Source organism: Dama dama, chromosome 8, assembly GCF_033118175.1.
Source record: "Dama dama isolate Ldn47 chromosome 8, ASM3311817v1, whole genome shotgun sequence".
Taxonomy (NCBI): Eukaryota; Metazoa; Chordata; class Mammalia; order Artiodactyla; family Cervidae; genus Dama; species Dama dama.
Genome location: NC_083688.1, coordinates 19,460,960 through 19,533,048, shown reverse-complemented (window position 1 = coordinate 19,533,048; position 72,089 = coordinate 19,460,960). Strand labels below are relative to the sequence as shown.

The 72,089-nt window shown below is 41.6% G+C and overlaps 3 protein-coding genes across 5 annotated transcripts; 1 reads left to right on the top strand and 2 right to left on the bottom strand.

Moving 5' to 3' along the window:
• Positions 1 to 18,331: 18,331 nt before the first annotated feature.
• Positions 18,332 to 49,759, bottom strand: SLC19A3 (solute carrier family 19 member 3). 3 transcript variants are annotated; one of them, XM_061147888.1, is made up of 9 exons: positions 37,663 to 37,797; positions 36,034 to 36,107; positions 35,154 to 35,235; positions 27,864 to 28,015; positions 23,687 to 24,497; positions 21,925 to 22,117; positions 20,328 to 20,469; positions 19,427 to 19,541; positions 18,332 to 19,275 (listed from the first exon to the last, which is right to left on the bottom strand). In XM_061147888.1, exons 4-9 carry the CDS (start codon positions 28,011 to 28,013, stop codon positions 19,223 to 19,225), a joined length of 1,464 nt encoding a protein of 487 aa, XP_061003871.1. In that variant the 5' UTR covers positions 28,014 to 28,015; positions 35,154 to 35,235; positions 36,034 to 36,107; positions 37,663 to 37,797; the 3' UTR covers positions 18,332 to 19,222. The 3 variants fall into 3 exon arrangements, with proteins under 3 accessions (XP_061003871.1, XP_061003869.1, XP_061003870.1); XM_061147886.1 differs by lacking the exons at positions 35,154 to 35,235; positions 36,034 to 36,107; positions 37,663 to 37,797 and adding an exon at positions 49,642 to 49,759; XM_061147887.1 differs by lacking the exons at positions 35,154 to 35,235; positions 36,034 to 36,107.
• Positions 49,760 to 53,336: 3,577 nt separating this feature from the next.
• LOC133060497 (small cysteine and glycine repeat-containing protein 9-like) lies at positions 53,337 to 53,603 on the bottom strand. Its single transcript, XM_061147970.1, has one exon. It carries the CDS (start codon positions 53,601 to 53,603, stop codon positions 53,337 to 53,339), a length of 267 nt encoding a protein of 88 aa, XP_061003953.1.
• Positions 53,604 to 59,789: 6,186 nt separating this feature from the next.
• On the top strand, positions 59,790 to 60,074 carry LOC133060496 (small cysteine and glycine repeat-containing protein 1-like). Its single transcript, XM_061147969.1, has one exon. It carries the CDS (start codon positions 59,790 to 59,792, stop codon positions 60,072 to 60,074), a length of 285 nt encoding a protein of 94 aa, XP_061003952.1.
• Positions 60,075 to 72,089: the final 12,015 nt, after the last annotated feature.

Below are 72,089 nucleotides of genomic sequence, written 5' to 3'. Positions count from 1 at the left end.
GGCCTGGAGAATTCCATGGACCGTATAGTCCATGAGGTCGCAAAGAGTCGGACATGACTGAATGAATTTCACTTTCAGGATTATTGCAGATATAATTAGTTAAGATGAGGTTGTGGAGGGTGGTTCCTTCATTCATCATGACTGAAATGTTTTTAAGAAGAAGAGACACAAAGGCACACCGGGAGAAGATGGCCATGTGATAACAAAGGCAAAGATTGGAGTAATGTATCTACAAGTGAAGACTCACCAAGGATTGACAGCAAACACTAGAAGCTAATAGTCACAAGGAAAGATCTTCCATTATAGGCTTCAGGGAGAGAGAATGGTCCTACTGACCTACTGCTGGATTTATAATCCTCAGAACTGTGAGACAATAAGTTTTTGTTGCTTTAAACCACATTTTGTGATATTTTACTACAGCTGCTCTAGGAAACTGATGTAGACTCTGATATATTCACTCTGAGTTTTAGATAATTTGGACAAAACGTAAGATGCATTTCACATTTAAAGATTTTCATTAGATATAGTCTATCTGGATTTCCTTGTATCAATACTTTTATTCTTGTTAAACGTAAGTAAGACAGGTGAGTCTTTATTTGCACACGGAGTAAAATTTTTCCAGCTTGTTTTCACAGCTACTCATAAGTAATGTTAGGTAGGTAATAAACACTGGTTACACCCCATATGGTGGCTGTTTGAAAATTTAAGTGTTCTCATAAGAGTGCAATGTTAGTTTTTTAAATGTAACGTTATATATTGCAGAAGTGATAAAGGGTTGCCTCACGCTTTTAGGTGACCTGCCTTTCTAAGCAAATTGTAATTTTCAAGTAAAAAATTTGTAAATTTACTTATAGCTTAGTCATTACTTGTAAATTTATTTTGTACTGATTTTCCACTTGAAATGGATGTTTATAACTATTGCTCTCCTTTTGGCTGACATCTTCTTTATCAAGTTATCAGGTTTTGGAAACAAGTGTGCCGTGGTGATAATGGAGGTGTGTCTTGTATAGGAGGCTGGTGCTCCCAGGACATTTCATGAATTCATGTTTTCAGCCAACAGAGCCCTCATCCATCCTAACAGTTCAGGCAGCCTCTGGGGAAGGAAGAAGGAGGAAAGCCACTTATTTTTCTTGTAGTGAAATAGCTTTAATTCATTCATGCACATTTATCTGGTTTCCCTGATCATGAACATTGTATAAATCCATGATGGCTGGCCAGAAAAAAACAAAATTTATACTAGAAATATCATCCTCTATTCATCTTATCATAGGTCAGCTTTATACAGTTTTCACCACTACTTCAAGTTGAAAGCCTGTTTTTTCTTTAGAATGGGTGTTTATAATGGGTCGATCAGGTCCATTCTAGAATGTTCTTTTGTTATTCATGGCAGTGCTACACCAATTTGGCTCCAGTGGTTTGCTGGCATAGATATAACATCCTGTTGGAATGGATGAAAACTGCTTACCAAATGCTAAGTATAGAATCTCTTCTCTTTATGAACTTTAGGTTTGTGACAGACTGTTCCCAAGTTCACTTTTTTCTTAATTTAAGGCAATATGGTTTAAAAATTTCTGTTCCACCTGGGGGTGATAGGCTGGGTTGTGATTTTACTCCTCATTCAGAGGGTGTGTTTAAGCACTGAGTTTTGGGTTCCTCCCCCATGAACTGATTCAGTGGGTGTTGGGGAGGGAGATACAGGTTCATACTGAAAATTTTAATTTCTAACAACTTCCCAGGCGATGTTGATGCTGCTGGCTGGAGACCTCACTTGGAGAGTCACTGCTTAGCAAATAACCGACTTGGTCAACTCTTAGGCTGAAAGTTGCAAAAAAGAGTTTTCTGTAGTAAGTTTTATTTTCTTTGAAGAGTAGACACTAGAGGGCGCTATCCCCACAGCACACACACTGAATTGAGCCTACCGATTTCCATCTAGTCTAAACTATGCTGCAGCCCAGGCATCTTTGACTTTATCTGTTTTGTTTATTGATGTTTCACATTGGAATGTATATATAAGAAAGATTCTGATGCTAAAAATAAGTGTAAAAGCTGCACTCCTTTTTAAAGTCATAGAACCAGGGCTCTGGGCATATGTGTGCAAGATTTTATGTTCCATTCAGTTCAGTTCAGTTCATTCACTCAGTCGTGTCTGATTCTTTGCGTCCCCATGGACTGCAGCATGCCAGGCTTTCCTGTCCATCACCAACTGCCGGAACGTGCTCCAACTCATGTCCCCTAGAGCCGGTGATGCCATCCAACCATCTCATCCTCTGTCGTCCGCTTCTCCCCCTGCCTTCAAGCTTTCCCAGCCTCAGTGCCTCTTCAAATGAGTCAGTTCTCATCAGGTGGCCAAAATATTGGAGTTTCAGCTTCCAATAAATATTCAGGACTGATTTCCTTTAGGATTGACTTGTTTGATCTCCTTGCAGTCCAAGGGACTCTCAAGAGTCTTCTCCAACACCACAGTTCAAAAGCATCAATTCTTCGGTGCTCAGCCTTCTTTATGGTCCAATTCTCACATCTGTACATGACTACTGGAAAAACCATAGCTTTGACTATACAGAACTTTGTCGGCAAAATAAAGTCTCTGCTTTTTAATATGTCCCATTTTTCAGACAAATTTATTAAAAACATTTTTTAAATTAATTTTTATTGGAGTATAGTTGATTTACAGTATTGTGTTTATACAGCAAAGTGAAACAGTTATACACATATCCACTCTTTTTTAAATTTTTTTCCCATATAGATTTTTCCCCCAACTCTACTCATTGCAGAGTATTGAGTAGAGTTCCCTGTGCTATACAGTATGTTCTTATTAGTTATCTAGTTCATATATAGTAGTATGTATATGTCAGTCCCAATCTCTTGATTTATCCCTCCCAATTCCTTTTCCCCCTGGTAACCATAAGTTTGTTCTCTATGTCTGTGACTCTATTTCTGTTTTGTAAATAAGTTCATTTGTACCATTTTTTCCCCAAGATTCCACATATAAGCGATATCCTGTGATATTTAATTCAGGCAACTTTAGAATTGAAAGATGAATTAGCTCTTTGAGGCTCATGTTTCTAAGGGTGTTTTCAATGAATCAAAGCTCAATTGATAATGGAGATAGGGTTTCGAGACCAAGTAAGTTGGAAGACATTGGGTTAAGTTACACAGGTTCCTTTACCGGAACGTTCCTCAGGGCCTTTATTTGTCCACTGAAAACTGCTGGGAGGAGGATGTAGAATGCAGGATGACTGTGGGTATTTTGGACAGGAGACAAGGATCTGGTCCTAATCCTTCATCTTTCCTGTAAAGAATCAGAGACCAGAAAGTAAAATGATGGCTGGACAGTGATGGGATCTCTTCCTTGACTGCAGCCCAGGGCATGTTCCATGTGATAGCTTATGGTGATAGGTTACCGTGTCGGATTCGTGATCTCCGAAGAAGGTTTAACTTCGGGACCAGGGACCAGGCTTGATCACACAAGAGCTTTTGTGTCAGTTCAGTTCAGTTGCTCAGTCGTGTCCAACTCTCTGCGACCCCAGGAACTGCAGGCCTCCCTGTCCATCACCAACTGACAGAGTTTACCCAAACTCAGGTCCACTGAGTTGGTGATGCCATCCAACCATCTCATCCTCTGTCGTCCCCTTCTCCTCCCGCCTTCAGTCTTTCCCAGCATCAGGGTCTTTTCAAATGCGTCAGTTCTTCGCATCAGGTAGCCAAAGTACTGGAGTTTCAGTTTCAGCATCAGTCTTTCCAATGAATATTTAGGACTGATTTTCTTTAGGATGGACTGGTTGGATTTCCTTGCTGTCCATGGAATTCTCAAGAGTCTTCTCCAACACCACAGTTCAAAAGCATTAATTCTTCAGTGCTCAGCTTTCTTTATAGTCCAACTCTCACATCCATACATGACTACTGGAAAAACCCTAGCTTTGACTAGACGAACCTTTGTTGGCCAAGTAGTGAGTGAGTGTAAGTGTAAAGTTGCTCTGTTGTGTCTGACTCTTTGTGACCCCATGGACTGTAGCCCGCCAGGCTCCTCTGTCCATGGAATTTTTCAGGCAAGAGTACTGGAGTGGGTTGCCATTTCCTTCTCCAGGGACTCTTCCCGACCCAGGGATCGAACCTGGGTCTCCCGCATTGCAGGCAGACGCTTTACCATCTGAGCCACCATGGAAGCACCCTGTTGGCAAAGTAATGTTTCTGCTTTTTAATATGCTGTCTAGGTTGGTCATAACTTTTTTTCCCAAGGAGCAAACATCTTTCAATTTCATGGCTGGTTGGCCAAAAAGTTCATTTAGGTTTTTGTAAGATGTTTCGGGAAAACCTGAACAAACTTTTTGGCCAACCCAATACCTTTCTTTAAAAAAAAAAAAAAGAGAGAGAGAGAGAGAAGATAATTGCCTTGGAGAAAACTGGCCACTGTAAAAACTTCCCCTCTCCAAACATCACAGGAATGCCTCTGACGGGCACACTGATCTACAACCATATGGGGAAATGAATCCAAGCAAACTCCTTCCCAGACTTCTTCCTTGCAGGAGGCAGGGGGCCCTAGAAGGTGGTGGTGGTGGTAAAGGGTGAGGTTGAGTTCCCAAGAAAGAAGCCCAGGATCTTTCAAAGTTGTTTTTGAGGTTAATTGACTTACAGTGATAAGGTCTACCTTCCCCACCAGCCATGCTTAAGTCTCTGAGGGTTTTGTCTTTTCTCCTTGAATCACAAGGCCCCTCCCTCTCTTCCCTTGCTGAATGAGGTTATAGGGTCATAGGAGTTAAGAGTGGAGCTGTGTGTGTGGGGGTGAGGGGGTGGGGGGGGGCAGGACGTGGAGGAGGGGGCAGTGGTGGCTTCAAAATAAAAGAAAGCCTGAAAATAGATTCGGTGTGTTAAAGAACTCACGTGTTAAATACCTGGCTTCTATTATCAGCTAGAGTAATCCTATCTACATGAGAGATGAAAGTATATGGATAAATACTTTTACACTAACTTGTTAGTGACAATCAGTTAGTCCTCAGGTAATTTCACTTTAAAAAGAGGGTAGAAATAATGCTTAACATTATTATTCTGGTACTCCCCCAAAAAAAGAATGTGGGTGGAGAGGACCAGAGCGTCCTCGAAGAGGTGGTGGTGGTGAATTGGAAAAGGTGCTAGGATCAAGGAGAAATGAAGGCAGGTGATCTTCAGGAGGAAGGCAGACGGAAGTTATTTTGCCCAGTTAATAAGGAGACCAATAATGCTGCCAGGATTTTTCAGGTCCTTGAATTCAAATACTAGCTTCATCATTCTCTAGCTGTGATTTTGTGCTTTTAACATATGTTAACTGGTATTATTCTTGCTTCTTACTGTTGTGTCCAGACAACTATCCCCAACTCCTTGGGAGAACATTAACATGTTCATTTTCTGGAAACTCGTTTAACCTGACCACCTTCTCCTAGTTGCTGCTATCTGTTGACTTCCTGATCTCTTTTCCTTAGTCATCAACCTCTTTGGCATCAACTCTTCACCCCAAGTCCCCCTATTATCTTGCAAGTTCTTCAACAGCCACATGAAAGGCATCTTGTCTTTCTGGTTCCCCAAACTTCTTTAGTTTTAAAGACCTTTTTTATTTTTGCATTCTACCTCAGTCACCCACTCTCAAGACCACACCCTACTCCCCCTCTAATAAGGAATTCAGTCATCTGACTCTGATTACAGCCATCTCTTCTTGCTTATTACTGGATGAACTACTCTCATTGGTGCTGGAGAAGACTCTTGAGAGTCCCTTGGACAGCAAGATCAAACCAGTCAATCTTAAAGGAAATCAACCCTGAATATTCATTGGAAGGACTGATGCCGAAGCTGAAGCTCCAATACTTTGGCCACCTGATGTGAAGTGCCAACTCATTAGAAAAGACTCTGATGCTGGGAAAGATTGAAGGCAGGAGGAGAAGGGGACAACAGAAAATGTGATGGTTGGATGGCATCACCAACTTGATGGACATGCGTTTGAGTAAGCTCCGGGAGTTGCTGATGGACAGGGAGGCCTGGTGTGCTTAAGTCCATGGAGTCGCAAAGAGTCGGACACAACTGAATGATCGAACAATACAACTTCCACTGCATACTTCTTCATCAAGATACCTCTGTTCTTCCAATCTCCCACGCTTATCCTTTCTTTCTTTCCCTTCTTATTTCTGTAATAATCATACCAACGCCCTAAACTCCCTTGCCTGTAAATGCTTTGATCACACCTGTGGGGGAAAACTGGGATTTTTACAGAGCCAATATTTTAGTTTGTGATTTTACATTCATTATTGTGTCTATTAGGAGCTGAGTTCTCTCTTAGTCTGTGAGCTCCATGCCATCAGGAAGTAAGTGTGTTATTGTTGATTGCAAGTCTATCCCCAGTGTCTAGAAAAGGATCTGGTGGAGTATGGGCTTAACAAATATATTTTTAATGAACGGAAAATCTACAGATCCCCAATTGCCTCATTTTTTTTTTTTTTTGAATTAGGGGGCATAATACAGACTTTAGACTAAGGCTGTGAAAGTTAAATGATATCTGTGCATGTAAGGAACACAACACAGAATCTGGCATGAAGTTACTGCTCAATATTGTCTTGGTTCCAGTTTTTCCTTCTTCCCCTTTGTCCTTCCTTCCATTTTATAACTAACAACTGTTTTCTTGCCTGCGTGAGTGTGTGGGTGTTCATGGTCCAGATTCTGGTTGTGGCAGATGAAAACAATGAATAGTGGTCTAGGGAGAGGTGGAGGTTCCTTCTGGGGAGGTTCCTTCTTCACTTCCACTGTGTCCAGAGCAGGTGCTTCTGCCAGGCATAAGTGACAGGCAAATCATCTGCTCAAAACAACTGGAACCTTTTGTTCTTGGGAGGATGGGTGGAGAGGCCAAAGTCCAGGATTGCAGAGAACTGAGGTTTTCAGTAATCATCAGAGGATGCCTTGGGAAGAAGCAATTTTATTGGCCTCGACCTTCAACCTCAACTCTGAGATCTGTCGGTGAGGCTTTTGAGTCTGGAATCCTGCCTCTCAAATGCTCAGATGTGGGCACCCCTCCAGCTCCACCTTTATTCCAATGTGTGGGTGGCTGTCCCAACTGACGTATTTACACGCTGACCTTATACTTTGATCCATTCACATGCACGTGCAGGTGATTTACCAAGACTGTAATGAGTAACTTTTAGGATTATATTCACTTGGGGAACTTAGGAAAAATAGAAATGTACTGGTCTCATCTCTCTAGCTTCTGACTGGATAGGTCAGGTTCGACACCCAAGAATCTGCATGCTCACAAAGCACTGTTCTTACTGATGGAGAGTGGTCACAGTTCATAGCAGCAGACCAAGGGACCCTGCATTTCATCCTCTCCATTGGTCCAGGTCTCCCAAAGGCAACCTCCTGAGGTATTTACCACAGTGACATTCACAAAGGTGGGAGGTGAATTTATTACACCTTACTTAGGGCTTTCTCCATCTCTCACGAAGATCCTGGCATGCCCTACCAAGAGGAGGTACTAGAATTTCCTATGTGCAATTTTCAGCTTCTATTCTGTGATTCTTCTGTTTCTGATGTGTCCCACCCCAAGCTGAGGACCACTCTGGAGCCCCTGTCTGGATGGCTTTCCCAGAAAGGGATCGCCTGAGAGTCAGACCTCCATGCTGTCCTGGGTTAGTGCTGCATGGAGCGAAGAGACAGGGCTTCATTGTCGCAAAGAGACAGGCACATGAATAGCTGACATTCATCAGCCCACAGAAAACTTCTACCTCCCCCACACCTCCTGGAGTTCCCTGGAAGTGAAACTGAACTGGTCTTCTAACACCTCTTTAATTGTAATTTTGTTGTTGTTCAGTTGCTAAGTTGTGTCTGACTCTTTGCAACCCCACGGACTTTAACCTGCCAGGTTCCTTTGTCCATGGGATTTTTCAGCCAAGAATACTGGAGTGGGTTGCCATTTCCTACTCCAGGGCATCTTCCTGGTCCAGGGATTGAACCCGCATCTCTTGCAACACCTGCATTGGCAGGCAGAGCTTACCACTGAACCACCAAGGAAGTCCCTTTAATTTTTTAAAAATATTTTTGTTTATTTGCTGTGTGGGGTCTTTTTAAAAGGAATTATTTATTTATTTATTTCTGGTTGTGTTGGGTCTTCGTTGCTGCATGGGCTTTTCTCTACTTGTGGCAAGTGGGGGCTGCTCTTAGATGCAACGTGCAGGTTTCTCATTGGGGTAGCTTCTCTTGTGGAGCACAGGCTCCAGGGTGAGAGGGCTTCAGGAGTTGTGGTTCCCAGGATCTAGGGCACAGGTTCAATATGTGTGCATGGGCTCAGTTGCTCTGTAGCACGTGGGATCTTCCTGGATCAGGGGTTGAACCCATGTTTCCTGCGTTGGCAGGTGGGTTTTTTTTTTTTTTAACCACTGAGACATCAGGGAAGCCCCTGCCCCTTTAACTTTAATAACTGCCTATAAATATGGTTTCTAGCAACCTAGTACAGTCTGGTTTTTCCTGTCTGTCTACATTTCCGGAGATTCTGAGTGTTTAACTTGTCCTCCAAGTATGCAACTCTTCAGCAAAACCAAATCATTTCTGGGACTTCCCTGGTGCTCCAGTGGGTAAGAATCCATCTGCCAATGCAGGGCACATGGGTCTAATCCCTGATCCGTGAAGATTCCACATGAAACAGGGCAAATAAGCCTGTGTACCCCAACTGCCCAGTCTAAGCTCTAGAGCCCGTGCTCCGCCACAAGAGAAGCCACCTCAGTGAGAAGCCCACACACAGCAATGAAGACGCAACACAACCAAAAATAAATAATTAATTTAAAAAAGAAACAAATCAAATTCTGGGAGTTTCTTGGTGGTCCACTGGTTAGGACTCGGTGCTTTCACTGCTGTGGGTCAGGGTTCAATCCCTGATCAGAGAGGTAAGAACCTGCAAGCCGCATGGTGCAGACAAAAACACAAAAACAAACAAAAAATGCTTTCAACAAGCTCATAAAAGTAACATTGCTGGTAGCTGCCATTTTTTACTTAATTCCTATTTGGGCAGATATTAATAGCACTTGTTTTCCATGCTTTGTTTCTAATCCTTTGAGAAGTTTGCAGAGTAGATATTATCTCCATGGCGTGGATGAGAAACCAGAGATTCAGAGATAGATAATGAGGCTTGCCCAGGGTCATGGGATTTAGAATCCAGTTCTGTAAGGATGCAAAGCCTAAAGTCTTATTTTTCCCCTTACCTACTGGGTTAGGACATGATTATCATCTCATTTCTTTCATTCCTTTCAGGTTAACCCACAAACTTGGTTACTTCCTTTGTCCTTACAGGCTACTCCCAAAGATTGAACCTGTGTGGTTTTTGACTTAAGATCGTCTTCTCAAATAAGTATCATTAAATCGTCATGTACCATCCTAATTGATAAGGAGTGGAGGATGAGTTCTTGAAATCAGTTCAGAGGACATTTACAGAAGCTCTTCTTTGAATAGTTTAAGCACCCCATCCCCCAAAGCTGTTCCTTCTACCAAATCGATCCTTTATGATTTAATGCTGGTGACATCTGCTAGTTGTCAGGCTTTTAGTGATAAGATGCTTAATTTCCCATCTAGAAAGGTTCCTAGATTGAAAGTTTGGGTGAAAGATAAGGAGCATGTACATCAAGACTCATGGCTGTGTCCGTGAGATATCGGGACACAGGAAGGGGGAAGACCTTTTCTCTTTCTATCCCCCAGGACCTGTTCCAGTCTGCTGCTGATGCCACTAACAAGAGTTTTGGAGGTTGTCACAAAGATTTTTTGCCTTTATTATTGCACCTAATGGCCACAAGGGCTGGCTGGTCACCCCAGTGGTGCTATATAAAATGGCATAGTTTTTGTTTATAACCTACATACACCCTCTTGTGTGCTTTAAATCATCCTTAGAGTACCTATATATCTAAAACAATGTAAATGCTATGTAAATAGTTGCCAAGAAGTGGCAAACTCGAGTTTTGCTTTTAGGAAATTTTTGGAATTTTTTCTTTGAATATTTTTGCTCTGAGGTTGGTTGAATCCTCAGATGTGAAACCCTCAGAATCGACTGTAATCATTTTGAAAGATCTGGAAGAGGAATGACATCCATGGAGAAAGCAAAAAGGAACAACAGTATTGCCCAAGATTCCAGTTTGTGCAAAGTAGAAGGGAACAGGGCTTCCCTGGTGGTGCCGTGGTAAAGAATCCACCTGCCAAGGCAGGAGATACAGGAGACGCAGGTTCAATCCCTGGGTCAGAAAGATCCCCTGTAGAAGGAAATGGCAACTTGCTTCAGTATTCTTGCCTGAAAAAAATCCCACGGACAGAGGAGCCTGGTGGGCTACAGTCCGTGAGGTTGCAAGGAGTCGGACACGACTGAGCGACAGAGCACAGAAGGGAACAGAGCATGGGATGCATATCCTCACAGATACACTTAAGAATTTGCTTTGGGCAATCTTAGCCTTCCCTTGCCCTTCAAGATTCATCCCTTGTCTTTTCTAGATCATCCTGGGAGATAAACCCAAACACAGTACCTTACCTCAAAGCCTGCCTCCTGCCTTCCATCCCAGCCCTTTAATGTTCGGCTGGGCTCCCTGTGTTATTTAGCAACTTCCCACCATCTCTTTTACATACAATGCTACTTTCTCAATCCCTCCCAACCCCCACCTTTCCCACTGTATCCACAAGTCTGTTTCTCTACTAAGTTCATCAGTACGATTTTTCTAGATTCCACATATATGCATTAATATAAATAAATTAATATGCATTTTTCTAGATTCCACATACATGCATTAAGATACTTGTTTTTCTCTTTCTGACTTGTTCAGTCGCTCAGTCGTGTCTGACTCTCTGTGACCCCATGGACTGCAGCATGCCAGGCCTCCTTGTCCTTCAGGTAGGTGATGCCATCCAACCAGTCTTCCTGACTTACTTCACTCTGTATAAGAGGCTCCAGGTTCATCTACCTCACTACAACTGCCTCAAATTTGTTCCTGTTTTGGCTGAGTAATGTTTCATTGTATAAATGCACCACAACTTCTTCACCCATTCATCTGTCGATGGACATCCAGGTTGCTTCCATGTCCTGGCTATTGTAAATAGTGCTGCAGTGAACATTGCATGACCTACTATTTTTCTGTACTGTCCCCAGAAATAAACTCTGACTATAAAGTTATAGATCAGGGGTTGAGGGTAGGGTCTACCAATATTGGATACCTGGAAATGGAAATGTAAGGGTTTAGTTGAATTTCATATACAGTCAAATAAAATAAATTTCTTAAATTTACTCCTAGTATTAAAGCAGGGAAAATCCCTCATCCATTTAGATAAAACCATCATATGATGTTCTAATCTGGGCCAAGATCTAATCTGGTCCAAGATCTAATTTGGTCCAGATGGAGCAGAAGCACATGCTAAGCGAAGAAAAGACTCTGTTTAATTTCTATTTCTCTGCTGAAAATAGGAAAATGGAAGGTTTTTTTTTTTTTTTTTTAAAGACTTCTGATTAATGCAGGACTAGAACAATACCTGGTTCATATCAAGCACTCCATTAATTGTTTTTGTTGTTTAGTCACTCAGTCATGTCTGACTCTTTGTGACCCCATAGCCTGTAGCCTGCCAGGCTCCTCTGTCCATGGGATATTCCAGGTGAGAATACTGGAGTGTGTTGCCATTTCCTTCTCCAGGTGATCTTCCCAACCCAGGGATCAAATCCTCGTTTCCTGCATTGGCAGGCAGATTCTTTACTACTGAGCCACCAGGGAAGCCCATTCCATTAATTTCTAGTACATAAAAAGTTTTACTTCTGAAGGGACCTCCTCCAGGGCAATTCAGTATTTTCAACCTCATACAAACTGTCTCTTTTCAAGACGTTTATTTTTCCTAGTAGTTCAGTAACTGTAGTTTCCAAAACCCAAGCTACTGCTCTGCTATGCAATTACTCTGCTAAGTAGAAATTGAAATTTCTACTTAGAAAAATGCTGATGACGTGATCTCTGAATCAAAACTTGGGCAACTCAAGGAAACATGTGTGCCTGAATATCTCACATTTAGAGAAATAATTATTAGCAGTAATACTAGCCAAGACTTACCCTTCCCTGTGTCCTGAGCCCTCTGGGTAAGTGATGTGTATGTCTCAACCCATTTAATCCTCACAACACTCTTATGACCTAACACCATTCTCGTCCCCATTTTGTAGGTAAGAAAACTGAGGTGCAGACAAGTTAAGTATCTTTCCCCAAGTCATGCAGTATATAGAGATGGGAAGCTGGGTGGTTTGACTGCACAAATATAAATCTCCCTGAAACTCTATCAGAATACCATGTCAAATCACCCGGTTGCCTCCTCTGTCACTGAGGAAGACAGGAGGTTGGAGCAAGTTTCCCTTTCTCATTTCTGTCTGTTTTGATTACTTTCTGGATGAGTCCTGATTTCTAATTCTCCTTCTTCCAGTACCTATGGCCTCCCAATTTCTGAGACAGTCCCAGAGTTACCACCCTCCACTGCCAAAATGTCATGATACTGATGGACACTGAAGCATACATCCTGCTGAAGCCAGCTTCTTTTGTAAAGTCACACAAAACTCCATTTTTGGATCTAGTTCTTTCTGGAAATAAGGGGCGGGGGGTGGGTGGAAAGCATAACCAAGATTTCTCCCAGAGTGATGTGATCAAAGAAACTGAATTCAGAATTGTTTTTAGAATATTGTTCTCAGTGACCTGAAGTCCTAGGAGCACAGAACCTTAGAAAAGGTTCGAAGGTAGCCTCCAATCCAAAGTCACTGCCGTCAGAATACTCCCCTCCACCCCACTCCGTCTTACCCCAGGTGATTGTTTTTTCAGCCTCTGCACAAGTAAAGTAATGCTCAAAATTCTCCAAGCCAGGCTTCAACATACATAAACTGTGAACTTCCAGATATTGAGGGTGGATTTCGAAAAGGCAGAGGAACCAAAGATCAAGTTGCTAACATCTGCTGGATCATCGAAAAAGCAAGAGAGTTCCAGAAAAACATCTATTTCTGCTTTATTGACTATGCCAAAGCCTTTGACTGTGTGGATCACAACAAACTGTGAAAAATTTTTCAAGAGATGGGAATACCAGACCACCTGACCTGCCTCTTGAGAAGTCTGTATACAGGTCATGAAGCAACAGATAGAACTGGACATGGACAACAGACTGGTTCCAAATCTGGAAAGGAGTTTGTCAAGACTGTATATTGTCACCCTGCTTATTTAACTTATATGCAGAGAAATGAGATGCTGGACTGGATGAAGCAGAAGCTGGAATCAAGATTGCCAGGAGAAATATCAATAACCTCAGATATGCAGATGACACCACCCTTATGGCAGAAAGCAAAGAAGAACTAAAGAGCCTCTTGATGAAAGTGAAAAAGGAGAGTGAAAAAGTTGGCTTAAGGCTCAACATTCAGAAAACTAACATCTTGGCATCTGGTCCCATCACTTCATGGCAAATAGATGGGGAAACAGTGGAAACAGTGAGAGACTTTATTTTTGGGGGCTCCAAAATCACTGCAGATGATGACTGCAGCCATGAAATTAAAAGATGTTTACTCCTTGGAGGAAAAGTTATGACCAACCTAGACAGCATATTAAAAAGCAGAGAGATTACTTTGCCAACAAAGGTCCATCTAGTCAAGGCTATGGTTTTCCCAGTAGTCATGTATGGATGTGAGAGTTGGACTATAACGAAAGCTGAGCGCTGAAGAATTGATGCTTTTGAACTGTGGTGTTGGAGAAGACTCTTGAGAGTCCCTTGGATTGCAAGGAGATCCAACCAGTCCATCCTGAAGGAAATCAGTCCTGAATATTCATTGGAAGACTGATGTTGAAGCTGAAACTCCAATACTTTGGCCACCTGATTTGAAAAACTGACTCATTTGAAACGGCACTGATGCTGGGAAAGATTGAAGGCGGGAGGAGAAGGGGACGACAGAGGATGAGATGGTTGGATGGCATCACCGACTCAATGGACATGAGCTTGAGTAAACTGTGGTCTTCTTAACAGACCGGGGCTTGGTGGACTGGAGTCAATGAATAGAAAGCAAAAGAGAGAGACTAATATTCCCTGGGTTATGTGGGAAAACAATAAAGCCCTAGAATAGGGCTTGTACCGCTCACAAAGGCACAGGGCGTCCTCTCAAGGAGGTCTTGAAAGCCCGGGCAGGAAAGTGAGCTCAGCAGGCCTCCACGCTCCAAAGAACTAGCCAGAGAAAGAAGGACACGGGGGACCCAAGTTTCTAGTGGAACACGGGTGCTTTATTCATGTTTGCGTGAGCTTATGTATTGTTATACAAGGAAGCTTTAGGTAAAAAATAAAGTTAGGCAAAGAACAAAAAACCAGACATATAACAATTGTTACCTAGGGAATAACAAGAAATAACAATCCTCACAAGGCCAGAAGACAATCCATATCTTGAGTAAGAGGGTCATGACTGAACAGTTTTACCTTCGGGTAAAAGGTTACTGAAGGAAATCCATGCATGTGTTCCGTCCCATGACCTCAGTCCTGGGAACAGCGTGCCGTTCCACTCGTTCCTGTCTATGAGGAACGGAACAGAGGGTTCATGAGAAACAGAAAACAACATACAGGAATCCTAAAGTTAAATGTTCCCTGACATAAACTCCAGGAGTTGGTGACGGACAGGGAAGCCTGGCATGCTGCAGTCCATGGGGTCACAAAGAGTCGGACACAACTGAGCGACTGAACTGAACTGCAGAAGTAAAGTGACAGGGAATGGTGGGCTTAGAACGTTGCTGTTTTTATCTTGTTTTATTTTGCCATTGAATATGAGGTATGTTGATACACAGGGAAGACTTTGTGCATCAGTGGAGAACTAGACATTATCTAGATTCTAGAGACATTATCTAGATTCCAGTGACCTGATTCTAGCCTTTCACAGCCAGGTGGGCTATTTCACAGAGCTGTACATTGTAGATAATTGAAAGAGAAAATAATTCTTATCTGTAAACTTGCAAATGAATGCCGTCCAGTACAGGGAATATCCTTCTTCCCTGTGATAAAAAAATGTGAAAGGAAGTTTCTTTGGGGTACAGTTCTCTGTTGACAGTTATCTTCTACTGTCTCCCGACTTTCATTCTGTTGAGACAATGACCTATTAATTATTTGATTTAGTAATTATTTCTGCCTTTGATTCAGTCATTGTCAAAGGACATGAGTTTTCAATTGTGTGTCTAGAGGCGGTCATAATTTGCTCTGAGCAATACACATTTCCTCACCTAAGTCAACCTGCAAACCTTGGTGAACACTTACAAGACAACAGGTGGCTTTAGATATAGTCTGTGGTTGCGATGATGGAATAAAGCTAAATGACACATACAGGAGTCAAGGCTGTTCCCTGGCCCCGGTCAGGACTCAGAGGTCCTTCCTTGATGACGCAGCCCCAGCCTGACTCTCTCTGGCAGCAGTGGACGTGCAGGGCCTCTGGGGCCCAGGCCTCCCCGCCACCTGCCACCTTCCTCTAGATGTTTTCACTGCTGCTACCGTGTGCCTCTTCCTCACAGGCCCTGTGGCCCTGCTTACCTGCCAAAAGTGCCTCTTCTGTGACAAGTTTCTCAACTAGAGTAACATATTTCACCTTCGTCAAGGCCTAAAGACAGGCAGAGAGCAAACCAAACAAGCTAGAACCATAACCACTTTTTTTTCTTCTCAGAAAAGACTGTTCTTTTGCTATTTCTTCCTCTTTATTTCTGTTATTTGTCTATGAGTTCTGTTTTTGTTGTTGTTTCTGAGTCATTCTCTGTACAAAGCAAAACATTTAAAATGTTTCTCCATAAGGTGTACTTACCAGGCACAAAAACTTACCAAGCAAACCTATGTTTCAATTAAAAAAGGTAATAACCTTTCTCTTTATTGAGATAACAAATAAAATTTTCTATTGAAAAAATATTCCATTTTTTCTTGTGTGTTTGTTTGATTAATAAATGTACATTTTGTTAACCTTGCATATTGCCCAAAATGTAAAAACAGTGGAATGAGTTATTAGAAATAATAGAAATAATTTAAAAATTCTAGCTCCTTATTCATCCACGCTGATTTATTTCCCAAGAAGCTAAATGCGTTTTTGAGAATCAATATTTTAATTTGGGGGTGCAAACATCAAAAACCATGATGAGATGACAACTCCTTCTGGTTCCCATTACCCTACAGCAGGGAAAGATTATTATCAACTTTTTAAAATCTTTCCAGAAGTTGTATGTGTATATAAGCCATTATAGTTATTTTTCTCCTTACCTTTACATGAATGATGAGCTGTTGCATTCATTACTATTTTGTCATTTGACTTTTTTTTGCTTAACAATAATTTATCATTATTTACTAAATAGTAATAATATATTTAGAGCTCGTTAATATTATTACATGTGAATATACTGGTGTCCCATAATACACTTCTCTCCCCTTTTAATGAAGGTAAATAGCTTCTAATCCTTTGTGCCTAGAAACTTTGCTGTAACAAAATACATTTACACAAGTCAGTTCCCAAGCATGCAAGTATATCAGTAATACATATTTCTATCAGACAAATCTATAGGTGGAAAGATATACACATTTGTAATTTTGAAAATCCTCAATTTTCCTTCCTAGCCATAAGTCAATGTACAGTCCCACCGAGAATTTTCAAGACTGCCATTGACCCATTTCCAGAGAACAAATTCTATTATCACACATTTAGATTATTTTCTACTCTGAGAGGTGAAAAATGGAGCTTCACTGTACTTTTATTATTTTTTTCTTTTTTTCATTGTACTTTTAATATGCATTTCTCTTATGAGTTAATTGAAGCATTTTTTCATATATCTGAGTCATTTAGATTTTTCTTTCTTTGAATTCCCTGTTCACATTCTTTGCCCATCTTTCCCTCAGGTTTTTGACTTCTTTCTTCTCAATTTGTGTTGGTTCTATAAAAATTAGGAAAAGTAGCTTTGATGAGTTGCAATATTTCACCCAGATTATCAGCTGTCTTTTGGCTTTGCTTATATTGCTTTACTTTCCATGCCTAAGGTTAGTTTTATGCTGTCAATTCACTTTTTTATGACTTCCAGATTTTCTGTTACTTTAGAAAGGTTTAAAGTTAGAAAGTAAGTTTCACATGTTTTCTTCTGGTAGTTTCAGTTTCATTTTTCATATTTGCCTATTGATACATATACATTACATACTGATAGTTATTCTAGTCCAACTTAGTTTTTCCTTTGAAAAGAATAGTTCCAACATTATTAAATACTCACGTTTCTTCTTGTATGAGATGCTATCTTTATAATAGTCTAAATTCTCATATGAATTAGACATTAATTCAAACTGTCTCTTCGTGCTGATTATGTTACTGTAATTAAGATTTTAGAGCTAGATTTTATTCTCTGCAAATAATTTAATCTTGTTTTCCACTTAAAAAAGCATTCTGTTGGTTCTTCTTTGTTAATTTCCAAATAAATTTAGAATCACCTCTACTAGTTGAAAAGGGTATTTTTTTCCCCTCTGGGATAGGATTTACCAAATTAATTTAGGAAGCCTAATGCCTTTATATGTGTTTTTCTTACTAGTCAAGAACAAGGTTAGGCGAATCCATGTTTAGGTGTTGTTTTGTAATTTCCAAAAGTGTTTTCAGGCATATGTCTTACATATTTATTGAATTGTTAAATAGATTAAATGTAATCATAGGTATTTCATTTTTATTCTACTATAAATGTGGCCTTTTACTAACATATAGCTTCTAAATGGTGGTTGTATCACAAAAGCTCTTGATTTCTATAGACTTACTTTCTGTACTACTATGTTATTAGTTGAATCTCTTGGATGCATACCTATAGCCTCTGTAATTGTGACAGTCTTTCCTCCTTCTTTTGAATTTTTTTGTTTGTTTTATGGCGTGCTTCACAGCTTGTGGGATCTTAGTTCCCAGATCAGGGGTCGAACCTGGGCCCTTGGCAGTGAAAGTGCAGAGACCTAACCATCGGACCCCCAGGGAATTCCCCTTCTTTCCAATTTTTGACTTTTCATTCTTTACCTCACTGTGTTGACTAATATCTTCACTATAACAGTGGTCATTCTTCCCTTGTTTATGATATAATTAGTTATTAGCTTTCTCCACTAAGTAAGTATTGTTGACTTTTGGACTGAATTTTAATTTTTAATCCAGTGATTGAATTTTGAGATTTGCAGAAAAGTCTATTGGAAAGACAAAATATTGAATCAGCATTCTGTATTCCCAGTTGCAGACTGTTCAATGAGACTATTGTTGAAGTTTCAAAGGACATGCAAACTCAGACATTTTTCATCACAATTCATCAAAAAATTAGAAAGGCTCTTTACATTTTTGCACACGTCTATTTTATTTAGCACAATTTCTGCCATCTAAAAATTAGGTTTTCTTATTTACAAATACTTCTAGAAATCCCTAAAATGTCTACTTAGGTTTTTCTGTTTTAGGCAGATATCACATTGACATGATATTAAAACACCTCTCTGGAGTCAAGATAGTGAGTGATAAGTGATAGTCACTCAGTTGTGTCTGAATCTTTGTGACTTCATGGACTGTAGCCTGTCAGGCTCCTCTGTCCACGGGATTCTCCAGGCAAGAATACTGGAGTGGGTTGCCATTTCCGTCTTCAGGAGTCATGACAGGAAGCAGCTTATTGCCTCTCCTGGGACCACTGGAAATTGGCATGAATGTCACTCTGTGGCCACAAAGGAGTGTCTGAAGCTACTCCTGAGATAGAGTTTCAACAACAAAGCTCAGCAGAGCACAAAGTGAGAAGTCATCATGAAAAAATTAAGTGGTGATATTAAGAAATAATAGCTTGTGAATAATACTGTGTTCTCAGGAGAGAAAAGGAGTCCTTACAAATGGGACCAAGTCTTACAATTTTCTCAGGGAACTGTATGTTTTAAAGAAATATATTTAATGGAAGAAGGACAATGGTTCATGTGACAAAAAATGTCTATTGTGTTGCCTATTTTGGTAAAACAAAACCAATATGTAAGAAAGGAACAAGGTCACTTCAGTTAGTATTTCTGTTCACAGCTGGGGAACATCAACTTAAGGATGACTGGGGTTTTTTCATGGTTTGTTTCCATACCACATGCGTATCCTTGTAAGCGATCAAAACCAGAATTTTCCAGTCATGGCTATTCATTGGAGTTCTCCGACATGGGTTGTTGAATTGAGATGATAGCCCTGGTCAGCTGCATCCAGGTCAGTTGGGCACAGAGATATCTAGTCCAAGGCTGAACTTCCCTGGTTTTGAAAATGTTCGTTGGAATCCAGACCTGTGAAGGGTGTTAATATATGACACTCAGTATATATGTGAGTGTGACCAGCAGAGTCCTTGCTCAGAGGCTGCAGTGGTTGGCAGAGGTTACAGCTTTGCTCATTAGACATTCTTTGGTTGCTCTGGGTGTGGCCTATATGGAGTCTGACCTGTAATAGCAGAGTTCTGCACTCTCTTTCGGCATGCGGCTGAGTAGATAATGTATATGCTTCTCATTAGGAAAATGCCAGCAATGGCTGCAAAGTAACTTCCATAAACTAAAAACTAGAGAAAAACAAATAGAGTGAATTAGACACACATGAAATATGACTGTCCTAGATAATACACAGCGATGCTATTGATTTACTTGGATTATGGGGTTTTTGAGACCTAGGATCTTAATACAGATCTTTTAGATTTGCATAAAGCTTCCTTCTCCCCTTTTGGAAGAACCAGGTGTGAAAGGATAAGCAATGCAGTAACTAAGAGTATGGGCTCTAGAGTCAAGTTTGTTTGGGTTAAATTCTAGCAGATACCACTATTGGTAAAAAACAAAAACACTAAATCCTACTGATGTATGTGTCCATGTTTGGAGAATAGTGCATATGTAGTGTCTCCAGGAATGGATTATAAACACTGAGGTTACTTGTCACCTGCCTTATCCCCTTTATTTCGGAACCATATGTAAAACGTGATGCTGGTCTAATTTTAAGTCTCTCAGAGTTGAAGGGAAAAGGGAAGTAGACTCGGTAAGCATGTTCTCCTCCCCTGTGGCATCTTAGTAAACCTTGGTCCTAGACCGTGGGAGGAAGAGGAGGCATAAGGGGGACATGACGGTGAGCGTCACTTGATGGGGCTTTAGGAGCCAAAGCAAATGCAAACCTACAGTGATCACTGCTCAAAATCTGCTTGATTTTACAGTTGGTAATTAAAGGAATGGCTTATTTTAAAATTTGCCTAGCCAAGGAATTCAAGACATTAAATACTGGCAGTGGTAAGGCTGAACAAAAGCCCTTTCATTCTACATTCCCCCAATTACATGAATAGGTAAGTGGAAGTATTGCAACCTACCTGAATGCTGATTGGAAGCCTCAGTCCTCCCTGATCTACTACAATTACAGTTATAATGGTCTGAATCACCAGGGCAATGAAGGTGTTGATTCCAAACACCAGGGCATAGCGTTCCACACTCAGATTAACAGCGATCTGAAACCTGTCATTCAACACATAATAACTTTTAAAACATGAACATACATGGGATTCTTATCTTTAAAAGACAGAGACTGAAGAGAAAATGTCTTACCAACAGCACTTTTTGTCTAAATCTCCTCCAGTACAGACAAACAGACAGAGCAGAGAAAAAAATGTACATATACTTAAAGGCTGAATTAAAATGTAGTTAAAGGAAATACGGCAAATTTGCTCTTATCCAATTTAATACTTTCAGAAATTAAACTTAAATGTTCTAGTTCTCATAACTTGAGAATATGGGAGGCTATCTGATCTTAGATACTGTTTCACAGTGCATTTTTATGAAAATCAGCAACATCCAACCTAAGGAATTTTTTGGACAGTTATTCTTTTTATTGTTGACTCTATTGGCAGTTTTAAAGTTTGGTAGGTGAATTGTTCTTTGGAAGATTCAAACCATGACTGGTGGTATAACTGAGTGAATCTATAACTAACTTTTTTTTAATAATTATATAGATTTTGAAGTCTTATTACAAAACACTTTTGAAAGACTGGCAAATATATGATATTTGCAGTTCTTTCTTGGAATGAAGGTAAAAGGCTTCGGGTTCTGAATATTCTTAAAATGAAAAGAAATAATGTCATTCTACCTTAACAAAATACATTAAAAAAAAACCCTCAAGATACATGAGTTTGATACATTAACCTGATTCCGTTCAGTGAAAGAAAAAAAAAAAAGAGCATGCCACAAGCTTCATCTCTTTCCTGTGTCTCATGATCTCTTCTCAGGGTCTTTATATTTCTGTGTTTTGTTAATTACTTATCAAGCATTTTTCACAGATTAAAACCTTGGCACTACTTCTTTCATGTGTTTGAAATTCAAACGTTTCTTATCTCTTTCAGTGAAACCAAATCATATTTCTTATACTCTTATTTCCATGAAATACTCTTATTTCATAGTTCTCTGCACTTATATATGGAACCAAATTCTTTTAATCATTAAAAAAATCGCTGGGATTTATAGTTTCCTGTGATTTTTGCATTTACTTTTTTTCAGTATCTAACTTCTTATGACGGGCTGAGAATATTTTGTTTCATACAAAAGTATATGCCTGGAATTGCTCTAGAAACCAAGTGAAATTAGAGATGAAATCTCACCTTAATCACAAATCAAACTGCATCATACTGTGCAAACAGGAAAATCGCTTGAAATAAAGATTACAACTGACACTGTAACATGCCTTTGGTTTATGAACTTACAAAACATTTTCCCTTGCTGACTAATATTAGCAATATTCAATGGATAAACAATTGAATGAAAAGATGGCTTAACTGTGCCTAATTTAATATGAAGTAGTCAACATTTAATAGTGCATTGATTAAAATCCTTCCGAAGTTCTCAATGGAATTACAGGAATACAGAAAGGAGAACATGGTTTCGTTTTAGAAGTGGGAAGAAATGCTTAGTAATACTTACACTGCTATGGTGATAAGGAGCATATAGACAGTCTTGAATATCAAATAGCCAGCGTAGCACACCCATATGTTGGTCGTGTAATGCATTAGAAATAGAGAGCCTGCATTGACAACTGAGAAGACGGCCAGAGCCAACTCTCCCAGAAGATCCCAGTTGACTTTCATGTAACCCACTGCAAAGGCAGCCAGGGCCCCTACAGAAGAAACATTAAGGAAGATCCAACATACTGACTTTGCCCAATGAAATATTAACATGCTGTCTTAATAACTCAGGTTTCAGGTAATTCTGAAAGATGAATATATTACTTTCACAATTTGTGAAAATAACGTGACTCGCCTAGGTGGGGATTTATCCACTTCTCAAGCATGTTTTCCCTTGGTTACTGGCTTTCATTTCTATTCTTTCAAACATTTAGTTGTCACACTTTAAATTAGCATCAACTATATGCCAAACACTGTTCTATGCAGAGGGACCAGAAAGGTTCCTAACTATCAGAATGGGGAAAAAAGATACATAAACTCAGTTGCTTAATATAACAAGCTCAGGGCAAGGATAGATAAAGATGAAACAATTGTCTGGCAGTACACCTAGACTGTTCATATTTGCCTTTCTTTGTTGTTTTTTTCAGCAATATATAACAGATATGTTGCACTGGGTAGTAAATTTCAGTCATTAGTACTAATCTTAATCTTTCTTCTAATCTTCATCCCAATGACTTCAAGATTTGGTTTAATCTACTTTGGGTTTGAGGTGAACAATTTACAGAATTTAAGAGATTGAATAACTGACAGAAATTAGGGTTAGTAATTATAGTTCTTTTTAATGAAGTGAGAGGGATTTATGCTTCGAATTACTGAGATTTGATTAACTTTTCCACATGTGATCTAGGCAAGAACTATTACTACCAAAGAAATAAAATTACTTTTCTTCTCAGAATTTGAAATGTGGGATAAATAATTTCAGTGAACCAATTCCAAGACTGTCCTGGTTTCCAGGAGCTAAACATTAAGTCTTCTAAAAGGGAAACAATAGTAAAATGGTTGCCACATGAGGTTTCTGAAATTTTTTTTGTAAAGGAGGGTGTGGAAATCTCCTACTTCCTAGAAAATATCTTCAAAGTCTTAGCTGAATTTAAGTTTCTGTTAACCAGGATATAAATATTTATTGCAGAGTGAACTTCAAAGGCAGACTCCTCTCTGATATTAGAATCTTGACTCTCAAATATCTTCCACTTCTGATTTAAATCTCATAAGAAAGCTAATTTTGGAAACGTGTGGTGTAGAACCTGGACTTGCTTAAAGACAGGCATAAGCTAAATCAAATCCTCTATTAACAAAAATACTTCCAGTGAAAATTTGGAAGTCTTACTATTTCAGTTCATTTTCTAAGATAACAGAACACCTTGTTTATATATTAATACAAAATACCCATTTTCTTGATATTAAAAACAATCCTGAAAGAAAAGAGGGCATTATTAACACTTTTCTTGATAAGGAAATGGAATTTTAGGAATCTGGTTAGAACGTAACCAGTTGGTGTTGAATCCTGAACTCTTGAGTTATCTGTAACACATTAAACACATTAACTGTTCCTCTTTTTCCCCCCATTGCCTTCGATGCCTGAAAACGATTAATATGCCTTCTGAAAAGACTTAATTTATCACTGTGGAGAATTTAGCGACTGGAGAAATGAATTTAGTTTACGGGGGCGGGGGAGGGGTGGGGATTGGGCAACAAAGGAAGATAGATCAATGTTTACTTACCTCCAAAGGTTGCAATAGCTTCTACTGCTCCATTATATATTGAACTCTGGGACGGTGCTTTGTAATCCCACAGGACTTGAACATAGTTCAAAACCTGGTTGTAACCTGCCGTAGAAAAAGCCCACCATAGGGACCAGTAAAAAAGATGTTTTGAGGAGTAACACTGCTTCAAATCTTGTAACCACTGCACAAAAACTCTCAGAGCTACGTTTCCTGGCTTTGAGTTGGTCACCTGGCCATCATCTCGGTCCCCTGAATCAGTGAACACTTCTTTTCCCACTGGTTTGTGATCCTTTTGAGGCTCCTCTGTGACAGCGTCCATTCCTGGTGGCTTTGGAAGGACTTCTTGACTGGGTTTTGCATGAAAAAACATGCTCTTCTTAGGCATGGGTAGGAAAAGTGAGAAGAGGAAGGCCACAGAGACAGAGGCCAAGGATATGACGTTGAGGTAAAAGTAGGACAGGCCGGCCAGGGATACCAAGAGCTGGGCCAGCACGGAGGACGCCGTGTAGGCCACCAGCGTCACACTCCTGCAGTAGCCGCTCACCTTCTGGTAGTGCTCCGGGCTGACCACGCTGTAAATGTAGGCGTAGTAGGCCACCTCGGTGGCGGTGACCATCCCATAGAAGAATTCCAGCACCTGCATGGTCCTGACTCCTTGGCCAAACAAGAGCAGCAGCCAGCAAATGATGAAGCTAATCCCCTGGAGGATGATGACTGGCTTGTAGCGGACATAATCGGTGAGGATAAAGACTGGGAGCAGTAGCGCCAGGTAAGAGTAGGTCCACACGGGGAAGATCTCATTTGTGAGCTGCAGAGATGGAAAATGGATTCTGTGACCACGAAGCACCGGGAAGTGGGGAGAGTAACCTTTCTCAGACTTGTGTATTACTACGGTGTTGATCCATGTGGCATGCCCAGTATAAAACTCTGCATCTAATCAGATAGGGTGTTGTGCTATGCTTAGTCGCTCAGTCGTGTCCGACTCTTTGTGACACCATAGACTGTAGCCCACCAGGCTCCTCTGTCCGTGGGGAGTTTCCAGGCAAGAATACTGGAGAGGGGTCCCATGCCCTCCTTCAGGGGATCTTCCCAACCCAGGGATTGAACCCAGGTCTCCTGCATTGCAGGATTCTTTACCATCTGAGTCACCAGGGAAGCCTTAATTAGATAGGGTATCTTCACATTATGAGAAAGCAGGATAGAAAACTGATTTTCAAGGAAACCCTAGGAAAAGAGAGCTCCCCCACCCCCTCAAAAACCCACTTTATACATCTACATGCATCTCAGTATAAGAATGTATCTGCTTAATGTGCAATCCAAACTTTGTTGTTTAGTTGCCAAGTCATGTCTGACTCTTTCAAGACCCCATGGACTGTAGTCCACCAGGCTCTTCTTATCCACGGGATTTCTGAGGCAAGAATACTGGAGTGGGTTTCCTTCTCCAGGGGATCTTCCTGACCCAGGGATCAAACCTGCATCTCCTGTGCTGGCAGGTAGTTTTGTTTCCATTGAGCCACCAGGGAAGCCCCATGTGAACTATGCTAAATGTATAATAGTATGTACACTAGAGTCCAGGCATACCTCATTTTATTGTGTTTTGCAGATACTGTGCTTTTTACTTTTTGTTCTTTTTATTTTATTTTATTACAAATTAAAGGTTTATGGCAACGTGCATTGAGCAAGACTACTGGTGTCACTTTTCCAACAGCATTTGCTCATTTCATGTCTTTTTGTCATATTTTGGTTAATTCTTGCAATATATAAAGCTTTTCCATTGTTATGTTTGTTATGGAATCTACAATCAGTGATTCTTGATGTTACTATTGTAATTGTTTTGGAATTTTTTTAGTAATAAAATATTTTTCAGTTAAGGTATATATATTGTTTGGCATAATGCTATTGAATATTTAATCATCTTTGAGTGAAAGTCATGCTCATCTGAGACCATTACTTGCTCAGTCTTGTCCGACTCTTTGTAACCCCATGGTCTGTAGCTCACCAGGTTCTTCTGTCCATAGAATTCTCCAGCAAGAATACTAGAGAGTGGGTAACCATTCCCTTCTCCAGGGGATCTTCCTGACCCAGGGACTGAACTGAGATCTCCTGAATTGCAGGCAGATTCTCTACTGTCTGAGCCACTGGGGATTAGTACGGTATAAACATAACTGTTTTATGCACTTGGAAATAAAAAAAGTTCATGTGACTCACTTTATTGCATTGTTTGCTTTATTATGTCTGTAACCAAGCAATGTCTCTGAGGTATGCCTGTAAACTAGTTAAAAATTGTTCAACAGACCTGTGGGTTTTTCAGGCTATTAAAAAAAATACTATCCTTGTCTTGCCTGATGATTAACAACACTTGATAAAGCAGCTACAGTGTTAGAAGAATTCAGCAACCTTTATCTTTGTCTTGATTCATCATTATGGCAAAAAATCTTAGCCCTTGCAAGTCTGAATGAACACACATAGGAAGGCAGCAAAGAGTAAATCACCCTGCAGAATTACGACGTGGGAACAAGCAATGCATTTCGTCTCCCTCCTGGACAAATTGACTGGGCTTCCAACCCCGTTTCTCTTCAATTCTGTTGATTTATCTCTGTTTACTCAATTCTTGGTCTCCACTTAATACGTGTTGTCTCATGGATTTAGTTAAAAATGCCGGGGACCTCACTGTTCATTCATAGAAAGCACTGAAGAAGTTGTTGATCTTTGGGGCATGGTAGGTACAGGTGGAGGTTGGCCACACTAGCCTCTCTTCTGGGCCCCCTGCTTCCTGCAGCAACCTCAATGGGTCCCTGTGTCAGTGACAGGGGGGGCAGTTCAGTGATTTGAAAGGCTAGTGTGACGGGGCTGCACCTATGCGGTCCGGCTAGTCCACAGTAGCTCCCTAGTGGCTCATATTGTAAAGAATCTGCCTGCAATGCGGGAGACCTGGGTTTGATCCCTGGGTCAGGAAGATTCCCTGGAGAAGGGCATGGCAACCCACTCCAGTAGTCTTGCAGGAGAATTCCATGGACAGAGGAGCCTGGCGGGCTACAGTTCATGGGGTTGCAAAGAGTCGGACACAACTCAGTGACTAACACTTTTGCACTGGTCCATAATGGTTCCAGAAGTAGAGACTTGGGGTTCAGTGGCTGATTCTGGACCTCTCTCTGTGGTCTGCTTTGTCTTAACAGAGTCATGTTCCCATCTCGGAAACTCTGAGACAGAGCTGCCCCAAAGTGATTTTACAGTGTAGCAGAATAAACGTGCCCTTCTGTCTTTACCGCCTCATCACCAAATAAAACAGCATCAATGACCCTTTCAGGAGAAGCTTCACAATCTGCAGTGTCTTCTTAGCTAGGACTGGAGACTACAGAACCAGCCCAGGGTAATTCTCTAGCTGGGTCAGTGCACTTCCTTGTTACACTTGTCATTAAAAAAAAAAAAAAAAAAAGCAGTGGACGTTTTGAATTAGAGAATTGGAATTTCCAGGGAAGATAAAGCTGGGAGATAAAACTGTTAATGTCTCATCTGCTGATAAACAGTTTTTCAAAATTAAGTGTCCTAAAGAAAGGCTTCACTGGTGGCTCAGATGGTGAAGAATCTGCCTGCAATGCAGGAGACCTGGGTTCAATCCCTGGGTAGGGAAGATCCCCTGGAGAAGGGAATGGCAACCTACTCCAGTATTCTTGCCTGGAAAATTCCATGGACAGAGGAGCCTGGTGGGTTACAGTCCACGAGGTGGCAAAGAGTTGGACATGACTGAGTAACTTAACACTCTTAACACTTTCAAAGAAATGCTACATTTAAAAAAATAAATTCTGCTTATACCCCAGCAAACTAAAAGGTTATTAGGACTAGATCCTGTGCCTGGCAGTGATTGTATTTTAGGCTAAGTATAACAGAATCAACGAGACTTGACATGTTCCCATGCATTAAGCCTAATGTTAGAACTCTGTGAAAGTGAAAATATTTATTATACATGCAATGTGTTTAGGTTTCCCATCTTCGCAAGTGTGAGGTGCGAAGAGCAGTTTGAACAGTTCTATAAAATAACAAACACCATGAAAATGGGATTCATTGAGGTCAGTATGTTAATCTTATTTTCCGTTGAATGACACCCTGACTCTATGTCCTTGTTTAAGTCCCGTAAGATTAAACAACATCAAGGTTCGTATGGGTATTAACTCACCTCTGCACTGGTCAGGTTTTTATCTGGTCCAGATAAATACAGCATAAGGAAGGGTTCTGAGGGTCTCATCATGGAGAAAAACCCAAACAGGCAGAGGATCACAGTGGGATAAATCCAAGACTGGCTCTCTGAAGTCTGGAAACAACTCATGGCTAATCAAATGAAAACAAAACCAAAATGAACTGAGGTTTATTCTTTCTGGCATTCTGGGTAGAGAATGGAGAACTGATTTCTAAATGTTTAATGAGAGGACAAAGTTTCCTCTATCTCAAGCTGACCTGAAAAGGTGAGTGATTAACAACTGCTTTCAACTATTTCTTATGGAAGCCAGTCAACCCTACTTTATCAACAAACTTCTTACTCATTACTGCTGGAAGTAGAGTCCCACTTCATTAGTGCTCTCCATCATAATCCTGATAATAAGTAGCTACTAACAAAGGGTAAGGGCAAGGTGACCCACTCCAGTGTTCCTGCCTGGAGAATCCCATGGGCAGAGGAGCCTGGCGGGCTACAGTCCCTAGGGTTAGAAAGAGTCAGACACAACTGAACTGACTTAGCATGCAGTAAAGGGTAAGGGCTTCCCCAGAGGCTCAGTGGTAAAGAATACTTCTGTAATGTAAGAGATGTGGGTTTGATCTCTGGGTCAGGAAGATCTCCTGAAGGAGGGCATAGTAACCCACACCAGTATGCTTGCTGAGAAGATCCCACGGACAGAGACACCTGGCAGGCTGTGGTCCATGGGGTCCCAAAGAGTCGGACACGACTGAAGTGAATGAACACACACACAGTAAAGGGTAAACAATGGGCCAATGGACACGTGAAAGTAAGTAAAACATCAGCTAGTGAATTACTGGTGTACAGGCATACCCCAGAGATACTGCGAGTCTTCTAGACCACCACAGCAAAGCAAATATTACAATAAAGTGAGTCATACTTTTTGGTTTCCCATTGTATATAAAATTGTGTTTACATTGCACTGTAGTCTATTATCTCTGCAAGAGCATTATGTCTAACAAAGCACTGAGCATAATTTCATTAAAAAGTACTTTATTGCCAAAAAAAGCTAACCATCATTAGAGCCCTCTGTGAGTTGTAATAATCTTTCTGCCACACTAACATCCAAGATCACTAGTCACAGGTCACCATGAAAAACATTATAAAAATGAAAAAGTCTGAAATATTGTGAGAATTACCAAAAGGTGACACAGAGACAGGAAGCGAGCAAATGATGTCAGGGAAAACGGTGTGGACAGACTTGCTCGAGGCAAGCTTGCCATAAACCTCCCATTTGTAAAAATGCAGAATCTTCAAAGCGCAATTAGGTGCAATAAAAGGAAGACTGTCTGCGCAAGACCTTCTAGGAGGTCACTCCCAGAATAGAGATCGACTTGGTCAAGGCTTCTATAATCTGCCTACTACATTTTGCACAGAAACCTCTGACTCAGAAATCTTACTTAATATGCTGAAGGTATTTATTTACACGTTTTCTCTCCATCCGACTCTTGAGTGTCTATGATCTGGGAATTAATAATTCTTCGGTTAAAAAAATTAAGCTGGTAAAGCTCTGACTTGCCGTCTTTTTCACATTTCCTTTCTTTTCCATCCTGGTGTAACTCTGTGTTGCGAAAAGAATGCAGCATGTCTCAAACTGTTATTCCACTTTTCTTTAAGATGGCCCCATCCCATCTCTAAGCAGTTTCACACCACTCAGTGGGGCAGGTAGCTTACTGATCATTCATACTAAGCTCATACTTCCTTTTGCCAGCTCACCAATAACGTTGCTTGAAATTCAAATTTCAGACAAAAACTCCAGTGAAGGACCTCATCCGCCAATACACAGAAAAACAAGAAGAAAACCTTTATTTTATGGCGACCACATTTGAGAACATCTTGCTTTTTCATGTGGATTACAATGCGCGACAGAAAAATTCACTCTCATGCCTTCATAATTTTGCATCAAGTTTTCCTCTGTAAAGGGGACATGTGTTTTGGTGGTCTTGGATATGGTTAAGTTCTCCAACATAATTCATAGGAAAGAAACTAACCTGCTGTGAGCCTGAAGCGTTCCTTCTGCAATGACCCTGTCTCTGTCTGCTGTCCACTGGGGCACTCTCAGACCCTTGGCTGCTAATGTCTGGCTGTTCTACCCCCACAGTCCCTACTCCCCATCCCTCCTTCCTCCCGCCTCCAGCCCCCTTCTCCAGGTCACCTTGTCAAGCACTTGCCTCACTGCATAGCCCTTCCCTACTCTGGCCAGTTACTATGACTGTGAACTTGATTAGCATCAGAATCACTGGGGGTTTGGTGAAAACAGGCTTCCTGGACTCCAGCCCCTAAGTGGGATTCATTCAGTAAGTCTAGTGAGGCCCATGAACCTACATTTATAGGCGCTGAGTGATTCTGATGCCAGAGCCCTAAGGACCCTTGGTCCCTATCCATGCACTGGGCTGAGCGATTCCATGCCACAGGGTTGGGAGGGAAGTGGGTAGAAATCAACTAGGGAGCTTTCCCAAACCTACACATAGACCTATTACCCTGAAATTCCTTCCTGGTCCTCTAAGCCCTGGAGCATACAAGATAGGTAGGAGACATTCTGATGGTTCAGATAAGACTTTCAAACCCTGCCCTAGGCACTAACCCCTTGATATGCACACAGAACTCTGCTTGTGACCTATTCTGTCCCATCCAACCTAAACTGCTTGTCCAGCAGTGGCCCCAGAGTGCCCGTGTTCAGCCCTAGACAAAACACCATGGCTCATGTGAGAGTAGGAAGGGCTGAGCGCCGAAGAATTGATGCTTTCGAATTGTGGTGCTAGAGAACTCTTGAGAGTCCCTTGGACTGCAAGGAGATCAAACCAGTCAATCCTAACGGAAATCAACCCTGAATATTTATTGGAAGGACTGATGCTGAAGCTGAAGCTCCAATACTTTGGCCACCTGATGCAAAGAGCCAACGCCCTGGAAAAGACCCTGATATTGGGAAAGATTGAAGGCAAAGTAGAGGATGAGATTTTTAGATAGCATCACCAACTCACTGGACATGAATCTGAGCAAACTCCAGGAGACAGCGAAGGACAGGGAAGCTGCCATCCATGGGGTTGAAGAGTCAGACATAACTTAGTGACTGAACAACAATTGACTCCTTCAGTTGCCACAGCTATTAATATATATTTATATATATATATATACACACACATTTTATTATACATTATATGATATATTTCAATGCATATATTATTTAAATCACTATTTAAACATATACTTATTTTATCAAATTGTACATATTTATATTTTACATTTATAATGTAAAATTGTAATTTATATATTATACATTATATATATATATATATATATGTATAATACATACATGGCCCCGAATTTCTCAGACACAGAAACTGATCCTCCCAAAGCTCATGGCCACTCAGCAATAAAAGGCTAAAGCTGAGTTCAGGGTTGGGTTTGTTGGTTCCAAGGTTACATCTTCCTTTTCTCTGATGGGTAATGCCTCCTACTTCCATGGCACCATTTCCATCACCTCCTCATTTCCTTGCCAGCTACCCTGGAAAGCGCTGTAACCAAACAACCTGGTTATCACTCAAATCCTCTCTCTCCTACTGGAGAAACCTGAGGCTCCTGGTCTCACAATGACTGGAAGTTTTGGTCACTGTATTTTTATCTTACTGAGATGCTACTATTTACTGTCATCATGGCTATGACTATGATAATCAAGTTACTTATGCAATTTCTTTGTACAATTTTTACCTCTGCAAAATTATTTTAATTTTTTAAACTGAAGTACAGTTGCTTTAAAATATTGTGTTAGTTTCAGGTGTACAACAAAGTGATTCAGTTATATATATATATATATATATATATGTTTTTTTTTGCTTTTTCAGGTTATTTTGTATTATAGATTATTAGAAGATATTGAATATAGCTCCCTGTGGTATACAGTAAATCCCTGTTGCTTATCTATTTTATGTATAGCAGTTTGTATCTGTTAATCCCATACTCCTAATTTGTCCCTCCCTACTTCCCTTTCTCCTTTGGTGACCTTGTTTTCTATGTCTGAGTCTGTTTCTACTTTGTATACACATTCATTTGTATCCTTTTTTAGATTCCACATATAAGTGGTATCATGTAGCATGTTTTAGTCTGATTTATTCCACTAAGCATAACACTCTCCATTCATGTTTCTGCAGATGGTAATATTTTATTTCTATGAGTAATATTCCATTGCATATATATACACCACATCTTCTTAATCCAATTGTCTGTTGATGGGTACTAGGGCTGCTTCCGTGTCTTGGCTATTATAGAGTGCCACTATAAACACTGGGGTGCATGTGTCATTTTGAATTTGTATTTTTATTTTTTCTGGATTATACACTCAGGAGTGAAATTGCTGGATCATATGGTAATTCTATTTTTAGTTTTTAACGGAATCGCCATATTGTTTTCCTCAGTGGCTGCCAATTATTTTAATTTTTCTCTGAAAATTTTGTGAAGTAGCTAAAGGAAGTGGTATTGACCTTGTTTTACATATAATGAAACTGAGGGCCAGAGACAAGATTTGCACTGGTTTTCACGTTTAACCAACATCAAAACCTGGACTTGTACCCAGTTTTTTTAATTACAAAGTCAGCAATCTTTCCTCTCACACTGTGTTGAGACTGCCTGGCTATATCCTCAGAATTCCAATTCCAATTTATTTCAGAACTGTGCCTTTCAGATGATCAGTGTCAAAAAATTTTAGTGGGTTGTCAATAGGATTAAAAAAAAAAATGTTTCATAAAAAACATTCAAGTATCAAAGTGCACTGCAGAGTATGCCTGTTTCTTCCAAAACTTTAGTTTGGATTATCAGTACATCAATACAGTTGATCCTTGAACCAGAGGGGGTTGGGGTGCCATCTTTTCACACAGTTGAAAAATCAGAGTAGAAGTTACAGTTGGCCTTCTGTGGTCCATGGTTCTACTCTATTGATGATTCTGGATCCATGGATACAACCAGACTGTGTACTACTGTAGTACTTAGTACTGAAAAAAGTCTATGACCAAGTACACCTATGCAGCACAAAACCATGTTGTTCAAGGGTCAACTTTATGACCATGACTTTACATTACATTACTGCAGATATAGCCACTGGGTTAGAAGTTGCAGAGGAAAGAAGAGAACTAAATATCTAATCACATCCCTCATAATAAAACTCACCTGTCTACATCATCATAGAGCACCTGTTCTGTCTGGGAGAACCACAGCCTTCACGGCAATGCACCATCCTGAAAAGGCTGTTCTCTTGCTACTTTATCCATTTATCATTCCGTTTGGACTCCATACAAAATTCTCCTCCTCCTAAAGAGTATTCAGTGAATCTAACCTGAGGATATGAATCACGCTGATTTTCTGAGTTGGCAGTTTTGAAAGAAGATGCTTATCTTTCCCCTTTCTGTGTTTTCCAAATGTGACAATCCTTTCAAAAGTTGTTCCTGTGGCAGCAATTCTCACATACTACTTCCATGCTCCATCACCGTTTTTAAAAAGGGATAAAAACACTGCAGCAGGCAATAGGATTAAAGAGGGGGAAAAAAGAAAAAAAAAAGACGGGTCTCTAAAATTCAGCCTATCAGGCTACCATGACTTGAAATCTACAATGAAGACGCTGCAAGTAACAAGAGAGGCGAATGAATTAACAGGGCTTTCGAGCCCGGGACACCCTGGAGTGCTCTGAGGAGGGCAAGCTCCTGCTGGTAGGTGAGCGGGGCGCTGAGCTTTAGCCTCTGGTCAGCTGAGCCACGGTGGCCTCTGGCAGGTCGCAGCCTCCTGGCTCAGCCTGCCCTGCAGACCAGATCTAGTTGTACCATCTGTACACACAGGCAGTATGTCACGTGGGCCTTGGGCACACATTGCCACACGCACCACTGGGGTGACCAGCCAGCCCTTGTGGCCGTGAGCAAGCCCCCAAACCACCAACACCGTTTTGACTGGAAGTGACTCACCTAAATTACTCTGAGACCTACATGTTCCTTTCTCTTTTTGCTGGCAGGCGGATAATGATTATTTTTCATTAAAATCCACAGCGCCTCAGCAGGGACCCTTCATATTCTACTCTTAGGTCTCCAGCGTCTCTCCATCTCTCATTTGGATCTAGGTCTAGAAGGTTCCATATTTTTACTGCTGCTTCTCTTTCTTGGGGTATGTGGGGGTGGTAACCTTCTTAACATAATCTCTTTGCTGGCATGTCTTATCTGACTTCACTTTGAGGTGATCATAAGTTTTTCTTCATTTCCTGAAGAAAAAAAATGAAGATTTACTTGTCTTTCAACTATGAACAGTTGGGCTGGTTGTTTCTATCTGCCTTAGGAAAATTTCTTTCTATGCAATCTCCTACATGTTTTTAGTGTCTTGGTATAGAGTTCAGTTTTTCCTCTTTTCTTTTATTCCAAGAATTGCTGTGTTACTGACTTTTTCCATTTCTATTGTTATTTAACCATATCCTTAAACCTTTCTAACTGCTTTCAAGCAAACATTCTTTTTCATATGAATGTGCATAGCTTTAGTAATAATCTTAGGTGTTTCCTGGATTTTATAATATCACCTCTGAAACTCTCAATTTTATTATACGGACTGCAAAAGAAGTTCATTTGTTATTATAATTCTACAATGTGGGAAAAATGAAACTTTTTAAAATGGAAAGCAAACAAAAAAATTGACTCCTTTTCCAGGAGTTGCAAGGTTAACCCAGAACTCACATTTCTTGGTTCTTAAAGTCCAGACCCTCCACTTTGCTGTATGTCCTTCAGTTAATCTTCACTTGTCGTCTCATTGTGTGGAACAAACCTTTTCCACATTTGTTCACATAAAAATTTTTCATATATTATTCCTATATGCCACAGGGAAACATACTGGGCCTATGACAACTTCATCTAAATTTTAGGCATGGGCAGTGTCCTATTTCCTAATCCATAGGCTGTGTATATGCATAAAAACTCTTATGACCATAGGTATTTCTAAATATATATTTTCATTTGCATAGGAAGGCAGCTATTAAAAGGCAAGAACTGTAGAGACTGGCACACACCAATGGGCTTTCTGGTTCTTTGAGGTCTGGGTAGATTTCCTAGCTAAAAATCTTAGTTGATTAGATTCCTCCACCCACTCCCAGAAGATGGAATTCTGCTCAGAGCCAAAGTTTTCAGAGCTTCAGGGCTCCCTGAGGCAGGGGTCAAGGTGACCTGATCAAAGTCCTTCTCCAAATCTGGTTTTGCAGAAGTTCCCCACAACATTTACCTGGAGTACAAGGGATAGGTCAGCAGTCAGCAATCATTTTATCAAATCCTCTTCCATGCTTGTTAAGAAGATGCTGCCAGAACTAATTGAGATGATAATAATTTAGAGGGAAACTATCTAGAAGCCCCAGTCTCTACCCCATTCCCATCCATCCCTCCTTACTAACTGTTCCATTCATCTTGGAGAGGGTGCTTGACAAGACAACCAGCATCTGAGAAGGGGACTGGCCTAATTTTCACATTATACTCCAGAATCTCACAGCTATCTCAAACAACACAGCAAGAGACTGGTAATTCAAAAGGATCATGAATCTCAGAGCCTCAAATTTCAAAGGGGTTGGGCAGCTGGGAAGTAGATGACATTTGCAAATGGCTTCACTCCCCAAGGCCCAAAGCCTTTGTGAAAATAGAGTTAGGGCCAATATCTGATACATCTTCCAAAAAACTGAAGCTCCCCTTTTAGATTTTTCAACCCTGCCAGGCCAAGCCCCTCACCAGACAGAGGCAAATCAAAAATTTAATCACTGAAAACTGAAACATCTGCATTTTGCTGATAGAGTATAACAACAAATTATGCCTTTTAATCTATTTACTACTAAAACAGAAGAAAATATAATTTTGAGTAAAACATCCAAATCCAAATCTGCTTAAGCAAGGCAAGCTGATGATGGAGGAAGGCCTGGGAAATGACTCCAGGGAATTGCTTAACTACTATTGTTCTGTTGCAAACTCAAGGTTGGAGAGTGGTTTCACCAGTTTCTAGTGAGAGACTGCATTTGAGCTCTGACTTCATCTTATTTAAAATGCATTAATACTTATCGCTACTATATTCCATACAGAAAAACTAATTTCACATAATAAACTCAAGTACCAGAGAGTACCATTTAGAAGAAAACAGATCTTTGTGACCTCAGGGCTGGTAAATATTTCATTGCAATGACAACAAGGATTAAACCTAAAAAGAAAGATAAATGGAATTTTATTAAAAAACCATATTTGCTCTTTTAAGGTTGGATGCATGAGACAAGTGCTCAGGGCTGGTGCACTGGGATGACCCAGAGGGATGGGATGGGGAGGGAGGTGGGAGGGGGGTTCAGGATGGGGAACACATGTACACCCGTGGCTGGTTCATGTCAATGTATGGCAAAAACCACTTATACTGTAAAGCAATTAGCCTCCAACTAATAAAAATAAATGAAAAACAAAAACAAAAACAAACCATATTTGCACTTTTAGAGATACCATTTAGAAACCAGAAAGGAAAATCACAGAAAATGCTTCATAACCACTAGAAGGTCTAAGTACAAAACACTAGCATACCAAATGTTCACAAAGATTTAGTGCAACTGGGTTGAGACAGTTGCTTGGGAGAAAGTGAAATGGTACCAACTCTTTGGAAAACCTTTTGGCAATCTATATAAGAAAGTTCATATGATTCATAACAGTAAAAAAAAAAATGGGAAGCAACTGAAATGTCCATTAAAAGGTGAATGAATAAACAATACTGTATATTTAAGCAACTAATACTGATTAGCAATAGAAAGGAATACTGAATCAGCAATAGAAAGGAATGAATTATTTGCAAAAATTTGGGTGAATATGGAAAACATTATGCTGTTCTAAAGAACCAAGACTCAAAGCCATACAGTTTAATTAATACATATGAAGCCCTAAGACAAACACAACTAATCTGTAGTGATAGAAATTAGGTCAGTAGTTGCATGGGGTAGGAGATGGGGGTGGGGACTAACTGCAGTGGAACACAAGGGAACTTTCTGGAGTGATGAAAAAGCTCCTCATCTTGATCGTAGTGGTGATTATAAACTTAGATTTGTCAGAATCTATTTGCATTTTATGTACATTTTATTATATGCCTCAATAAAGATAATTTTTTAAAAAGGACTGAACCATTAATACATGGACTAAAACAAGTAAATCTCAAATATCATGCTGCCTAAAAAGAATCCGGACACACAAAAACATCTTTATATGATACACCACTGATTAAAATCAGGAGCGGCAGGAGGTGGAACTGTCTGTAAAGGCGCATGAGAGAACTGTCTGTAAAGGCGCATGAGAGAACTTTCTGGGGATAATGAAATATCCTAAATTCTGGTATGTTAGTGTTACATACATGTATGCAATTATAGATACTCAAGCTAAAAATCTATACTTTGTATATTACATGTACATTATACTTCAATTACCAGAAATATATTCCCCACCTTCCACCCTTCCCCCCACCCTCATCAAAGCATTTTACTGTGTATGACTCTCCAAAGCCCTGGAACTTTCCTATTGCTGCAACTACTAAGGTTTTCCCAAATTCTACATTGGAGCAGGACCTCAATTTAATCTGAAAATAGAACAGCATCTTTGAAATTGGGTCTGTCCTAGAATATTAGAATGGAAACAGGGCTCATAAATCAAATCCAGGACAGGCCAACAAACTTTGCAAGTCTGACCACATATAGCATCCTAAAAAATAATACAGATAGAGACAGAGTTACCTGTTCCTTCCGTGCCCTGAACTTATTTCTTCCTAGAACCTAGTCCAATTTCCTGCCTTCAGATCCAACTTCGGCTCCTTCCTGCCACCAGCCGCTGTGAGTCCCTATCACAATGTCCCTTCCTTTCACTGGAGTCTCAAGTCCTCCTCCTTCAGAACTGAGTTGTCAGGAGCAATGGCTTTATATGCAGCAAACCACACCTCCTTCTAATGGTTTCGTACCTTGGAACCCACCCTCTTCCGAAGCCACCCTCTTTGGAATGCCGTTGAATAAGACTGAGATTCAGATTTTTCTCAAACACAGATGATTGAAAGTGAAAGTTACTTGCACAGCTGTATCTGACTCTTTGTCACCCCACGAACTACAGCCTGCCAGTTCCTCTGTCCATGAAATTCCCCAGGCAAGAATACTGGCGTGGGTTGCTATTCCCTTCTGCAACAGATGGTTAGGGAGGTAAACACATCAAAACACTTTCCTCTGAGTAATATTACTAAAGTAATCTAGTTTCTCCAGAATTTTGTCAAAGTGACTTAGAATCACAGGAAACTATGAAGTAGCCTTATTACCCATAACCCAGTCATAATCCTTCAGGTATCTCCCTCCTCCCAAACCAATCAAAACCAAAACTGTGGACTCCTCACTGAAATGAAGCATCCACACAACTTCAAAAGGTAATTAAGTCCAGATATTCAATATGCTTCCCAGGTGGCTCAGATGGTAAAGAATCCTCTTGTCAATGCAGGAGATTCAGGTCTCATCCCTGGGTTGGGATGATCCCCTGGGGAAGGAAATGGCAACCCACTCCAGTATTCTTGCCTTGGAAATACCATGGACAAAGGAGCCTGGCGGACTACAGTCCATAGGGTCCCAAAGAATTGGACATGACTTAGCGACTGAACAACAACAATAACATTCAATATTCAGGCTCGGATAGCTCTGCTTTTGGTCACAACCACAGCAAGAGTAGATACAAGTGACCTTTAAAATATATGCTTCAAGTCTTATTTTATCATATTTGGCACCCCTTTTTTTATTTGCACAAAACATTTGTTGATAAATTGATCATCCCCTCCCAGACTGTTTATTCTCTGTGTGTCTATGGTTAGATAAATCTGGTTTCTGATGTAGCTGGAGGGATATGCCTATCTAACCATCAAACTGGTGGATGATTTTGATAGAAGTTAACTATCACATCTAGTCACTGAAATGTGGTGTGGTAACTAGTCAAAAATATGGAGTGGGTGGAAGTGGAGGGGAAAAGTTGTGTTTCAAGGAAAACCTAGGCATTGTTTGAGCTATTTTACAACTCTGTAGTAACTTGGGCTTCCCTGATGGCTCAGGGGTTTAAGAATCCGCCTGCCAATGCAGGAGACATGGGTTCTTTCCCTGGGTTGGGAAGATCCCTGGAGAAGGAAAAAGCAACCCACTCCAGTATTTTTGCCTGAGAAATCTCATGGACAGAGGAGCCTGGTAGGCTACAGTCCATGGGGTCACAAAGAGTCAGACACAACTGAGCACCGAATTGTAATAACCCACAGGCAATGTGAAAGAACTCTTGTCTGTAGACATGAAAATGAGTTCTATCCAAGGGAGACATAGCCTTTTGCCCCTCTCTTCCATGGAAAACCAGTTTTACCTCCATTTCAACGCTCCTGACCTATAAATGTACCAATTTCATGGATTCTTCTTTGATCTGGTTCTAACAGCTTTAACGGTTTCCTTATTAATGAGTTAATAAAACCTTTACTGCATGCATTTATTTTATATCTGTATGAGTCATGACTGTCTCTTTCTGAAAATTATCTTTTAATACTTGTTAAGTATTTGCTGTGCCTCCAGCCTATGCACATAACCTCTAATTTATTCTTCTGAATTTAAATAATATGGGACTAGTTGTTAAAACTACCAAATCAGCTTTAATATTTTGACATCTCACTACAGACTACCCAGCCTTAAGCTTGTTTATTTAATTTTTCCCCCCTAGGTCTGGGTTTGCTGTGACCAGTGTGGTCCCGTGGAAAGAGACTTTGGAGTCTGAAGCCCATGTTCCTTCTGCCCCCACCCTTGTTTGTAGCATGTACTTAACCTTTCCAAGCTGCCTCTTAAAATGTAGATGATCACATCCACTGCATAAGGTTGCCTCAGGAACTGCTCCATCTGGTTCTTGGCCCCTATGAGGGACTCAATACACCTCCCTTCCCATCGCCCTCATACAGGCAAACATTGTATATCCAACCAGAATGAACACAGCTGGGCCTGCATAGTTCAGACAGTAATTTCAGAAACATACACAGTAGTTAACTTCACCTCAACTGCTAAGGTTGTGTGTGTGTGTGTGTGTGTGTGTGTGTGTGCGCGCGTGTGTGCTTGGTTGCTCTGTTGTGTCTGACTCTCTGTGGCCCCATGGACTATAGCCCACCATGCTGCTCTGTCCATGGAATTTTCCAGGCAAGAATACTGGAGTGGGCTGCCATTTCCTCCTCCAGCAGTTTCCATTTCCTACTCCGGGATGGAACCCACGTCTCTTATGTCTCCCACTAGCTTCCCTGGTGGCTCAGACAGTAAAGAATCCACCTGCAATGTAGGAGACCTGGGTTCAATCCCTGGGTTGGGAAGATGACCTGAAGGAGGACATGGCAACCCATGCCAGGATTCTTGTCTGGAGAATCCCCATGGACATAGGAACCCGGCAGGCTGCAGTCCATGGGGTCACAAAGAGTCGGACACGACTGAGCGACTAAGCGCAGTGTCACCTGGGAAGAGAGCCAAGTCAATTCACCTTTAAATATTTAGGCTTGAATTGCATTTACCATTACCCAAGCTTGAGACACCACTGTTGGTCCATAACCAATGACTGAAAGAAACTAGCAAGATGGCGGAGTAATAGGATGGGGAGACCACTTTCTCTCCTACAAATTCATCAAAAGAACAACTGAACGCTGAGCAAACTTCACAAAACAACTTCTGATCGCTAGCTGAGGACATCCGGCGCCCAGAAAAGCAGCCCATTGTCTTCGAAAGGAGGTAGGACAAAATATAAAAGATAAAAAGAGAGACAAAAGAGCTAGGGACGGAGACCCATCCCGGGAAGGGAGTCTTAATAGAGGAAGTTTCCAAACACCAGGAAACCCTCGCACTGGTGGTTCTAGGGGAAGTTTTCGAATCTCGGAGGGCAACCTAACTGGGAGGAAAAATAATTAAAACCCACAGATTACGTGCCTAATAGCAACTCCCAGCAGAAAAGTACCCCAGACGCCCGCATCTGCCACCAGCAAGTGGGGGCGGAACGGAGAGGAGCAGACGGCATTGCTTAGGATAAGGACTGGGCCTGAGTGCCCTGAGGGCAATCGGAGGGAGCTTTTGTGAGACAGCAACTTAAACTGTGGGATAGCAAAAGAGAGAGAGAAAATTAACCGGCCTGAACACACTGCCGGCCGTTCGCAGAACAAAGGGACTGAGCAAGTCCAGAGGAGCTAGCCGGCTACGGACCGGTCCATCGCCGCTGGAGGCAGGAAGCAGGGCGGGGGGGAAAGGGGCAGACTTGGCCCCAGAGACGGCATCCCCTACCGCACTGCAAACAGGCCTCCAGTTTCTAACCAAAGACTTCCCGAGATTCTGGATGGTCGACATCCGCTGGGAGGGTCGCAGCTAAACACAAGGCGCACGCACCCGACTGGTGTGGGCGGGGACTGAGGCTGGGGCCGCGGAGGGGAGAGGGCGCGCCGCACCCGGGGAGAGTGCGCCCGTCAAGCTCCTGGCTGCCTGAGCCGCTCAGGCGGGGAAGGCACAAAACGAAGGTGAAACCGAGTCCGCACTTTTGTGGAGTACCCGAAAACTGGAACCGCACGCCGTGCAGGGTCCGCTCCACATAGAGCAGCCGGGAGCCTGAGCAGCATAGATGGGGAGAGCACACACCCGGGAGCAGGGCAAACCCAGTGTGGCCGGAACACTGTGAGTGCTCCCCACACACAGCGATATCTGCCTGCAGCGCCCCTTCCTCCCCGCAGCAGGACTGAACTAGCGAACCTGACAAGAGACCACCTCCGCCCGCCTGTGTCAGGGCGGAAATTAGACACTGAAGACACCGGCAAACAGAAGCCAAATAAACAAAGGGAACCGCTTCAGAAGAGATCAGTGCAACAGATTAAAAATCCCTGTAGGTAACACCGATTACACTGGAAGGGGCCTATAGATATCGAGAAGTGTAAGCTGGAACGAGGAGCTATCTGAAACTGAACCGAACCCACACTGACCGCAACAGCTCCAGAGAAATTCCTAGATACATTTTTACCTTTTTTTTTTTTAAATTAAAAAAAATTATTTTTTTCTTTTCTTTTTTATTTCTTCTCTTCTTTTTCTTTTAAAATTCCCTATTACTCCCCCATTACTCCTTAACTTTCATTTTCATATATTTTTATGATTTTTTTAACTAGGAAAAAAAATTTTTTTCTTTTCTTTTATTTTTCTTTCTCTTATTTTCTTTTAAAGTCCTCTATTACTCCTTGACTACTCCTTAATTTTCATTTTCATTTCACTATAACCTTGCCAAAAAAAAAAAAAAAAGAGAAGCCCTATTTTTAAACTAAACTTCATATATATTTCTAAAATTTTTTGTTTTTGTTTTTAATACTGTATTTTTAAGAGTCTAACCTCTACTCTAGATTTTTAATCTTTGTTTTTCAGTACATGATATAAATTGTGAACATTTAAGAATCCAATATTCAGTTCCCATTTTTATTCAGGAGTGTGTTGATTATTCTCTCCCAATCTTGACTCTCCGTTTTCTACCTCAGAACACCTCTATTTCCTCCTTCCCCCTTCTCTTCCCAATCCAATTCTGTGAATCTTTGTGGGTGTCTGGGCTATGGAGAACCGTTTGGGAACAGACAACTGTGTAGATCTGTCTCTGTCCTCTTGAGTCCCCCCTTTTCTCCTCCTGCTCATCTCTATCTCCCTCCACCCTCTCCTCTTTTTCATGTAACTCTGTGAACCTCTCTGGGTATCCCTCATCGTGGAGAATCTTTTCACCATTAACCTAGAAGTTTTATTATCAGTGCTGTATAGTTGGAGAAGTCTTGAGACTACTGGAAGAATAAAACAGAAATCCAGAGGCAGGAGACTTAAGCCCAAAACCTGAGAACACCAGAAAACTCCTGACTACATGGAACATTAAGTAATAAGAGACCATCCAAAAGCCTCCATACCTACACTGAAACCAACCACCACCCAAGAGCCAGTAAGTTTCACAGCAAGACATACCACGCAAATTCTCCAGCAATGCAGGAACATAGCCCTGAGCGTCAACATAGAGGCTGCCCAGAGTCACACCTAACACATAGACCCATCTCAAAATTCACTACTGGACACTCCATTGCACTCCAGAGAGAAGAAATCCAGTTCCACACACCAGAACACTGACGCAAGCTTCCCTAACCAGGAAACCTTGACAAGCCAATCGTCCAACCCCACCCACTGGGTGAAACCTCTGCAATAAAAAGGAACCACAGACCTCCAGAATACAGAAAGCCCACGCCAGACACAGAAATCTAAACAAGATGAAAAGGCAGAGAAATACCCAACAGGTAAAGGAACATGAAAAATGCCCACCAAGTCAAACAAAAAAGTAGGAGGTAGGGAATCTACCTGAAAAAGAATTTATAATAATGATAATAAAAATGATCCAAAATCTTGAAAACAAAATGGAGTTACAGATAAATAGCCTGGAGACAAAGATTGAGAAGATGCAAGGAATGTTTAATAAGGACCTAGAAGAAATAAAAAAGAGTCAATTAAAAATGAATAATGCAATAAATGAGATCAAAAACACTCTGGAGGGAACTAAGAGTAGAATAATGGAGACAGAAGATAGGATAAGTGAGGTAGAAGATAAAATGGTGGAAATAAATGAAGCAGAGAGGAAAAAAGAAAAAAGAATCAAAAGAAATGAGGACAACCTCAGGGACCTCTGGGACAATGTGAAACGCCCCAACATTCGAATCATAGGAGTCCCAGAAGAAGAAGACAAAAAGAAAGGCCATGAGAAAATACTCGAGGAGATAATAGCTGAAAACTTCCCTAAAATGGGGAAGGAAATAGCCACCCAAGTCCAAGAAACCCAGAGAGTCCAAAACAGGATAAACCCAAGGCGAAACACCCCAAGACACATATTAATCAAATTAACAAAGATCAAACACAAAGAACAAATATTAAAAGCAGCAAGGGAGAAACAACAAATAACACACAAAGGGATTCCCATAAGGATAACAGCTGATCTATCAATAGAAACCCTTCAGGCCAGAAGGGAATGGCAGGACATACTTAAAGTAATGAAAGAGAATAACCTACAACCCAGATTACTGTACCCAGCAAGGATCTCATTCAGATATGAAGGAGAATTCAAAAGCTTAACAGACAAGCAAAAGCTGAGAGAATTCAGCACCACCAAACCAGCTCTTCAACAAATGCTAAAGGATCTTCTCTAGACGGGAAATGCAGAAAGGCTGTATAAACGTGAACCCAAAACAACAAAGTAAATGGCAACGGGACCATACCTATCAATAATTACCGTAAATGTAAATGGGCTGAATGCCCGAACCAAAAGACAAAGACTGGTTGAATAGATACAAAAACAAGACCCCTATATATGCTGTCTACAAGAGACCCACCTCAAAAACAAGGGACACATACAGACTAAAAGTGAAGGGCTGGAAAAAAATATTTCACGCAAACGGAGACCAAAAGAAAGCAGGAGTCGTAATATTCATATCAGATAAAATAGACTTTCAAATAAAGGATGTGAAAAGAGACAAAGAAGGACACTACATAATGATCAAAGGATCAATCCAAGAAGAAGATATAACAATGATAAATATATATGCACCCAACATAGGAGCACCTCAATATGTAAGGCAAACGCTAACGAGTATGAAAGAGGAAATTAATAGTAACACAATAATAGTGGGAGACTTTAATACCCCACTCACACCTATGGACAGATCAACTAAACAGAAAATTAACAAGGAAACACAAACTTTAAATGACACAATGGACCAGCTAGACCTAACTGATATCTATAGGACATCTGACCTCAAAACAATCAACTTCACCTTTTTCTCAAGTGCACATGGAGCCTCCTCCAGAATAGATCACATCCTGGGCCATAAATCTGGTCTTGGTAAATTCAAAAAAACTGAAATCATTCCAGTCATCTTTTCTGACCACAGTGCAGTAAGATTAGATCTCAATTACAGGAAAAAAATTATTAACAATTCAAACATATGGAGGCTAAATAACACACTTCTGAATAACCAACAAATCATAGAAGAAATAAAAAAGAAATCAAAATATGTATAGAAATGAATGAAAATGAAAACACAACAACCCAAAACCTATGGGACACTGTAAAAGCAGTGCTAAGGGGAAGGTTCATAGCATTACAGGCTTACCTCAAGAAACAAGAAAAAAGTCAAATAAATAACCTAACTCTACACCTAAAGCAACTAGAGAAGGAAGAAATGAAGAACCCCAGGGTTAGTAGAAGGAAAGAAATCTTAAAAATTAGGGCAGAAATAAATGCAAAAGAAACTAAAGAGACCATAGCAAAAATCAACAAAGCTAAAAGCTGGTTTTTTGGAAAAAAATAAACAACATTGACAAACCATTAGCAAGCCTCATTAAGAAACAAAGGGAGAAGAACCAAATTAACAAAATTAGAAATGAAAATGGAGAGATCACAACAGACAACACTGAAATACAAAGGATCATAAGAGACTACTACCAGCAGCTCTATACCAATAAAATGGACAACTTGGAAGAAATGGACAAATTCTTAGAAAAGTATAACTTTCCAAAACTGAACCAGGAAGAAATAGAAGATCTTAACAGACCCATCACAAGCAAAGAAATTGAAACTGTAATCAGAAATCTTCCAGCAAACAAAAGCCCAGGACCAGATGGCTTCACAGCTGAATTCTACCAAAAATTTAGAGAAGAGCTAACACCTATCTTACTCAAACTCTTCCAGAAAATTGCAGAAGAAGGTAAACTTCCAAACTCATTCTATGAGGCCACCATCACCCTAATTCCAAAACCAGACAAAGATGCCACAAAAAAAGAAAACTACAGGCCAATATCACTGATGAACATAGATGCAAAAATCCTTAACAAAATTCTAGCAAACAGAATCCAACAACATATTATAAAAAAATCATACACCATGACCAAGTGTATCCCAGGAATGCAAGGATTCTTTAATATCCGCAAATCAATCAATGTAATACACCACATTAACAAGTTGAAAGATAAAAACCATATGATTATCTCAATAGATGCAGAGAAAGCCTTTGACAAAATTCAACACCCATTTATGATTAAAACTCTCCAGAAAGCAGGAATAGAAGGAACATACCTCAACATAATAAAAGCTGTATATGACAAACCCACAGCAAGCATTACTCTCAATGGTGAAAAATTGAAAGCATTTCCCCTGAAATCAGGAACAAGACAAGGATGCCCACTCTCACCACTACTATTCAACATAGTTTTGGAAGTTTTGGCCACAGCAATCAGAGCAGAAAAAGAAGTAAAAGGAATCCAGATAGGAAAAGAAGAAGTGAAACTCTCGCTGTTTGCAGATGACATGATCCTCTACATAGAAAACCTTAAAGACTCTACCAGAAAATTACTAGAACTAATCAGCGAATATAGTAAAGTTGCAAGATATAAAATTAACACACAGAAATCCCTTGTATTCCTATACACTAACAATGAGAAAACAGAAAGAGAAATTAAGGAAACAATACCATTTACCATTGCAACAAAAAGAATAAAATACTTAGGAGTATATCTACCTAAAGAAACAAAAGACCTATACATAGAAAACTATAAAACACTGATGAAAGAAATCAAAGAAGACACAAACAGATGGAGAAACATACCGTGTTCATGGATTGGAAGAATCAATATTGTCAAAATGGCTATTCTACCCGAAGCAATCTATAGATTCAATGCAATCCCTATCAAGCTACCAATGGCATTTTTCACAGAACTAGAACAAATAATTTCACAATTTGTATGGAAATACAAAAAACCTCGAATAGCCAAAGTAATCTTGAGAAAGAAGAATGGAACTGGAGGAATCAACCTGTCTGACTTCAGACTATACTACAAAGCCACAGTCATCAAGACAGTATGGTACTGGCACAAAGACGGAAATATAGATCAATGGAACAGAATAGAGAGCCCAGAGATAAATCCACGAACCTATGGACACCTTATCTTCGAAAAGACAACCTCTTTAACAAGTGGTGCTGGGAAAACTGGTCAACCACTTGTAAAAGAATGAAACTAGAACACTTTCTAACACCATACACAAAAATAAACTCAAAATGGATTAAAGATCTAAATGTAAGACCAGAAACTATGAAACTCCTAGAGGAGAACATAGGCAAAACACTCTCCGACATAAATCATAGCAGGATCCTCTATGACCCACCTCCCAGAATATTGGAAATAAAAGCAAAAATAAAGAAATGGGATCTAATGAAATTTAAAAGCTTTTGCACAACAAAGGAAACTATAAGCAAGGTGAAAAGACAGCCCTCAGAATGGGAGAAAATAATAGCAAACGAAACAACAGACAAAGGATTAATCTTAAAAATATACAAGCAACTCCTGCAGCTCAATTCCAGAAAAATAAATTACCCAATCAAAAAATGGGCCAAAGAACTAAACAGACATTTCTCCAAAGAAGACATACAGATGGCTAACAAACACATGAAAAGATGCTCAACATCACTCATTATCAGAGAAATGCATATCAAAACCACAATGAGGTACCATTACATGCCAGTCAGGATGTCTGCTATCCAAAAGTCTACAAGCAATAAATGCTGGAGAGGGTGTGGAGAAAAGGGAACCCTCTTACACTGTTGGTGGGAATGCAAACTAGTACAGCCGCTATGGAGAACAGTGTGGAGATTTCTTAAAAAACTGGAAATAGAACTGCCATATGACCCAGCAATCCCACTTCTGGGCATACACAATGAGGAAACCAGATCTGAAAGAGACACATGCACCCCAATGTTCATCTCAGCACTGTTTATAATAGCCAGGACATGGAAGCAACCTAGATGCCCATCAGCAGACGAATGGATAAGGAAGCTGTGGTACATATACACCATGGAATATTACTCAGCCATTAAACAGAATTCATTTGAATCAGTTCTAATGAGATGGATGAAACTGGAGCCCATTATACAGAGTGAAGTAAGCCAGAAAGACAAAGACCATTACAGTATACTAACACATATATATGGAATTTAGAAAGATGGTAACGATAACCCTATATGCAAAACAGAAAAAGAGACACAGATGTACAGAACAGACTTTTGGACTCTGTGGGAGAAGGCGAGGGTGGGATATTTCGAGAGAACAGCATCGAAACATGTATATTATCTAGGGTGAAACAGATCACCAGCCCAGGCTGGATGCATGAGACAAGTGCTCGGACCTGGTGCACTGGGAAGACCCAGAGGGATTGGGTAGAGAGAGAGGTGGGAGGGGGGATCGGGATGGGGAATACATGTAAATCCATGGCTGATTCATGTCAATGTATGGCAAAAACCACTACAATATTGTAAAGAAATTAGCCTCCAACTAATAAAAATAAATGAGAAAAAAAAAAAAAGAAACTAGTATTTTTGTCCATTTCAGCTACCACTAAGATAGTCTGAAGAAAAACATACCAGCAGACTTCCCAGCTATCATGGCTTCAGTTATAGACCACCCCAATAAAGCAAATATTGCAATAAGGAGTCACTGGAGCTTTTTGCTTTCCCAGAACATGTAAAAGTTTATGTTGAAACTATATTGTAGTCTATTAAGCATGCAATAGCATTATGTCTAAAAAAACCCATGTTCATACCTTGATTTAAAAATACTTCGGTGTGAAAAAATGTTAACGATCATGCGAGCCTTCAGCAAATGGTGGGAGTAACAGCAAAACCCACAGACCATCGTGACAAATACAATAATAATTTAAAAAGTTAGAAATACTGCAAAAATTACCAAAAGGTGACAGACACAGAAGGAAACAAATGCTGTTTTAACTATTGTGCAGACAGACTTGGTTTAAGAGGTGAGGTTGCCTCAAACCTTCAGTTTGTATAAAAAACTCAACAAAGGCAAGTATGTCTGTATCTGTTATGTTTACCGGCCTTTAAAATCTGTATCTTAATGAAACACACCTTCTACCTCAGGAGACTCTGATGTCTGCAGACGGAAAACTCTTCTGTGTATTTTTATAAAATATTATTTCCATTACCCTTGAAAAATTTTAAGCACTCCACAAGCTCAAACGTTTTGCATATTTACCGCGGCAACAAGGTCTTGACGAGTAATTGTTATACACGTTATTTGATGAATTTGGTATCCTTTCCAGAAGTATCATTGTAAGGTATGCGTTGCGTTATTTGTTAACTTCAATCAGAGTCTATTTGTTAACTTCAATCAGAGTCGTCTCAACAGGGTCCCAGATTTCCTAACTTCAAAGTTTCCGTTTTTCCCCTCGCTAGGACCTCTTCGACATTCTTGGAGGACGATTCAGAATTGTGCTTTAAGATTTCTTTACAGTTAAAAATCTGTGACCATGGATGTAACCATGGGGAATGCTGGCCCTGTATCAGAATTCTGGTTTTATGTAATCTGTTTTTTCCAGATGGTTGAGAGTAACAATTCTAGCCAAACTTACTTGCGCGCGCCTCAGCACTGTGTTTGGCAGGACTGTGGATCCCAGGGGAGCCGCAGCAGGAAGGAGCTGGCAGCCCGCCAAGGGCTGGGGAGGCGGGTAACCCAGGCCAGTCTGAACTCGCCCGCGGCAGCGCAGGTGCCCACCCCCTCACGCTCCCAACGGTGGGGGAGGGGATACAGGATGAAGGTGTCTGTTTCATCAGTTAATTTACCTCCCAGAGACATCCTTACCTACAGGAGGGGATTTCTGCTCACCAACTCGCTCACAGCCTGGGTTATCAAGCTCGGGGGACCAGCACCCTCGCCAGTCCAGTCCAGTGAACCAGCCTCTAAAGGTAGCGTGGCGCCGTGGGCGGGACCGGGACCGGGCTGGGGCGGGGCCGTGGGAGGGGCGGAGGCTGAGCCGGTCCTACTAGGAGTCGGAAGCCCCGCCCCAAAGTTTTGCAAATGCTCTTCACAAGCTTCCAGAACCTTTAAACTGGAGGCGGGAATCCGCGGTTTGTGGGCAAACACCTCTGTATGCAGAAAGACCAACTGGAAGTAGTGTATCCATACCCGTTAATACCCAGTGTGACAGCGCAAGAGACGCTGGGAGCAGTGACAATCATCTGCTTATCAATATGACATTTCGTGTAAATCTGCAAGGAGATCAAGCTAGTCAATCTGGAAGGAAATCAGCCCTGAATAGTCAATGGAAAGACTGATGGACCTGACGCTCCAATACTTTGGCCACCTGATGTGAAGAGCCAACTCATTGGAAAAGACCCTCATGCTAGGAAAGATTGAAGGCAAAGGAGAAGAGGGCGACAGAGGATGAGATGGTTAGATAGCATTACCCACTCAATGGACATGAATTTGAGCAAACTCCGGGAGTTGGTGATGCACAGGGAGGCCTGGTGTGCCCACAGCCCATGGGGTTGCAAAGAGTCAGACACGACTGAGCGACTGAACTGAACTGCCATACAGTAGCCATAAGTATACATATGTCCACTGTCTCTTGAATTTTGATATTGTTTTTAAAGGTGGTAGGTGGAGTGGCTTTCTGGTGCTTTGAGAATTTTCTAAAACAAATAGCTCATTTATTAAATACTGTTTACGAAGCATAGTGTGAGTAGTGTATAGTGTGAAAGTTGCTCAGTCATATCCAACTCTTTGCAACCCCATGGACTATACAGTCCATGGAATTCTCCAGGCCAGGGTACTAGAGTAGGTAGCCTTTCCCTTCTCCAGTGGATCTTCCCAACCCAGGGATCAAACTCAGGTCTCCCGTATTGCAGGTGGATTCTTTACCAGTTGAGCCACAGGGAAGCCCAAGAATACTGGAGTGGGTAGGCTATCCCTTCTCCAGTGGATCTTCCTGACCTAGGGATTGAATTGGGGTCTCCTGCATTGCAGGTGGATTCTTTACCAACTAAGCTATCAGGGAAGCCCAGATTTTTTTTAAAAAAAGCATTATGAAATTCTCATTTGTTAAAGTGGATTTTTAAAAATATATTTTCTGTATCTGCTGCTGGAAACAGAAAACTCTCCCCAAAGATGAACACTGCTTGGTTCTGAAGGCTGGTAGTGAAAACAGAATTGATTAAAGGTCTCTCCAGGTGTCTTGGGTCACTGTACTATAGGTTTGGGTTTTCTATTCTCATCCTCCTGTGATTTTTTTAAGAAGTCTGCCTATAAGTTAGCAAGATGCTCCTAGGAAGTGGCAAAGAATAAATTGCAGGGCCCTCCCAGGGAAAACTGAAGTTTTCTTAGAGGTGAGGGTGTCATGTTTTCCTCTACATGATTTGCCGAGAGACCACTTTGCTTTGGATCCTGAGAAGTTTATTGCCGCATTCCTCTGATAGCTGCTAGCCATAGTCTAAGTCAGAGAGAGATGATGAGGAATCCATTTGTTCCCAGAAATGTGAACATATTTGCTGAGGAGATGACGTGGGGATTCCGGTCTGGATGACCTGGTGATGGGAGGGGTGTGGAGGAGGGCATAGATGACAAGGGATGAGCCATATGTTAACAGTTGTTTTCTTGGGTGGTGGTGGTTAGGCATTTCTTGTACTCTTCTCCACGTTTGTGTATGTTTGACATTTTCATGACTAAACCCTTTTTGAAAAATCATCTCTTCATAACAAAGCTATTTATTGAGTACATACTATGTACCAGGGGCTATTCTAGGTGCCAGAAATAGGTCAGTGAACAAAAGAGTGAGAATCTTTGCTTTGTACCTTCTAAGTGGGTGTGGGTGAGGCCGAGGGAATGACAAAGGATAAGCATGGTAAACTCATGGGTTATATGGTATGTTAGAAAGTGTTGAGTACTATGGGAAAGAAAAAAGAGTAGAGACCAGATGAAGGTGTAAAACAATGGAGAAGAAGATGAAGGTTTGAGCCTTGGGTACCAATGTTGGGAATGGAGCTGCAGAGAAGGTTGAAGAGGAAGGAGAAAAGAAAAAGGGGGGGGGGGTTTGTTATTAGGGACGAGGAACTGGTCAGCTGGGAGGCTGGGTGAAACGCCTTGTGAAAAGTACAATCAACTACTTCTTTGGTTGGCTTATCCACGAAATGAATTGAGTGTCTCTTACATTGGTACTCAGCACAGTGGCTGCAGTTATGTGCCCCCAAAATCTATTTGAATTGCTGATGTAGGATCCATCCTGGAGAAAAGTGACCAGACAAAGAAAACTGAAATAGAAAGCTATATTGTAATTGACTCTCCGTTTTCCAATGTGATGTCTACTCCTTGAAGGCAAAGGATTGTTTAGCCTCAGACCTCTAGTACTTGGCTGAATATCTAGCCTAATACAGCCTGTGCTTGCTGAATGAATGAGTGAGTAAGAAACACATGGAGCGAGGGAGTGAAGCTGTGACCTTTGAGGACTGGTGCAGTCAACTCTTAAAGCCAAAACTCAATTGCAGACACAGATGTCACAACAGCATCTGTAGGAGAGCCTAGGAACTCCCCTCAATGATACTGACAACCAAAGGTTGGGGATTTCCCCCAAATTTCTATCTTTATTATCAAACCAGATATAGGATAGTAGAGAACTAATCATCCATTAACTGAAACTTATCCCAATCTTTGAGTATCACCTTTTGTCTTTTGTGTTCTTTGGTCACCCATGGGTAGGTATCCATCTCATAGAACAGAGAGACACATTAGAATAAAGAAAGATCACTTTTAATCAAGAAAGAGTTCCTTTTTTTTTTTTAAACGATACAGAAACAGAGGAAAAGTTAGTAAATGGACAATAGAAAAGAATAAAAAGTCCATCAAATGTAATGTTTTCTAAAGAAATGAATTATTACCTATCTTTATTTTATTTTGTTATATTTATAATATAAGTAGATTTTTGACATGAGTGGCTGTGTTCCCAAGCACTAATGATAATAAATGCTCATCTTTCATCTTTTTCTTTTTTCCCAAGTGGAGACAAGAATACAAAGGTGAGAGAAAATAGATACCTCCGTATGCTGAGTTCTGAAGATACAGGGAGAAGAAATTAATGTCATCATGATACCACACTAAAGGGAAAGAACAAGCCCTGAAACCTCAGAGTAAAGGGGCAGAACCAGCAGTTACAAAGCAACCAGGTACCTGGGACAGGAGGCAGTGGGCGGGAGAGATGGAGGGAAAAAGAAAAGTCAAAGTATTAGTCACTCAATCATGTCCGACTCTTTGTGACCCTATCCCATGGACTGTAGCCCACCAGGCTCCTCTGTCCATGGAATTCTCCAGACAAGAATACAGGGGTGGGTTGCCATTCCTTTCTCCAGGGGATCTTCCTGACCCAGAGATTGAACCTGGGTCTGTTGCGTTGCAGGCAGATTATTTACCATCAGAGCCATGAGCGAAGTCCAAGGAGAAGTCTTACCAAACGCTGTGAGCTGTGCCCCCAACATCTCTTACCCTGGGAAGCAGAGCTTACCAGCCACTCAGTGGCAGCACTGCTTGTGGCAGCAGCACTTCTGCTGGCAGCAGCCCTTCCCACACGAGTTGCAGCTGCAGGTGCGGCGGTGGCAGCAGACCACGGGGACGCTGCAGCAGCCCCCGCAGCAGCCGTAGCAGCAGGGGCAGCAGCTGGTGCAGCAGCCCACCCGGTAGCATCTGCAGCTGTTGCAGCCGCCGCAGCCCCCGCCGCAGCCGCCGCCGCAGCCGCCGCCGCAGCCCCCGCCGCAACTTCCACAACCACAGCAGCCCATGGTGTCGGTAGAGAGGACTCAGGAGAGGTGAGGAGCGAGACTCAGGAGGAGAGGGAGGTCTGATGCCCTTTGTCTCAGGGGCCCTCCCTTAAATACCATCGTCAGGGCTTAACTCAGAGCAAGTGGCCACTTCCTTTGTTATGGTTCCCATCAGCTTCCTCCGGAGACTTTCACAAGACGCCGAGGCTGTTTCCTCGTGAAACGTCGCTGACCTCATCCAACTGCTTATTTTAGCATTGGCTGCTTCCTCAGGTTATGCTTCTAATAAAACAGCATGCTTCTAAAATGTTAAATTTTGTTTTCGTAAGTGCAAGTCCTACCCTCCCGTGAGTCTCATTTGATGAACACTTAACCTGTTTTCTGGGCATTGGGATCACTCGCTCAGCACCCAGTGAAGTTCTTTCCCTCAGTTTCAGAGGGAAATCCTTCAGCAGATATTCTTTGCTGAACCCCAGACAAGGTGGAATTCCACATGTGGAAGCAAAGCACCCCAATTTGTCTCTCTTTGCAGGTCATAAGGTTCTGAAGCTAAAAACCCAAATGAATCTTTTCACTGATTTGAAGATTTACTTTTGTCCTTATCTTGAGAGTAGGTGAACTATGGGCCAGCTGCTTGGCAAAGGGATGGCTCTGGGGTAGGCGGCCTTGTGATGATGGATTTCAAAGTGAATGTCCCATGCTGGTTTATCTCTGTCTCTTTTCTCCAGTACTGAGGGTAAGGGCCAAAGAAGCCAAGAACCCCAACCTCCAACTGAGTTCATGTCCCCCAGGAAACCACAGTCTCTCTGTGAATCAGTTTCCTTAGTTTAGGTTAAATCATGTCTATTTTTTTTTTTTTTTTTTTTTTTTGAACTAGACTGTATTGTTAAGAGTAGGTTTAGATTTAGGTTCATAGTAAAATTGTGCTGAGGGTACAGAGGTTTCCCATATGCTCCCTGCCCCCCTACACGTACAGTCATCAGCATCCCACACCAGAGAGCTACAGTTGTTGCAACCTATGAACCTACACTGAAAAGTCATTATCACCCAAGGTTCATAATTTATGTTAAGGTTGAATTCTTGTCTTGTATATCCTATGAGTTTCCATAAGTATCGGGTTGCCCAAAAGTTCATTTAGGTTCTTCCATTACATCTTATGGAAAAGCCCAAACAAACTTACAGGCAAACTCAATGTAATGATGGGTAGCCACCATCATAGTATCATATAGAGCAAACTGTTCTTAAAAAAAGAGCTCTAAAAACTGCTCTACCTGTTCCTCCCTCCTTCCCCACTAAACCCTGCCTAGAAAGTCTTCTAGTTGGAATAATTTGACCCACATATATTTGCGTTGCCAGGTCTGAAAAAAATCACACATTTATCAAAACGACCAGTTAATGAGGTTTGTGTAAATATAAGAAACTTACTTTGCACACCATGTTAGCTTTTATCCTTAGCTTTCTTAGAAGAAAGGGACTAACCACATGTCAGGGACTTTATTGTGTTTATTCTCAGCATAGTCCTACAAGGCAGATTCATTAGCAGTTCTGGTTCAAAGGGGTCCAAGGATTTGCTCAGGGTAACACTTGGGGTCTGAGTGGGGCTCCAACTCAATTATGCCTCGTTCTGCACACAGCGGAGGGACTTCTATGTCTCTTCGATTCTAAGATCTGCTTTGTTTCCTCAGAACCTACTGCTGTGACTTTCGGGCTAACTTTTTGCTTTCAATTATGACTTTGAGATCCAACATCAATGGCAGTGATTATAATGATTTCCTATTATATTCAACATATTTTGTATAGAACAATGATTAGTTGGTACTGTGTTCCTCTGCAGAGAAGCCCACAATGGATCACATATGCTCAGTGACCCATCACTTCTTAAGAAGCACTTATGTCTCACTGCCACTCAGGTACCCTCTGCAAATGCCACCATATATTGCAAAGCCTGGAGGAATGGGGATTAAGCTTGCTTTCACAGTCAAGCTTAATTCCTTGGTCACATTTTTATATTTGAAAAGATACCATGATCGATCATTTTAAGAAATCATCTTCTAAGAAGGGAATCTCACCATCTCTATTTTCCTCACTTGTGGCCTCTGGGAAGATTTCTGGTCTTATTCAAAACTCAACTGGAGCATCTTCTGTCCACCATCATTGCCCAGAGATCATCACTCACTTCTTTTGAACTTTCTTTATTTCTTTCTTGATGTCTTCACATTCAGATAATAACCTTTTGTGTTCTTGACCAGATTGTGAACTTTTCAAAGTCTGGTATTGTGTCTGGTATTTTCATCCTTGTATCAGGAACACAGAAGTGAAACGATAAAGGGCCAGTTGAAGAGTGATGAAGAAGTTGCAATGGATTGAATGTTTCTGTCCCCCCAAAATTCATATCCTGAAATCCTAACTCCAATGTGATGTTAATAGGAGGCCTTTGGGAAGTGATTAGGTCATGAGGATGGAGCCCTCATGAATGAGATTAGTGCCCTTTTAAAAGGGACCACTGAGATCTCTCTCACCCTCTTTCCACCATGTAAGGATACAACTGGAAGCTGGGTGTCTGCAACCTAGAAGAGGGTTCTCATTAGAACCTCACACTGCTGGCCCTCTGATCTCAGACTTCCAGTCTCCAGAACAATGAGAAATAAATTCCTACTGTTAATAAGCCACTCTGGTATTTTGTTATAGTGGCTCAAACTGAGATGATGTTAAATCCAGTTTAAACAACTTGGGTTAAAGTTAAACTTTAATTTGGGTTAAAGGACCACCATGGAGGCTTCCAAACAGAAGCCAAGAAGAAGGCTATGGCTGGCTACCCAGCCTATAGGCGACATAAATTGGGGTGGGGGGATGAGCTGTGGGAGGAGCATGGAGCAGAGTGTGTCCCTTGCATTCATTCTCCCAGTTCTGTTTTTATGCCCCTTTTCCTTATCATCTTTCTCTTCTCCACAACCTAGGTCTTTTGGAAGCCCTTTGAGTTCCCTGGGGTACTCAATATTATAGAAAAGACCGTCTCCCCAGGCCCCTTCCTCAGGTCTCCTGTCTTTTCAGTAATGTCTGTGGCAGCCAGGAGTCAGCAGGCAAACCCCACTTCCAACAATTGCCCTTCCCCTCACCAAGCATCACTTGTGTTTCTTTGTGTTCCTTTTTTCACTTCCTACAGGGGTGCGAGATAGAATGTTGGCTTATAATTGACTAGCAACACCATGTGGACCTTGTCTGGCATTTTTGCTTGTGTATGTGTGTGTTTTAGTCTTTCTACTCCACTTTTAGAAAGGGGAGGCAGGATTTTGTTTTGTTGGCATCAGTAGAATTTCCTGTGGTGTTCTTCCTGTTACTGCCTGCCTTCTTGTGACATTTAGCACAAAAGAAGCTACATGAAAATGTGAATCAATTTACTCTAGCAAGCATTTTCTGAGCATTGCTGCTCTTAAGTATGGCAGCAGGGAGAAGTAAGACTGGACGAGGCCTCTCCTGTCCTCTTTCACCAGCCACCTCAGGTGCTTAGCCCCTTCAGAATCACATGCCCAAGAGATTCTCTCCAGAATTTAAGAGGAAAGAAGAATTTCACCCCAAATCCTTTTGCTGTTTCTAAACTTGCATCATTGTCCACAACAGCTTGGCATGGATTATCCCTATTACATTTCTGTGTGTGCTCAGTTGCTAAATCACACCCAACTCTTGTGACCCCATAGACTGTAGCCTGCCAGGTTCTTCTGTCCATGGAAAATTCCATGAATACTAGAGTGGGTTGCCATTTCCTACTTCAGGGGATCTTGCCAACCCAAGGATTGAACCCGCGTCTCTTGCACTGGCAGGCAGATTCTTTACTACTGGATCCACTTCTATAGGGCACTAGATCTCAATGGGAGGCAATTTTGTACCTCCCCTCCCAGGGCACTTGACAATATTTGGAGACATCTTTGGTTGTCACAACTGAGGAAGAAGTTGTCATAACTAGTGGGTTGAGGCCAGAGATTCTGCTCCATATTCTGCATAGGACTCCCTTCACAGCAAGGAAACGTCTGGCTCAAAATGTCAGTAGTGCCAAGACTGAGATAGTGTTTTATCTTTCCAAAGCATCTCCCCATCTAGTATTTCACAACAGCATAATTGCCTGAGACTTGCTTGAAAGAAAACTGTCCTTCAGTTAGTTAATAAACCTGGGCAGAGTTCTTGGGGTGGACCAAGTTCTGTGCTGGGAGATATAAATGGAAATTTTGTGTGACTATTTGATCTGTGATTTAGAATAGGAAGTAAGACTGGGTGATAGGGTCACATGAAATGTGCCACAGGGGAGGTGTCAGTCAATTACCAGGACATCTTGAATATTATTAACAAAATATATGTACATACACAGTTAAAATAATTCTAAGTTGCCCTCTCTCATCCCACCTCACCCTCTAGGCCACTCTGCAAAGGCAATATTGCCATCTTGCAATCTTTTCTGGGAGCTGCCTCCCCCCACCCCCAACATTTCTTTTCTATTTTTAAAAACTATTTACTTATATGAGTGTGCTTGGTCTTAATTGCATCACATGAGATCTTTGATCTTCATTGCAGCATGTGGGATCTAGTTCCTGGACCAAGAATTGAACACTGGGCCCTCTGCATTGGGAGTGTGAAGTCCTAGAAACTGGACCACCAGGAAAACCTTCATATTTTTTATTAATTCCTTGAATGACTATTTCTTGATAGCCATTGTTAGTTTTGTTAAAACAAGGATTGAACTCTTTTATGTCACTCCTAATGTATTAATATTTATATCACTATTTTTAGTAAAATCTGTAACTGATGATAAAATTATTACAATATAACTATGACTCATCACAGAATAAAAATTATATACCCTGATTGTATTTCCTTTATGTACAAGCTTTCATTTTTCTGGATGGGCTTCCTTGATAGCTCAGTTGTAGCTCAGCTGGTAAAGAATCAGCCTGCAATCTGGGAGACCTGGGTTCAATCCCTGGATTGGGAAGATATCCTGGAGAAGGGAAAGGCTGCCCACTCCATTATTCTGGCCTGGAGAATTCCATGGACTATATAGTCCATGGGGTCGCAAAGAGTCAGACATGACTGAGTGACTTTCACTTTTCATTTTTCTGGAGTATCTGTCCTTTTAATTTTTTTGGTTTTTGTATAGTTTCTCTTCATCTCTCTGCCACTGGGCCATATGATTTTGCATATAAGATTTTCCTCTTAGATATCAATCAATAAAAATTCTTCTAGCACCCAAATTCATTTTTCATCCTGGTATCAATAAAAATTCTTCAAACACCTAAATTCATTTTTCATTCTAGCTAGGAAACGCTTTCTTATTTTATGTATGTATTTGTTTTTTGACGTGGATCAGTTTTTAAGTCTTTATTGACTTTGTTACATATCGCTTCTCTTTGATTTTTGTTGTTGCTGTTGTTGTTTTTGCCAAAGGCATGTGGAACTTTAGCTCCCTGACCAGGAATCAGATGCTCACCCCCTGCACTGGAAGGCGAAGTCTTAACAACTAGACTATCAGGGAAGTCCAAGCTTTCTTATTTTAATTGCAATAGGAATTTTTCCAGAAAAAAGTAAGCCATTGACAAGGTTTATTCATGCTTTCTAAGCCAGCACACAACGTGCAACCTACTACATAACGGAACACAGTGGCCATCCTTAAACCATGTGGTGAGGACCTTCCATTCCCCAGTAAAGAGGCTCTGGTGAGGGGACTGGGGCTGCTATTGCACTTGGCAGTGACTTTTGAGGCTGCGACCGCTTTCATTTCTCCAATCGTTTGTAAGAGGACTTCTGGGCTGTACACAGAAATAGCCTCCTGGCAGTGTTCATTTGCTGCTCAGATGACATTTCAAGCACAGCATGTTGTGTTATGTGGGACTTCCTTGTGTGGCCGTGACTGGTCACAGCACCCCCTTTTCCAGGGCTCCCGGGGGCCCTCACTGGAATGTTTAGGGTATTTGACTTAGAAAAACAAACATCATCTAATACATCTTGCTGACATTCCTAAAAAGGGTACTAATTAATATATTATGACGTTCTTCCATCACTCTGGAGCCAAATAGCAACAAGGAAGTGGTCATGTGTCTTCCCTCTCCTGTCCCCAGGGCTGGTATATAAGGGTCCCCTCCAGCAGAAGGTGGCATCAGACCTCCCTCACCTCCTGAGTCTCGCTCCTCTCACCTCTCCTGAGTCCTCTCTACCGACACCATGGGCTGCTGTGGTTGTGGAAGTTGCGGTGGCTGCGGCGGGGGCTGCGGCGGGGGCTGCGGCGGGGGCTGCGGCGGCGGCTGCAACAGCTGCAGATGCTACCGGGTGGGCTGCTGCACCAGCTGCTGCCCCTGCTGCTACGGCTGCTGCGGGGGCTGCTGCAGCGTCCCCGTGGTCTGCTGCCACCGCCACACCTGCAGCTGCAACTCGTGTGGGAAGGGCTGTTGCCAGCAGAAGTGCTGCTGCCAGCAGAAGTGCTGCTGCCACAAGCAGTGCTGCCACTAGGCTGCCAGTCTGGCCTCTGGGAAGCTGCTGCTGGAAACTGTCTTGTGGGTAAGACTTTCTTTCTTTCTGCCAGTCCTTCCTGATTTGAATGTCATGTAGGTGACCTGAGACGAATTCTCAGGCTGAGGAGATTATTTCATATCCTCTGGTCACTGAGATACTGCCTCCAAATGAAAAACACCAATGCAGTCTTTCTCCATCCATCACCAAAGTATGAACCCCACAAAATGGAGTGATGATTTTTAATGCTATGCTTTCTCGAAGTTTTACTGTTGAAATGTTTGGTTTATCTCCTTCTCCTTCTTTCTGTGGTTTCTGCATTCTCTATCTCTGCTACTATTTTCTGATTCTGTAAACCGTAGACAATTCTTTTCCTAATAAACCATAAAACTGGCATTCAAAAATGTGTCACTATCTCCTCTTATTTCCTTGTTTGAATGTGTCTCATGCAAAGATGCAATTAAACCCACTGAAGTGAGTAAGACCCCTTGATGTTTTCTGAGATGAATTTAGAGTAATTAATGAATAATCTGTCCCTAATAAGTTTTCATGTGATGGTAAAAATTTGGTGGTTGTGGCTCATATATACAGTGGAATGTTACTCAGCCATAAAAAGGAGTGAATTTGAATCCATTGTAGTGAGGTGGATGAACCTAGAGCCTGTTATACAGAGGGAAGTAAGTCAGAAAGAGAAAAAATATCATATATTAGCACATATATATGGAGTCTAGAAAAATGGTTTGGATAAACCTATTTGCAGGGCAAGAACAGAGACGCAGATGTAGGGAACGGATCTGTGAACACAGTGGGGGAAGGAGAGAGTGGGATGAATTGAGAGAGTAGCGCTGACATATATACATGACCACGTGTAAAATAGACAGCTGATGAGAAGCTGCTATAGAGCACAGAGATCTCAGTTCAGTGCTCTGACCACCTAGAGGGGTGGGATGGTGCGGTGGGAGGGAGGCTCAATAGGGAGGGGATATGTGTATACACAGAGCTGAGTCACTTCACTGTAGAGCAGAAACTATCACAACATTGTAAAGCAATTATTTTCCAATAATAAATTAAAAAAAAAATTTGTGGCTTCAACTCTCCTCTTATATCAGTGAGAAAAAGGATTCTAGGAACACCATTTCAATGAACGCTTATGACATCACTCTCTCTCTACCCCTAGGTAACTTTCTAACAGATTTTGATCTCAGTGTCTACAGCCCGATGAAATTCAACACCTAAAGCAAGGTGCATTTGTTTAGGTCTTGGTTATTTTAGTTTATTTGTGTAGTTCTTATTTGTTTAACATCTGACCACGATTTAGTGAGATTTTAAAATTTCATTACCAGTACTAGTCAACTTTCTTTCGGAAGATTATGATTATAAAATACTGGTCTGGTCATGAGTGAATAAACCTATTAGTAAGAGTTGTGAGTTACTGAAACACTACCCACTTTGATTATATTCTATCATAAATGACCACTGTAGGAATATAAAAATGAAGAGATTACAACAAGGTACTTTCAGTCACATCTCTCACAGTCCCTTGAAGGTGAAACCACTCACAGTGTACGATGTTGATAAACCCACCCTTGGAATGCAGTGCCCTTAGGATTTTCTACCTAAGTCTGTTCCCTGGTCAAAGCAAGAGATGAAGAAAGGGGCAGGTCATTGCATCAGTGGTCAGGCAGTTGCTGAGAAAGTGATTTATTCCTTCTGGACGGTGCTGGGACCACAGAGGTCCTGCCCTCTGCATCTCCCCCACTCCTCTGGGCAGTGTTCACAGGGGGTGGATACTTTGGAAGTGTTGCATTGAGAAGAACTTCAGAAGACACTGGTTCTGGGTGCACGGTAAAAGCACGCACCCAATAACAATGACATGTGCTTCCCAGATGACTCAGCGGTAAAGAACCCATCTGCCAATACAGGAGACTTGGGTTCGATCCCTGGGTCAGGAAGATCCCCCGGAGAAGGAAATGGCAACCCACTCCAGTATACTTGCCTGGGGAATCTCATGGACAGAGGAGCCTGGCGGGCTACAGTGCATGGGGGTCACAAAGAGCTGGACACAACTTAGCAACTAAACAGCAGCAATAATAACAACGACCGGGGTGATTATAGGGAGAGCCTGTGGGAGGATTTAACAAGGCGCAGGGAAAAACGAGCCCTTCCCACCTGGCGCAGTCTGTGTTGAGATGTCCCTAGACAATGAGGAGTGATCCTGCTTGCTGCTGCTGCTAAGTCGCTCCAATCGTGTCCGACTCTGTGCGACCCCATAGACGGCAGCCCACCAGGCTCCGCCATCCCTGGGATTCTCCAGGCGAGAACACTGGAGTGGGTTGCCATTTCCTTCTCTAATGCATGAAAGTGAAAAGTGAAAGTGAAGTTGCTCAGTCGTGTCTGACTTTTCGTGGCCCCGTGGACTGCAGCCTACCAGGCTCCTCCATCCATGGGATTTTCCAGGCAAGAGTACTGGAATGAGGTGCCACTGCCTTCTCCGGTGATCCTGCTTACTGGGGGGTTATTGCTTGTTACTACTTGCCAGCCTTCACATTAATAGGTGCATCAAAGGCTAATAATATAAATAGATGAGTTTGCTTCAGCATTTACCTGGTGATCACCAACTTTGTCAAACATTGAACATGTGGTCGATTATATAAAAATAAGCAAAATCTGGAAGCCAGCCTGCATTGACGGAGGGGTTGTAGCTCTGAGTGATGCTGTCTTTACTTGTGAGGGTAACGGCAAAATCAAACATATGCACCCGTAAAATAATATTTTATAGATACATCATATCCCTTCATTTTACATATATATATTGAGTGCCTACAATACACTAGGCACTGTTCTAGACACTGAGAATACTTCAGTGAACAAAAGAGATAAAAATTCTTGCCCTCAGGAATTTTTTCTTTTTACACAAGTGATACTTTAATACATTTCATTATTTTCAGAATGTAAATTAGAAACTTACATGCCATGGTGACTTTTATAACTGTAGAATAGATAAAATATAATAGGTAATGGAGTTGTAATAGTAAATACACCTTAAATGTGGATACACACATTGACATCCACAAGTATAAAGGTCATACTGTCTAAAAGCTCTGTCCAGACACTGTTTTTGCAGGGTACTGAATTCCTGATGGATCTTTGAGGGCTTGCATGTGTCCCATTGCTTATAGATATTTCCAGAGAGCTTATGTAGGGACAACACAATGTGAATTTTAAAGAAGTATCACAGAGCATTAGAAAGTATTTAATACATTTTTCTACAAAGAATGAGCATTTATTAAATGTTACAAAGGGTGAAACAAATAATTGACATGCAGATATGTATAATTTCCTTTATAATTGAAGTAACATAATTATTATGATTATAATTAAATTAATTGCTTTATAATTTAAAAGTTCAGGAAGAGAAATTATACAGAAATATATATTATATAGGTGAAACCTCAGATCTAATGAACAGTTCAATATCAGTCTTGGGCTGATCTTGCTATGTTGCATGCATGCTCATGGCATGGTTATCTAAGTGACCAGCCCATGCAGCCAAGTATCTTTAGCAAAGGGTGCTGGAAGTCAAATGATAATGTCTGTAGCAATTTGATTAATAGCTGACAACTTCCCTAATTTTTTCCCTTCTTCCAACTTAAGATGAGTCAGAGAAAGTCAAGTATGTCTAGCCCATCGCACAGGACACCCCACTTCTAGTTAGCCACCTCCAGCTTCCTTACAACAGCCTCCAATCAGAGTCCACATGGATCCTCCCCTTTTCCACCCTAAAGCTTCCCCACTCCTCTGTTCGCCTTTGAGACTCTGTCATAACACAGTGACAGTGGGTGGCCCCTTTGCCATAGTAACTCTGAATAAATAACCTTTACCCATTTTCTTTGATTGATTTTCATTTATTTCCATAAGACTTAATGCATTTCACTCATAAGTGTGTGTAAGTTCTTGCATATGTCTCTAGGAGATACATACAAGAATGTTCATAGCAGCATTGTCAAAAGTAGCAAAACCTGGAAACAATGGAACTTCCCATCAGCTGGAGAGGATATGAACAAATAAACTGAAGCATATTCATAGAAAGAAATGCATATAGTTGTAAGCAATCCATGACCAAAGAAAATCAAAGGAATTATGAGCACAGGCATTAGGGTAGGGGCTTGCCTGAGTGTGGGGTTACAGGGGGTGAATTGGGGTGGTAGGAGCCTTATATTTAGGCTATCTTGTTAAGATCCTAGCTTGATAAATTATTAAAAAGCTTGGCAGAATAAATAAGGAAAACTATGCTTAGGGTGTATTATGAACCTAAGAGATTACAGTCCATCATCTTCTGGGCCTCTGAAGTCCTTTAAAAAGAACAAAGCAAATTAAAATGGGATGCAAAAGAAAAAATAGAGCAGAATACAAGAGGTTTGAGTAGCAGAGAGGATGGGTGGGATTTCAATTTTATATTGGGCAGTTCAATTTTATATAGGACTCGAAGAGAAAGTGCCATCTGAGCAAAGGAAGAAAGTGATGGAGGAGTGAACTGGCCAGTTAATTGGACAAGAGCATTGTGAACGGTGGGAAGGGGGCAGAAAGAGCGCAGGTCAATGAGGGTGCTGAGCGTAGGGAGTTCAGCAAGGTGATGGGGACTGCATTTCATGGGTGTCATTATAGATCATTGTAAACTTCAGCTTTGACCGTGAGTGGAGCAGGCAACCTGGGAAGAGTGTGAGTTTAGAAAAGGGATCACCTGCCTTTCATTATAAAAGGATGACTCTAAACAGCACGTTGAGAATTGACTTTGGAGGGGCTGGGATGGGAACTGCGCCATCTTGAGGAAGTTCTTGCTGGACGGAGGTGGTGAGCGGAATATGAGTACTTTGGGCTCTGGTAATGTCCGTTGGACTTGCTGATAAACCCAGCACATGTGTGGGAGGGAAACAGGAGTCCAGGTGGCATCAGCGTCTTTTAGGCTGGTGCAAAAGGATGAGATTGCTGTTAACTGAGGGAAATCAGGAAAGGATGTCTGTGACAAAGGCATCTTTTTGAGGAAGATAATGAGTTCAGTTTCAAACATGAAAAGCTTAAGTTATCAACTGTCTTCCATCCTGTAATTGTGCCCCTTTGTAATACTTTGGAGAGAGCAGCAGAGGTTTCATAGGAAAATTGAAAGCCATGTCTGGCTTCAATGTGACCACTTCAAGCTACCTTCAGGTTACTGCTCCTTTGATTTGGGTCCACCAGTGAAAGTGAAAATTGCTCAGTCATGTCCGACTCTTTGTGACCCCATGGACTGTAGCCTGCCAGGCTCCTCTGTCCATGGAATTCTCCAGGCCAGCATACTGGAGTGGGTAGACTTTCCCTTCTCTAGGAGATCTTCCCAACCCAGGGATTGAACCCAGGTTTCCCGCATGGCAGGCTGATTCTTTACTGGCTGAGCTACCAGGGTCCACCACTAGACAAGCATTTATTCTGATCTTGCAGAGGCAGATGATAAGGTTCATTCAGGGAACAGTAATTTGACAGGTATTTTAGCTGTGTTTATAGAGAACTGTCTGGCTCACCCTATTTCTTTTCTTGGTGTGGGGAGTGTGTGAGTGTTCACGCTCTTCTTCAAGCCCATCCTTTCAAAGGAAAGATGACCCAGGTCAGTTTTACCCTAAGAGAGGAAGGGAAGGACCATGAACATGAAGAAGTCACAGTTGGGCACTTTTCAACAGAGGCATAATATTTATGTCCCATACATTGTTGTTGTTCAGTTGCTCAGTTGTGTCCGACTCTTTGCAACCCCATAGACTGCAGCATGCCAGGCCTCCCTGTCCCTCACCATCTCCCGGCGTTTGCCCAAGTTCATGTTCATTGCATCGGTGATGCTGTCCAGCCATCTTATCCTCTGACGCCCTCTCCTCCTTCTGCCCTCAATCTTTCCCAGCATCAGGGACTTTTCCAATAGGTCATCTGTGTGCATCAGATAACCAAAATACTGGAGCTTCAGCATCAGTCCTCCCAGTGAATATTTAGGGTTGATTTCCCTTAAGATTGAGTGATTTGATCTCCTTGCTATCCAAGGGACTTTGAGGAGTCTTTTCTAGCACCAGAGTTTGAAGGCATTAATTCTTAGGAATTCTTCCTTCTTTACGGTCCAGCTCTCACAACCATACGTGACCACTGGGAAGACCATAGCCTTGACTATACGGACTCAGGTCTCCTGCATTGCAGGCAGATTCTTTACCATATGAGCCTCCAGACAAGCCCAAGAATACTGGAGTGGGTAGCCTATCCCTTCTCCAGGGGGATTTCCTGACCCAGGAATTGAACTGGGGTTCCCTGCATTGCGGGCAGATTCTTTACCAGCTGAGTTACCTGGGAAGCCCATCCCATACATATGATTACTTGAAATACTCCAGGTATCAGGTGATACAGATGCTGGTTTATTGAGTTCTGAAGTAATTGTCCTGCTGTGAACTCTGGGTTTGGAGGCAAGACCACATCTGTGTGGGTGAGAATAAAGTGGGATTTAGCCTGAAGGGAGCAGGTTTTCCCACAGTCCCTGCCTAGACCTGGGGTAGATTTAAGAATAAGATCAGGGCGAGGCCCCACCCAGGGTGGGCCAATCTTCCTTTCATTGGAGTCTAATTGTGGTTTGTGCCTAGATTCCCAGGGGAGCAAAGGTGCCTGGAGGAGGGGAGCTGGCTGGTGCTCCCCCCAGACACCAGTAGTGGAATGGAGCGGGTCACAGAGGCATTCAGGGGTAAAGAGCATGGCTGCATTGGTATGATATTAAATCCCTTTCCATTGTCCTTGTACCTTAAGTAGAGACTAGCTTGGTTGTCATCTGGAGCCTGAAAAGTTGTGGGGAATTAAAAGAAGACCCTGTTCCACCTCTGGGATGGAGGAGAGAAGGTGGGTATGGATGGTGTAAAAACAGTGAATGCCAGAAGGGCACCCTCAGTCCAGCAGAGCAAGGATCCACAAGAATTGGTCAGAAGCAGCAAAGAGGGTCTGTGGTGAGGAGGTTGAAAGTGGAGGATTGTGGGTGGGTGCCGGGAGGAGGGACAGCTGAGTAGGTGACCCGGCACCCTAGGGATCTCTTACAGCAAGTGGAGGTAGGAGGGTGCAGAGGCGTAGGGCAGCCTGGCAGTGACTACCAGAGGGATGAGATTCCAACACAAAAACTGGGGCGGATCCAGCCATTACCCCACATGACACAACCATGACTGTGGAGGCTGATGGAAATGTGACCCTCCTCTAATTAGAGGCCTGAACATTTGGGTGGCTAAAGCATGTTGCTACAGTTTGTCCTTGTTCGGAATACACTGCGGGCTGTTTTATAGGGAACTTCAGCTTTGTACACATGAAAGTACAGATAGGATGAGTGTGAGAGTCAAAGGTGCTTGATGCTCATGTAGGAACTATTGTAACAGTTGTAGATAGCACGATTTATTTGGCTAAATGCCTATGAGTGAACTTTTAAAAATTTAGTTATCTAATTTATTTGTCTACACTGGATCTTAGCAGTGGCATGCGAATTCATAGTTGCGGCATGTGGGATCTAGTTCCCTGACCAGGAATAGAACTTGGGCTCCCTGAATTAAGGGCTTGAAGTCTTAGCCACTGGACAACCAGGGAAGTCTCTATATAAGTGAACTTTTAATGTGGTCATGAATGTCCAAACATAACACTCCCCACATGTGGTCAGATTCCCAGGGTTCAGTTCTCAGCTTTAATGCTTACTCGTTTGTGCAATGACTTCATCTCTCTGGTCTCCTATTCCTAAAATGAAAGCGAACATTGCTCAGCTGTGTCTGACTCTTTGCAACCCCACGTAGTGTAGCCTGCCAGGCTCCTCTGTCCACGGAATTCTCCAGGTCAGAATACTGGAGTGAGTAGCTGTTCCATTTTCCAGAGGATCTTCCCAACCCAGGGATCGAACCCAGCTCTCCTGCATTGCAGGTGGATTCTTTAGCATCTGAACCAATAGAAATGATAATATTATTAATATCTGATCCGTATGGTTATTATGCAGATTGAAAGAGTCAGGCCCCAGCACAAAATAAGCACTCCATAAATGTTAACTATATATTACATCTTTTCTCCCTTCTGATTATTTCCTTTGAACAAATTCCTAGGGATGGTATTACCATATCAAAGATTACCTATGCTTTGCATAGTGATAAAAGTTAACTGAATAACCCTCTATAGAATGTACATCAATTATTCTCACCCACTTTGTATGATGCTTGCTTTATACTCTGCAACCAACACTAGATAGTATTAAAGCAATGTTTTGTTACTATAGCAGATGAAAAGATCAATATTTGTCTTGATTATTAGTGAGGTTGAGCATCTTTTTCTAATTGTACACTATTTGTTGATCTTTGTATTTTTATACTGTTTATTGTAAAGAAACTTTAAGCATGTAATGAACTCCCAACTATATGGCAAAACAGTGATACTCTGAAGCAGATTTCCAAATGCATAATGACAATTTAATCATACAGTCCTCACTTCTGTCCTGAATGTGTTTGGAGACAAGCCTCTCTTATCTGGGTATGTCTCCTTAGGAATCTGAGAGATTGCTGTAGGTCTACTTCTGTGACTATAGAAGATCTTTTGAATAGCACCTATTGGAATTTAAAAACATGCAGGAAATAAGGTAAGGGTGAATCATTTAATGACACCTATTGTTGTTATTATTGTTTAGTCTCTACGTCATGTCTGACCCTTTGCAATCCCATGGACTGCAACCCACCAGGCTTCCCTGTGCATGGGATTTCCCAGGCAAGAATACTGGAGTGGGTTGCCATTTCCTTTTCCAGAGGGTCTTCCTGACCAGGGATCAAACCCATGTCTCCTGCATTGGCAGGTGAATTCTTCTCCACTGAGCCACCAGGGAAGACCAATGACACCTATAGATTGAGCTGATTTTGTACATAAGAATCCATGGATCTCCCCCCAAATTATTTGACCCACTAGGAATCTGGAGACGTTGAAGTCTTTGGTCAATTGAAAATTAGACACTTGCATCCAACACAGCAGGAAGGGAGCCGCCATCAAGTTATCTTTGCCTCGCTTTTCCCTGGAATCCCTCAGCCCCAGTACCAAGGAAGTTGTACTTGGACATCCAGAGAGGCCAGCAAAGAGGAAGAACTCAGAGCGTCGCTCCCCCTGGCTCAGGGCTCCCCAGGGCACTAATGCTGCTCAGCTGGGATGTCACAGGATGCTCCAATGGTGGCAGGGCCATCACAGGTGTACCATTAAAGCCTGCAGGGAACCATCATATCAGGTCCTCTTCCTGAAACCTCCCTGTATGGGTGCTAAGTCGTTTGAGTCATGTCCAACTCTTTGCCACGCTATGGACGGTAGTCTGCCAGGCTCCTCTGTCCAGAGGAATCTCCAGGCAAGAATACTGGAGTTGATTGCCATGCCCTCCTCAAGGGTATCTTCCCAACCCAGGGATTGAACCCACATCTCTTTACATTTCCCACATTGGCAGGCAGGTTATTTACCACTAGCGTCACCTGGGAAGCCCCAAACCTCCCTAGTTCCCTTTGTTCCCCTACAGTTACTCGGACAACACCTCATGTATACCTCATTGTTAACACATTTCTCTTGATTGTGTATTCTAATTGTTTCGGTAAATTTCAGTTTGCATAACTGACCTTGGACACTGTAGCTTGCTTTATGAACATTTAATCTATCTGAAATCATTCCTTCTCAGTTCATGGAGATTTATTTCCTTTTTTAGACAAGTGGGCAGGATTCTGTTGTACAGAGAGAAGTTGAATCTAATTTCAGGGCTTCCTTGGTGGCTGAGATGGTAAAAGACTCTGCCTGCAATGCAAGAGGCATGTGTTTGATCCCTGGGTCAGGAAGATCCCCTGAGGAAGGGAATGGCTCAGTTCAGTTCAGCTCAGTCATGTCCGACATTTTGTGACCCCATGGACTGCAGCACACCAGGCTTCCCTGGCCATCACCAACTCCTGGAGCTTGCTCAGACTCATGTCCATCAAGTTGGTGATGCCATCTAGCCATCTCATCCTCTGGTGTCCCCTTCTTCTCCCACCTTCAACCTTTCCCAGCATCAGGGTCTTTTCCAGTGGGTCAGCTCTTCGCATCAGGTGGCCAAAGTATTGGAGCTTCAGCTTCAGCACCAGTCCTTCCAATGAATGTTCAGGACTGATTTCCTTTAGGGTTGATTGGTTTGACCTCCTTGCTGTCCAAGGGACTCTGAAGAGTCTTCTCCAACACCACAGTTCAAAAGCATCAATTAGTCAGTGCTCAGCTTTCTTTATAGTCCAACTCTCACAGACATACATGACTACTGGAAAAACCATCGCCTTGACTAGACGGACCTTTGTTGGCAAAGTAATGTCTCTGCTTTTTAATATGCTCTCTAGGTTGGTCATAGCTTTTCTTCCAAGGAGCAAGCGTCCTTTAATTTCATGGCTGCAGTCACCATCTGCAGTGATTTTGGAGCCCAAGGAAATAAAGTCTGCCACTGTTTCCATTGCTTCCTCATCTATTTGCCATGAAGTGATGGAGCCAGATGCCATGATCTTAGTTTTTTGAATGTTGAGTTTTAAGCCAGCTTTTTCATTCTCCTCTTTCACTTTCATCAAGAGGCTCCTCAGTTCCTCTTTGCTTTCTGCCATAAGGGTGGTGTCATGGCTACCCACTCCAGTATTCTTGTCTGGAGAATTCCATGGATGGACAGAGGAGCCTGGTGGACTGTCTGTGGGGTCAAAAGAGTTGGACACAACTGAGAAACTAACACACACAGATACACACAGGGGAAGATAGTGTTTTCCTAGTCTTTATGTGTGATGCTGGAGAAGGGTCTTGAGAGCCTCTTGGACAGCAAGGAGATCAAGCCAGTCAATCCTAAAGAAAATCAACCCTGAACGTTCATTGGAAGGACTGAGGCTGAAACTCCAATACTTTAGCCACCTGATACAAACAGCTGACTCATTGGAAAAGACCCTGATGCTGGGAAAGTATGCAGACAGGAGGAGAAGGGGTGACAGAGGATGAGATGATTGGATGGCATCACCCACTCAATGGACATGAGTTTTAGTGGACTCTGGGAGATGGTAGAGAAAAGGGAAGCCAGGTGTGCTGTAGTCCATGGGGTCACAAAGAGTTGCACACAACGGAGTGACTGAACAACAAAGTCTGTAAGTTCAATGCCATGAGTTCGACCAAGTGGGACCCTCCCAGGGCAGACACCTCCCCTATACCCTCTGCTCTCTCTCCTCTCTGAATGCTTAAATAATAACATCTGATGCATGTTTTCTAAGATATTTTTTTAGAAACTTCCACCTGTCCTGCAGACCTCCTGGTGCCTAAGGATTGATATATTAACCTCTATAACACCACCCTGTTCCCTCACCATCAACCAATCAGAGCACTGTGCATGAGCTGATCACAGACCCTGTGACCTTCTCCCTTACTTGGCTTTTTAAAAGGCTTTGCTGAAATCCTTTGGTGAGTTTGGGGTTTCTGAGCATGAGCCACCCATTCTCCTTGTGAGGCGCCTTATAGTAAAGGCTGCAATTTCCCTCACCACCACCTGCAGCCAGGAGATTGGCTTTATGTGGGTAGCAGACTCAAGTGTGATTTGGTAACGTGTGTAGCCTTGTAAAGAGTATGCTTTTGTCCAAGATACAAAATTTCTGAATTAAAAGACATGTACTTAAAGAAATGAAAGTTCAGACTGCTTAAGTGCTGTCCCAAGAAATAGTACTATTCAGCATTCTTACAGATATTGTAGAGGAGGGACTGTTTCTCCATCGGCATTCCAATCTGTTACTCATTTTCAAAAGTAGCTTATGGGGACCTTGAAAATACTGTTTAAAGACCATTGAAAGGTGAGTTTCTTAAGTTTCTCTATTCAGTCTTCCTTTTAATTTTTATTTTTTAAAATTTTTATTTAGAGGATAATTGCTTTACAATATTGTGTTAGTTTCTGCCATACATCAACATGAATCAGTCATAGGTATACATATGTCTCTTCCTTTTTGA

Bases quoted from the DNA above. Each gene is read 5' to 3' on its own strand.
- SLC19A3 (XM_061147886.1), bottom strand. From the start codon at position 28,013: ATGAGTTGTTTCCAGACTTCAGAGAGCCAGTCTTGGATTTATCCCACT. The intron at 20,470-21,924 runs GTAAGTATTACT...GTTGAATGACAG, and splicing joins CTCCTTATCACCATAGCAGT to GTTTCAGATCGCTGTTAATC. The intron at 19,276-19,426 runs GTCAGACTCCAT...CACCCTTCACAG, and splicing joins GCAGAACTCTGCTATTACAG to GTCTGGATTCCAACGAACAT.
- LOC133060497 (XM_061147970.1), bottom strand. From the start codon at position 53,603: ATGGGCTGCTGTGGTTGTGGAAGTTGCGGCGGGGGCTGCGGCGGCGGC.
- LOC133060496 (XM_061147969.1), top strand. From the start codon at position 59,790: ATGGGCTGCTGTGGTTGTGGAAGTTGCGGTGGCTGCGGCGGGGGCTGC.